Source organism: Bos mutus, chromosome 6 (assembly GCF_027580195.1).
Source record: "Bos mutus isolate GX-2022 chromosome 6, NWIPB_WYAK_1.1, whole genome shotgun sequence".
Lineage (NCBI taxonomy): Eukaryota > Metazoa > Chordata > Mammalia > Artiodactyla > Bovidae > Bos > Bos mutus.
The window spans coordinates 110,009,548-110,081,636 of record NC_091622.1 but is presented as its reverse complement, the minus strand read 5'-3'; the positions used below and the strand labels follow the sequence as shown (position 1 = coordinate 110,081,636).

The 72,089-nt window shown below is 44.5% G+C and overlaps 1 long non-coding RNA gene across 1 annotated transcript; it reads left to right on the top strand.

Moving 5' to 3' along the window:
- Nucleotides 1–37,536: 37,536 nt before the first annotated feature.
- Nucleotides 37,537–60,383, top strand: LOC138988181 (uncharacterized). Its single transcript, XR_011464434.1, has 3 exons — nt 37,537–38,124; nt 54,612–54,831; nt 60,173–60,383. It is a non-coding gene; the product is annotated as an uncharacterized lncRNA (long non-coding RNA).
- Nucleotides 60,384–72,089: the final 11,706 nt, after the last annotated feature.

Below are 72,089 nucleotides of genomic sequence, written 5' to 3'. Positions count from 1 at the left end.
TAAAATCATCAGTTGGGCTAAAGACTCTGTTATCTTTTGGGGCTGCAGGCTGAAGCAGCCAGAAACCAAGCCCAGGCCTGGTCTTGCTAAATGGTTACGGGCAGGCCTGTCCTCTCCAGACCTAAAGATTTTGATGACATACTTCCAGCAGTACTTCAGTGGGTTGCCATTTATGGTGACTTGAGGAATCCCATGGATAGTTACCCAAAGCTCTCTGCAGTTAAGACCACTTTGGCTGGTGTAATGGTGGTGAGGATTGGTGTGGCTGGCTAGCTCAAGCTCCCAGATTGTATTAAGAAGAGGAGGGTGTCTGTCCCCATCATCGCCTGTACCTTCCCAACACGTATCCCTTCCATCGTCCCGGCCGGTGCGGAAGTCACGTGATCACAGGTGCCATCGCTGAATGTCTTCTTCTTAGCAACAGAAATCTGCTTCTTACACACAGTTCAGAAAAGCTAAGGCAAAGAAATGTCACATTCTGAGAAAGACAGTCCAGAAAACAAAGGCACCAAGCTAACCTCAATCTACACTGCATCTCTCAAAAAATATTAAAGAAATCTCATCTATATGTGACCGCAGTATTGTAAATTATTTCCTTCCATTCCTCTTGTTCCTAAAACTGTCTCGAGAGTTCATTTCCATCCGCTCCAGCACAATCCGTGTCCTCCAAATTATCTTTTCCTTCTTCTCCCTCTTTCTTTTTGCCCCTCTCTCCCTTTCCCAGAGTTAATTTTGGCTTTTCCTGGGGTAGATAATTTGCTTCTACTTTTCTGCTTCTCCTTACAACTTAACTATAAAATAACTCAACTATGAAGTAGAGCTGAAGACTACAGAGAGATTAGTGGCTGAAGGGAGGTGGAAAATTCCCCTAGGCATTGCCATATTTTCCTGAGTGGAGAATGCAATGGGAAGATGAGAATCATAATTAGGGCGTCTTTTGCACACCACTTAAAAAAACATGGTTTAACAAAGGTGAATTCTATCCCTACATTTAGCTTTGCTGAGTCTTGTCTCATCATTAAAATGGGGATCCCCAAACTTCCCTTTCATTTGGTTTGAATGTTAAATGAGATAACATGCACTTGTCAGGTATGCAACGTAATGCTTGGTATGTGGTCAGCAGATGGGAACTGTTATGGAAAGCTGACAACCTCCTATTGAGTTGTACTTCATGCAAGTGTTGATCACCTGTGTATTCTCTCTCTTCTCAACATTTTATCTAAATTTAAAACAAGACTTCAAGAAAAGTTTTTAAATTATAGTGAATACCTGCTGTATACATATCACCTATATTTTGAACTGTGGTGTTGGAGAAGACTCTTGAGAGTCCCTTGGACTGCAAGGAGATCCAACCAGTCCATCCTAAAGGAGATCAGTCCTGGGTGTTCTTTGCAAGGAATGATGCTAAAGTTGAAACTCCAGTATTTGGTCACCTCATGTGAAGAGTTGACTCATTGGAAAAGACTCTGATACTGGGAGGGATTGGGGGCAGGAGGAGAAGGGGACGACAGAGGATGAGATGACTGGATGGCATCACTGACTCGATGGACATGCGTTTGGGTGGACTCCAGGAGTTGGTGATGGACAGGGAGGCCTGGCGTGCTGCAATGCATGGGGTCACAAAGAGTCGGACACGACTGAGCGACTGAACTGAACTGAACTTATTCTACCACATATCTGTCTATTCCTCTGTGCAACCATCAATTCAGTTTATTTTGGATACATTTCAAAGTGAGTTGTGCACATCAGAACTCTTCTCCCTAGATACCTTACCGTGTGTGTTTCTAAAAATCTTCTTAAAAAAATACTGTAAAATAATCTTTTGTTTTTGCTGAGAGTGCTGGTGGATCACTTTTTCTCCCTAAGTGTAGGTCAGGCTCTCTCATGCTTTCCCCAGCTTCAAAGCAACATTTCTCAAAACGTGTTTTGTGGAACCCTCGTGTAGAACTATCTGGAAAAACCTTAGTATCTGTGGTCAATGAGTTTGAAAAACTCTGGATTAAATAAAATTTGCAAAATACTCTACTGCAGGACTTCTCAGTGCCTTTGCTAGTCTAATATGATATATTAAGTGCTATATCCAATTTATTTGACCATAAAACCTGAAGCAGAGTGGGTTCCACAGAATACACTTGGGGAAAAGATACATTTACCCAAGTCCTACCTTTTCCCCTCTCTCCCCAAAGTTTACACACTTTGCAAGATTTCTAGTTCTTGGTCCTATGCATGGTTTTCTGGAAAGTTCCTCCAAGTCTCCTAGATCATTTCTGTCTCTAGTTATTATATTTATCTCAAATGAGTATGTCTCTGAAACACATTCTCTTTGTTAGCAGTGACACTGCAATCATTAATAACTATGGACTACTGTTTGCAAGTATAAAAGGGTACATTTAGTACAAACGAAAAAAATTTACAGTATGTTGGGGGAAATGACAAGTTTTAAAACAGTTTTTTCCATAGTAGAAAAAAAAGATGAAAATTTAAATAGCTTTAAATATTTTATAAGCAAATAAAAATAATATATTATATAGAAATAATAGGATATTCTTGGAATATACCTAAATTTCAAGTTTAGAAACATGGAGGCCAACTTTGCTGCCCATGAAATCATCTTTTGGTATCAAATCCAGAATGATGGATTAAAAATTATTCCATATATCACATCTCCCACTTAAAATATCATTTAACCATGAGGTTTGGTTGGGAGCATTTTTTGGTACTCCAAGTTCACCTTCCCCATCAGCTGCTCAGAGAAGATCATAGATGAATGAGCTCTGCAAATGTGTAAGTCATGAAAAAAAGGTGCTATTTTTATTATCATTATCGTTTCACAAGAAGAATAATAGCATCTGAAATGACCTTGACATGATGTCCTGCCTTAATTCTTGTCTTCTGACAGGACCATGAAAGGTGGCAATGACCTGGTTTTCTAATTTGTTTCATGAACGATATTGTTTTCAAGGCCTCTTAGCCTTCTGCCACTGTATCTCACATATAGCATCTTGCAATCCTCAGAAGTCACCAAGTACTTTGTAAATGCTGGAATTCTTTTAGAGCTTGAAGAACTGTCTTTAATATGAAAGATTTAGGAGAAAGGAAGTATAACCAGCCATCAGAGTTTGTGTCTGTTCTGAGAGAGGGACCAGAGACTCTCACTTGTAAAGTCACACTGCAGACAACTGAGCAAGTGAAGGTCTGGTTCTCTGGTGAAGACACGTGTCAGAAGGAGCCCAGATGGTGGTGGGATGAGGAGAAAGAAAGTACTTTGAAAGAGAAGGCAAAGCATGAACTTAAATGTGCAATCCCATGGATTACTTACTCTAAAAGTAAGGAGAGAAAGGGCAGTTTTAGCACGTCTAGTAGACCCATGGCATTCAGAGATCATCCTTCTGGTCTACCTCCAGTTTACTTGTCCAACTTCACTTTCTGCCACTCTCCGATAAACTAGTCAAGAGTCCGCACAATCTGGCACTTCTCTGAGCCTTTCAGCACACGTTTGCCCTGACCTGAGACAACCTGCCTAGTTTGCCCACCTAGCTATTTCCTCCTCACCCTTCAGAGACTTTCCTGACATCACTATTTCCATGAAACCTCTCCCTAATGACATGGGAACCGCCCGTCTGGATCCTGTATCTCATACATAATCTCTAGCATAAAACTTGCCATGTTATTTTGTGACTGTATATTTATTTATCTTCTGACTGTGAGACTGTATCTTGAAAACAAAGCTTTAGCATCTTAACCTTAAAACCTAGGAGGTATTCAGTAAGTGTTTGGTGAATTCATATACAAATGAATCCAAGAAGGATCAGCTTTGTGTATAAATCTGTCAAGAATCGTATTTAATTAGGATTATTCAGGCCTAAAGGCAATGAGCAATGAGCTCAATTTATTTTTGAAATAAATTCATTAAGAAAAGAGCATTACACAGGAAACTATGTTAAGTATTCTGAAATAAACTATGGTGTATGGTGGGAAAGAATATAGGAAAAAATATGTATGTATAACTGAATCACTTTGCTGTACAGCAGAAATTAACACAAGATTGTAAATCAACTATACCTCAATAAAAATAAATAAAGCAAAGAGCATGACATAGCTTTCACAGCAAAATACTGTAATATCCTATATTGCAATATTCACATTTAATCATGTTTACAAATTAATGATATCCATAAATGAGCAGGCTCAAATCTCCTCAAATCTCACCACCTCCTGGACACATTCTTAAAATACTCTCACTTGATTGTTACTTCACGTTAGTTTTATTCAATATTTATGGGTGAGATTGACTGCATTATTTATGTGTACATGGCCTGTTTTATCTTCTTGGGCCATTTCTTGAAAACTCGATGACTGGATTGCATATTTGGTAATGTCAGCTTTGTCACTGTTTAGTCACTAAGTCGTGTTGGACTCTTTGGGACCCTATGGACTATAACCCACCAGGATCATCTGTCTATGGGATTTCCTAGGCAAGAATATTGAAGTGAGTTGCCACTTCCTTCTCCAAGGGATCTTCCTGACACAGGGCTTGAACCCACATCTCCTGCACTGGCATGTGTATTCTTTAGAATTGAGCCAGCAGGGAAGCCCTAATAGTAACTTGTTGCTGTGAATTCTCAAGCCAGGATAAACTTGAGTTTTTTCTGTCCTTCACAGCTATATGACCTTGGGTAAGTCCCTTAGATTAAACTTTGGTTTCCTATTCTGTAGAAGCTACAAGAAAGGATTCCTATATGACTGGGTTGTCTTGATGATTATATAATAAAGAGCATGTGGTAGATAGAGCGTGCTAAATGCCTGTAACTCTTTTCTTTTCCCTTCTCTTCTCTACAGTAAACATGATGTTGTGTCAGTGACTCTTCCCTGCAACAGTGGACTTGTTGGGGACTTCCCTGGCAGTCCAGTGGTTAGGACTCTGCCCCTCTAATGCTGGGGGCATGGGCTGAATCCCTGGTAGGGGAACTAAGATCTCACATGCCATGTTTGTTGGAGCCAAACTCCACCCACAAAACTAAACAAACAAGTGAAACAATGGATGGAAATCTCTACAGGGGACAAAGGGTAGCATTTTCTCAACCAAAACAAATCTGACCCCAAACTAGTTAATTGTAAAAAAAAAAAAATTGTCACTGTATCCTTTCTGCTTAGCCCTTCTGTCCATCTGCACAGTCTCGCAGGATCAGAATCGTAGTGTTCAGAGGAGATCCAACTTGGTACAAACAGCCTGAACAGCTGGATAGCTTTTTTATTTCTACCAACAGGGATGAAAAGGACACTTAAGGCATGAAATCTATGTGTGCTCTATATTTAAAAATAATAAAAAGAGATGCTCAAACAAGCTTTAAAGAGATGTGGACCCAGAAAGTACCTTTCCTAGATTTCAGGTAGAACAAGAACCAGTAAGTCAGGTGGTGCAAAGTACCTAAATTGCCACTTTCATTTCAGCTTTAACTTTGCAGGATTTTTTTCTAGGTGACCTGGTGTCAAGTCACACTATATCCCCAGTGTGTCCTTCTCGGCCCATGACATCCGAAGTCAACCATTTCATTTCCATGTATCCGTAGTACTAGGAGCAAAGTCTGTCGACATTCTTCCCCTGAGCAAGGCCTAGATGGAATAGAATCAAAAAGCTCATCAGATCATCTTATCTTCAACCTTGTTCAGAGTCTGAGACCTGGCCAGGATGGACAGACTCCAGATGTTCTGTCTTTCCTCCTCCCTCCCCCACCCCTCCAACAATCTCAGATCTTCTCTGTCTACCTGAATCCCAGGAGGCCATCTCTTAAAAATGGAAACTGTCTGTGGTGGTCTGAGCTTGAGGGGGTTTGATAAGCTGGCCCCATAGCCATCAGACTCTGAGGGCTGCTTATTTTCAATATCGTATAATATTGCTTACACGTGGCATCTAGAAAAGGTACAGATGAACTTATTTGCAAAGCAGAAATAGGATCACAGACGTAGAGAACAAAAGTGGACACCAAGGGGGAAGGGGAAGTGGGATGAACTGGGAGACTGGGATTAATATATATAGACCCAGATAATCACGATGGTGTGATCACCAGCCTAGAGCCAGACATCCAAGTCGGCCTTAGAAAGCATCACTATGAACAAAGCTAGTGGAAGTGATAGAATTCCAGTTGAGCTATTCCATATCCTGAAAGATGCTGCTGTGAAAGTGTTGCACTCAATATGCCAGCAAATTTGGAAAACTCACCAGTGGCCACAGGACTGGAAAAGGTCAGTTTTCATTCCAATCCCAAAGAAAGGCAATGCCAAAGAATGCTCAAACTACCGCACAATTGCACTCATCTCACATGCTAGTAAAGTAATCCTCAAAATTCTCCAAGCCAGGCTTCAGCAATATGTGAACCGTGAACTTCCTGATGTTCAAGCTGGTTTTAGAAAAGGCAGAGGAACCAGAGATCAAGTTGCCAACATCCACTGGATCATGGGAAAAGCAAGAGAGTTCCAGAAAAACATCTATTTCTGCTTTCTTGACTATGCCAAAGCCTTTGACTGTGTGGATCACAATAAACTGTGGAAAATTCTGAAAGAGATGGGAATACCAGACCACCTGACCTGCCTCTTGAGAAATTTGTATGCAGGTCAGGAAGCAACAGTTAGAACTGGACATGGAACAACAGACTGGTTCCAAATAGGAAAAGGAATACATCAAGGCTGTATATTGCCACCCTGTTTATCTAACTTATATGCAGAGTACATCATGAGAAACGCTGAACTGGAAGAAACACAAACTGGAATCAAGATTGCCAGGAGAAATATCAATCACCTCAGATATGCAGATGACACCACCCTTATGGCAGAAAGTGAAGAGGAACTCAAAAGCCTCTTGATGAAAGTGAAAGTGGAGATTAAAAAGTTGGCTTAAAGCTCAACATTCAGAAAACGAAGATCATGGCATCCGTCCCATCACTTCATGGGAAATAGATGGGGAACAATGGAAACAGTGTCAGACTTTATTTTTCTGGGCTCCAAAATCACTGCAGAATGGTGACTGCAGCCATGAAATTAAAAGACGCTTACTCCTTAGAAGGAAAGTTATGACCAACCTAGATAGCATACTGAAAAGCAGAGACATTACTTTGCCAACAAAGGTCTGTCTAGTCAAGGCTATGGTTTTTCCTGTGGTCATGTATGGATGTGAGAGTTGGACTGTGAAGAAAGCTGAGCACCGAAGAATTGATGCTTTTGAACTGTGGTGTTGGAGAAGACTCTTGAGAGTCCCTTGGACTGCAAGGAGATCCAACCAGTCCATTCTGAAGGAGATCAGCCCTGGAATTTCTTTGGAAGGAATGATGCTAAAGCTGAAACTCCAGTACTTTGGCCACCTCATGCGACTAGTTGACTCATTGGAAAAGACTCTGATCCTAGGAGGGATTGAGGGCAAGAGGAGAAGGGGGCGACAAAGGATGAGATGGCTGGATGGCATCACTGACTCAATGGACGTGAGTCTGAGTGAACTCCCGGAGTTGGTGATGGACAGGGAGGCCTGGCGTGCTGCGATTCATGGGGTCTCAAAGAGTCAGACACAACTGAGCGACTGATCTGATCTGATATATATACATGCTTCCCTGTTGGCTCAGATGGTAAAGTGTCTGCCTGCAATGCAGGAGACCTGGGTTTGATTCCTGGGTCAGGAAGATCCCCTGGAGAAGGAAATGGCAACCCACTCCAGTACTCTTGCCTGGAAAATCCCATGGATGGAGGAGCCTGGTGGGCTGCAGTCCATGGGGTCACTAAGAGTTGGACACTACTGAGCGACTTCACTTTCACTTTTCACTTTCATGCATTGGAGAAGGAAATGGCAACCCACTCCAGCATTCTTGCCTGGAGAATCCCAGGGATGGGCGAGCCTGGTGGGCTGCCATCTATGGGGTCACACAGAGTCAGACATGACTGAAGCGACTTAGCAAAAAAATGAGAACCTGCTGTATGGCCCAGGTAACTCTGCTCAGAGTTCTGTGGTGACCTAAATGGGAAGGAAATCTAAGAAAGAGTGGATATATGTATAACTGGGGGCTTCCCTGGTGGCTCAGATGGTGAAGAATCTGCCTGCAATTGAGACCCGGGTTTGATACCTGGGTTGGGAAGATCCCGTAGAAGGGAATGACAAAACCCACTCCAGTGTTCTTGCCTAGAGAATTCCATAGAGAGACGAGCCTCAAAGGCTACAGTCTATGGGATCACAGAAAGTCAAACATGACCGAGCGACTAATACACACACACACACACACACACACACATGTGCACACAAGTATAACTGATTCACTTTGTTGTACAGGCAGAAACTAACGCAAAGTTGTAAAGTAACTATACTCTCATAAAAATTAATAAAAAAGAGATCAAAATTGGGAGGGGGTAAGGTTGGGTGTTCTCTGCTGCACAGTCATTGTGGATCAGTGACCTCTCTTTACCGATGTCTTTGTCTTCTCTGAGACTCTTGGGGTCTTCCTCTGAATCCTGCCAAGTGACGAAGGAGAAGCTAGAGCGTAGAGATGGCCCATGTACTTTAAGGCCTTCTGACTGGAGGCAAAACATTGCTTCCCCTACCTTCCTTTGGTTAGAACTATTCACGCGAGCCTGTTACCAGAAGATGTGGAGTCTGGCTGCTTGCTGCTCAAAAGCCAATAAACAGGTTGGTGGAGGCATTTTTCTTTCAGATGCCAGCAACTGGAGGGTGGGGTTTGCTGGGCGGGGGTGCAGACATCTCCCATGACAAGCAGGGGATAAGAGCTTTTATAGAAAGGGAGAGGGCGTTACATGATGAAACAGCACAGTCAGCTCTGACAGCCGTCTTCAGATTGATCACTGATGGTCTGACCAGTGTCATCTTAGTGGTTTTAGGTACAGTTAATCTTCACTCCCAGGGTTGGCTTGTTTCCATTTCCTTGAGGTTAGTTCTCAGTATTGTAGCAGTTTATGTCATGACTACAGCCTGGCCATCATGTAGTTAACTTCTTCCACCTGGTGGGGGGGTCAGCATCTAGAAGATGGCTCAGAATATTATCGACAGCCATTGAGAAGGAATGAAACGTCCTCGACTATGCTTGATGACTACATCATGACTCTCTGGTCTCCTTTGACGACTTTCCTTTGTTTCTGCATGTTCTCATTTCTCTGATTAAACTTATTCTTCAACTAAAGTTTCCCACAGAGCAAAGGGAGGCAGAGGACATGGGGGGAAGGACCATACGGCCCTGCTGTATTTCATGCCGACTGAGGTGTGAGAGGGCTGAGAAAGGTCAAGCCAGCCAGTAGGGATGAGAGGCAGGTAACCCTCAGCTGGATTCTCTCCTCCATCTGCTGGGCTGGCTGACTGCCTGCTGAGGAGTTGGTCAAATCTTTGCCATGCGGCATAGTTTTCATTTACATGACTAACCTGAGTTGAAATAAAAGTGAAGGAAAGATGAAACACAGGGAAAGAAGAAAGAGAGAAAAAGAGACAAAAGGAGAGAAGGTGTAGTTAACAAAGGTGTTGGTGGCACCAACTGTTTTCAGCCTGTCTTTCCCAAAGCCTGATCTTAGATGAGGTTTCAAGGTGACAAGGACCTGTTGTTACTCCGAAACTCCCATCGTGAGTCACAAACTAGGCGGAGGCAACAATCATGTCGGTGCTCGTGTTCTCTGCAGGTAATTAAATGAGAGATCAAATTGGGAACAGGCATCAGACCTAAGGAAGACAGTCATACTATTAATTTTTTTTTTTTTAATAAGAACAGTAACACACAGATCGCCATTAATCCTCGCCTTCATCAGAAACTGCTGTGACCCAGTTTCCCACATGAATCACTCTCTTTGAGGCCAACCCAACCCACTGCAGACACTCAGAACCTGCTCCCCGTCCCTCCCCACCTTTCATCTCTCACCACATTTTATCTTCTCAATGTAACAATTCCCTGTTTTGATACCTTGCAAAGACGAGGTCCGCAAGCCTCCACAATTTTGCTGACGCTGTTCCCCGTGCCTATGAAGCCACAACTCGATCACAAGGCACCACGTAGTTATTCCTATCCTGCCTACTTTGGGACTTCTTGTTCTGTAGTAAAAGCAAAGCTCTCGATATGTTTTTTATCTTTTTAAATTGGAAGATAACTGCCTTACAGTGCGGTGTTGGTTTCTGTTGTAGAACAGCGTGATCAGCTGTAAGTGTATATACATCCCTTCCTTCTTGAGCTTCCCTCCCACTCCCCTCACATCCCACCCTTCTAGGTTATCACAGAGCACGCAGCTGAGCTCCCTGTGTTATACAGCAATGTGCCACTAGCAACCTATTTTACACATGGTAACATATTAAAGTAGAAGATATTAAGAAGAGGTGGCAGGAATACACAGAAGAACTATACAAAAAAGATCTTCACGACCAAGATAATCACGATGGTGTGATCACTGACCTAGAGCCAGACATCAAAACTCAGCAGTGGCCACAGGACTGGAAAGGTCAGTTTTCATTCCAATCCCAAAGAAAGGCAATGCCAAAGAATGCTCAAACTACTGCACAATTGCACTCATCTCACATGCTAGTAAAGTAATGCTCAAAATTCTCAAGCCAGGCTTCAGCAATACATGAACCTTGAACTTCCAGATGTTCAAGCTGGTTTTTAGAAAAGGCAGAGGAACCAGAGATCAAATTGCCAACATCCACTGGATCATGGGAAAAAAGCAAGAGAGTTCAGAAAAACATCTATTTCTGCTTTATTGACTATGCAAAGCCTTTGACTGTGTGGATCACAATAAACTGTGGAAAATTCTGAAAGAGATGGGAATACCAGACCACCTGACCTGCCTCTTGAGAAATTTGTATGCAGGTCAGGAAGCAACAGTTAGAACTGGACATGGAACAACAGACTGGTTCCAAATAGGAAAAGGAATACATCAAGGCTGTATATTGCCACCCTGTTTATCTAACTTATATGCAGAGTACATCATGAGAAACGCTGAACTGGAAGAAACACAAACTGGAATCAAGATTGCCAGGAGAAATATCAATCACCTCAGATATGCAGATGACACCACCCTTATGGCAGAAAGTGAAGAGGAACTCAAAAGCCTCTTGATGAAAGTGAAAGTGGAGAGTGAAAAAGTTGGCTTAAAGCTCAACATTCAGAAAACGAAGATCATGGCATCCGGTCCCATCACTTCATGGGAAATAGATGGGGAAACAATGGAAACAGTGTCAGACTTTATTTTTCTGGGCTCCAAAATCACTGCAGATGGTGACTGCAGCCATGAAATTAAAAGACGCTTACTCCTTAGAAGGAAAGTTATGACCAACCTAGATAGCATACTGAAAAGCAGAGACATTACTTTGCCAACAAAGGTCTGTCTAGTCAAGGCTATGGTTTTTCCTGTGGTCATGTATGGATGTGAGAGTTGGACTGTGAAGAAAGCTGAGCACCGAAGAATTGATGCTTTTGAACTGTGGTGTTGGAGAAGACTCTTGAGAGTCCCTTGGACTGCAAGGAGATCCAACCAGTCCATTCTGAAGGAGATCAGCCCTGGAATTTCTTTGGAAGGAATGATGCTAAAGCTGAAACTCCAGTACTTTGGCCACCTCATGCGACTAGTTGACTCATTGGAAAAGACTCTGATCCTAGGAGGGATTGAGGGCAAGAGGAGAAGGGGACGACAAAGGATGAGATGGCTGGATGGCATCACTGACTCAATGGACGTGAGTCTGAGTGAACTCCCGGAGTTGGTGATGGACAGGGAGGCCTGGCGTGCTGCGATTCATGGGGTCTCAAAGAGTCAGACACAACTGAGCGACTGATCTGATCTGATATATATACATGCTTCCCTGTTGGCTCAGATGGTAAAGTGTCTGCCTGCAATGCAGGAGACCTGGGTTTGATTCCTGGGTCAGGAAGATCCCCTGGAGAAGGAAATGGCAACCCACTCCAGTACTCTTGCCTGGAAAATCCCATGGATGGAGGAGCCTGGTGGGCTGCAGTCCATGGGGTCACTAAGAGTTGGACACTACTGAGCGACTTCACTTTCACTTTTCACTTTCATGCATTGGAGAAGGAAATGGCAACCCACTCCAGCATTCTTGCCTGGAGAATCCCAGGGATGGGCGAGCCTGGTGGGCTGCCATCTATGGGGTCACACAGAGTCAGACATGACTGAAGCGACTTAGCAAAAAAATGAGAACCTGCTGTATGGCCCAGGTAACTCTGCTCAGAGTTCTGTGGTGACCTAAATGGGAAGGAAATCTAAGAAAGAGTGGATATATGTATAACTGGGGGCTTCCCTGGTGGCTCAGATGGTGAAGAATCTGCCTGCAATTGAGACCCGGGTTTGATACCTGGGTTGGGAAGATCCCCGGTAGAAGGGAATGACAAAACCCACTCCAGTGTTCTTGCCTAGAGAATTCCATAGAGAGACGAGCCTCAAAGGCTACAGTCTATGGGATCACAGAAAGTCAAACATGACCGAGCGACTAATACACACACACACACACACACACACACATGTGCACACAAGTATAACTGATTCACTTTGTTGTACAGGCAGAAACTAACGCAAAGTTGTAAAGTAACTATACTCTCATAAAAATTAATAAAAAAGAGATCAAAATTGGGAGGGGGTAAGGTTGGGTGTTCTCTGCTGCACAGTCATTGTGGATCAGTGACCTCTCTTTACCGATGTCTTTGTCTTCTCTGAGACTCTTGGGGTCTTCCTCTGAATCCTGCCAAGTGACGAAGGAGAAGCTAGAGCGTAGAGATGGCCCATGTACTTTAAGGCCTTCTGACTGGAGGCAAAACATTGCTTCCCCTACCTTCCTTTGGTTAGAACTATTCACGCGAGCCTGTTACCAGAAGATGTGGAGTCTGGCTGCTTGCTGCTCAAAAGCCAATAAACAGGTTGGTGGAGGCATTTTTCTTTCAGATGCCAGCAACTGGAGGGTGGGGTTTGCTGGGCGGGGGTGCAGACATCTCCCATGACAAGCAGGGGATAAGAGCTTTTATAGAAAGGGAGAGGGCGTTACATGATGAAACAGCACAGTCAGCTCTGACAGCCGTCTTCAGATTGATCACTGATGGTCTGACCAGTGTCATCTTAGTGGTTTTAGGTACAGTTAATCTTCACTCCCAGGGTTGGCTTGTTTCCATTTCCTTGAGGTTAGTTCTCAGTATTGTAGCAGTTTATGTCATGACTACAGCCTGGCCATCATGTAGTTAACTTCTTCCACCTGGTGGGGGTTTCAGCATCTAGAAGATGGCTCAGAATATTATCGACAGCCATTGAGAAGGAATGAAACGTCCTCGACTATGCTTGATGACTACATCATGACTCTCTGGTCTCCTTTGACGACTTTCCTTTGTTTCTGCATGTTCTCATTTCTCTGATTAAACTTATTCTTCAACTAAAGTTTCCCACAGAGCAAAGGGAGGCAGAGGACATGGGGGGAAGGACCATACGGCCCTGCTGTATTTCATGCCGACTGAGGTGTGAGAGGGCTGAGAAAGGTCAAGCCAGCCAGTAGGGATGAGAGGCAGGTAACCCTCAGCTGGATTCTCTCCTCCATCTGCTGGGCTGGCTGACTGCCTGCTGAGGAGTTGGTCAAATCTTTGCCATGCGGCATAGTTTTCATTTACATGACTAACCTGAGTTGAAATAAAAGTGAAGGAAAGATGAAACACAGGGAAAGAAGAAAGAGAGAAAAAGAGACAAAAAGGAGAGAAGGTGTAGTTAACAAAGGTGTTGGTGGCACCAACTGTTTTCAGCCTGTCTTTCCCAAAGCCTGATCTTAGATGAGGTTTCGGGGTGACAAGGACCTGTTGTTACTCCGAAACTCCCATCGTGAGTCACAAACTAGGCGGAGGCAACAATCATGTCGGTGCTCGTGTTCTCTGCAGGTAATTAAATGAGAGATCAAATTGGGAACAGGCATCAGACCTAAGGAAGACAGTCATACTATTAATTTTTTTTTTTTTAATAAGAACAGTAACACACAGATCGCCATTAATCCTCGCCTTCATCAGAAACTGCTGTGACCCAGTTTCCCACATGAATCACTCTCTTTGAGGCCAACCCAACCCACTGCAGACACTCAGAACCTGCTCCCCGTCCCTCCCCACCTTTCATCTCTCACCACATTTTATCTTCTCAATGTAACAATTCCCTGTTTTGATACCTTGCAAAGACGAGGTCCGCAAGCCTCCACAATTTTGCTGACGCTGTTCCCCGTGCCTATGAAGCCACAACTCGATCACAAGGCACCACGTAGTTATTCCTATCCTGCCTACTTTGGGACTTCTTGTTCTGTAGTAAAAGCAAAGCTCTCGATATGTTTTTTATCTTTTTAAATTGGAAGATAACTGCCTTACAGTGCGGTGTTGGTTTCTGTTGTAGAACAGCGTGATCAGCTGTAAGTGTATATACATCCCTTCCTTCTTGAGCTTCCCTCCCACTCCCCTCACATCCCACCCTTCTAGGTTATCACAGAGCACGCAGCTGAGCTCCCTGTGTTATACAGCAATGTGCCACTAGCAACCTATTTTACACATGGTAACATATTAAAGTAGAAGATATTAAGAAGAGGTGGCAGGAATACACAGAAGAACTATACAAAAAAGATCTTCACGACCAAGATAATCACGATGGTGTGATCACTGACCTAGAGCCAGACATCCTGGAATGTGAAGTCAAGTGGGCCTTAGAAAGCATCACTACAAACAAAGCTAGTGGAGGTGATGCAATTCCAGTTGAGCTATTTCAAATCCTGAAAAATGATGCTATTAAAGTGCTGCACTCAATATGCCAGCAAATTTGGAAAACTCAGCAGTGGCCACAGGACTGGAAAAGGTCAGTTTTCATTCCAATCCCAAAGAAAGGCAATGCCAAAGAATGCTCAAACTACTGCACAATTGCACTCATCTCACATGCTAGTAAAGTAATGCTCAAAATTCTGCTAGCCAGGCTTCAGCAATACATGAACCTTGAACTTCCAGATGTTCAAGCTGGTTTTTAGAAAAGGCAGAGGAACCAGAGATCAAATTGCCAACATCTGCTGGATCATCAAAAAAAGCAGGAGAGTTCCAGAAAAACATCTATTTCTGCTTTATTGACTATGCCAAAGCCTTTGACTATGTGGATCACAATAAACTGTGGAAAATTCTGAAAGAGATGGGAATACCAAACCATCTGACCTGCCTCTTGAGAAACCTATAAGCAGGTCAGGAAGCAACAGTTAGAACTGGACATGGAACAATGGACTGGTTCCAAATAGGAAAAGGAGTACGTCAAGGCTGTATATTGTCACCCTGCTTATTTAACTTATATGCAGAGTACATCATGAGAAACACTGTGCTGGAAGAAGCACAAGGTGGAATCATGATTGCCAGGAGAAATATCAATCACCTCAGATATGCAGATGACACCACCATTATGGCAGAAAGTGAAGAGGAACTCAAAAGCCTCTTGATGAAAGTGAAAGTGGAGAGTGAAAAAGTTGGCTTAAAGCTCAACATTCAGAAAACGAAGATCATGGCATCTGGTCCCATCACTTCATGGGAAATAGATGGGGAAACAGTGGAAACAATGTCAGACTTTATTTTTTGGGTTCCAAAATCACTGCAGATGGTGACTGCAGCCATGAAATTGAAAGATGCTTGCTCCTTGGAAGAAAACTTATGACCAACCTAGATAGCACATTGAAAATCAGAGACATTACTTTGCCAATAAAGGTCCATCTAGTCAAGGCTATGGTTTTTCCTTTTTTTTTTTTTTTATTATTTTTTTTACTTTACAATATTGTATTGGTTTTGCCATACATCAACATGCATCTGCCATGGGTATACACGTGTTCCCAATCCTGAACCCCGCTCCCACCTCCCTCCCCATAAGGGCTATGGTTTTTCCAGTGGTCATGTATGGATGTGAGAATTGGACTGTGAAGAAAGCTGAGCGCCGAAGAATTGATGCTTTTGAACTGTGGTGTTGGAGAAGACTCTTGAGAGTCCCTTGGACTGCAAGGAGATCCAACCAGTCCATTCTGAACGAGATCAGCCCTGGGATTTCTTTGGAAGGAGTGATGCTAAAGCTGAAACTCCAGTACTTTGGCCACCTCATGCGAAGAGTTGTCTCATTGGAAAAGACTCTGATGCTGGGAGGGATTGGGGGCAGGAGGAGAAGGGGACGACAGAGGAGGAGATGGCTGGATGGCATCACTGACTCGATGGACGTGAGTCTGAGTGAACTCCGGGAGTTGGTGATGGACAGGGAGGCCTGGTGTGTTGCGATTCATGGGTCGAAAAGAGTCGAACACGACTGAGCGACTGAACTGAACTGAACTGAATGTATTTATGTTGAAACCTTTGTTTTCGGCTTTGGGTTTTTGTTGAAAGTGAAAGTTGCTCAGTCACGTCCAACTCTCTGCAACCCCATGGACTATACAGTCCATGGAATTCTCCAGTCCAGAATACTGAAGTGGGTAGCCTTTCCCTTCTCCAGGGGTTCTTCCCAACCCAGGAACTGAACCCATGTCTCCCGCATTGCAGGCAGATTTTTTACCAGCTGAGCCACTTTGTTACAAGCCACCAAATATAATTCCCCTTGATCCAAAACACTAAACAAATGTTTATATAAATGATACACTTATTGATATTTTACTGGAATGGGGATCAGTTTATTCAATGAGAAAGCATAATAGGATATGAATGGTGGTTAGGCAAAATTTTCCTGGGCTGTGGGTGGGGGGTGTCTCTTGAAGTTGGAAGCAGTTGAGTGCTTTCTAGAACTAAAATAAGCCAGTTGCGTCTTTGGAGTAAAGAGGTAGGTTGCCTGTAAGTGGAATTCAAAAGTAGGCCGACGTGCAGAATTTTGAAGAGTTGCCCCTAGGTTGCCTCTCCAGCCTTCTTAACCCTGCTCTCTGCCTTGGCGAGGCGTTCTGTATGAACTACACCAAAGTGGACAGTTCGCGTGTGATCAGACAGAAGAAGCAAAGGACACTGGGGTAGGTATTATCCAGTTCCCTCCTCGTGGCCTTTCCCTGGGCCAGCTGTGTGGATGTGCGTCCCTCTGCCAAAGGCCACTGCTCTTTCCAACGTGCCCTCTGCATTGTTTGCTCCTTCTGGGTCCCAGTAGCCAAAGCGTTGTTAGTCTTGAGCCTGTGGATCGAGTTCAGAAGGTCTGTAAACTCTAATGGAGAAAATAAAAACACACCTCTATTTATTTATGTAGAAGAATTTTGGTTTAATACAACATGTCTTTATTTTGGGGCTTCTTTAGTGACTCAGACGGTAAAGAATCTGCCTGCAATGCAGAAGATGTGATCCCTGAGTTGGGAGGATTCCCTGGAGAAGGGATTGGCTACCCACTCTAGTATTCTGGCCTGGAGAATTCCATGGACTGCAAAGAGTTGGACATGACTGAGTGACTTTAATTCACTCATCACAGACATATTTTATTTGACTATTTTATGCATCATTTTTTAATAGAATTGGTTTCTTTGGCAATTCTAAGTATTTTATCAAATTCACTTAAAAACATTATTCTTGAGTTGGGGTCTTCTGGGTCCCCCAGACTGATAAAAGTTTAGGAATCCATGCAGTAATCACCTCCCCTCCTTGTTGCATTGAGCCTAGTGGTGGGGACCGCTTTCCTCTCACTGGCTTGGGGGGCCTGCATTGATCATTTCTCTACTCCCTGCCACACCATTTGCATGTGTTGTACTCAATCATGTCTGACTCTTTGCAGCCGCATGGATGGTAGCATGCCAGGCTCCTCTGCCCATGGAATTTTCCAGTCAAGAATACTGGAGTGGGTTGCCATTTCCTTCTCCATCGCACCATTTAAGTAATTCCTTTACTGTGTGTGTGCACGCTAAGTCACTACAATCATGTCTGACCCTTTGTGACCCTGTGGACTGTAGCCCATCAGGTTCCTCTGTCCATGGGATTCTCCAGGAAAGAATACTAGGGTGGGTTGCTGTGCCCTCCTCCAGGGGATCTTCGTGACCCAGATATCAAACCCGGGTCTCTTAAGTCTCCTTCATTGGCAAGTGGATTCTTTACCACTAGCACCACCTGGGAAGTCCAGTCCCTTTACTTAAAGCCTCCTTGAACTCTCCTAAGTACAGCACGTCATCCTTGTCCCCCTGGGATACTGACGGATATGCCTTGTAAAGGACTTTGGTTTCCTAGTCAAGAGTAGCTGGGGACCTCAAGCAGGTCACTTGACTTCACTGAGCCTCTGTTTTTCTCATTTGTAAAATGGAGGTTAATACCCAACCGTTGGACATCAAGGCATCTAGGTTATTGTCAGGACAAGTCAATGTAACACGTTTGAATGTTAGCTGGCACACTGAAAATATTACACAAGCCTTATCATTCATTTGCCAGCTTTCTTTCCCTTCCTTCTACCTGTTCTGCTTGGCCAGCAGACTGGCAGGACCAAAATACATTGCTTCAACCTGAAGGTAGGGGTCATTACAAAGGACACTGGCACTTGCGTTGCTTCTGTGGTTAAGGCTTTACGGCTGAGGCAGGGGAAGTATTATTTTTAGTGTTTCCCTCTGCAATTTTTCAATCAACTCTAGGTGAAGTAAGTTCTCATGTAAGAACCCAGACAATATTTCTCCAACAGGAATAATATATAGACATCATTTCCAAGAATATTTTAATGCATAGTGATTTCCTTGTGTTGTTCAATTATTTTAATTGCAATATTATTTAAATGTGTACAAATAAATTGGATATATACCCTTATGCTTATAGTTCTTGTACAGCTATTAATCAAAAACAAATTTGCAAATTAAACCCAGAAGATGCTATTAAGATGATAAACTGAGTGTATGCTATAATGTCCTTTTCCTCCTCTAAATATATAGGAGAAAATTGTCTATAACAGTGCTATAAGACAAAAGGGATTATTCTCCTTAGACCAGAAACTATAAGGGATTTCTGAAAGGCTGGAGGCAGATGGGGTATGAATAATTGATGAGGCTGTGGCCCTAACCCCACCCTGGGGAGCTTGTTCCCAGCAGGGAGTGGTTTCAGATACTCTGTCTAAATGCTGAGGACTGGATACCGGAATATGAGAGAGCTCTAAGGAGCTCTTAGCAGTCAAAGTGGCTTCTACAGTGCCCTAGTAGGAGAGTCCAGATGGCTTGGTCCCTCCCCTCCCCACTACCAACACTCATGAGGTGGGAACAGGAGTGTCTGTCCCTAGGCTGGAGCACTAAGTGGAGGCGTTGGACCCGAGAGGCACCAAAGCCCCCTGGGTGGCTGGTGATACTCAAGGGAAATAAGGCGTCTCTAGGACAGTCAACTCATTGGAAAAGACTTTGATGCTGGGAAAGATTGAAGGCAAAAGGAGAAGAGGGCAGTAGAGAATGAGATGGTTAGATAGCATCACTGACTCACTGGACAAGAATTTGAGCAAACTCCGGGAGAGAGTGGAGGACAGAGGAGCCTGGCATGCTGCAGCCACCAGGGTCTCAAAGAGTTGGACACAACTTAGCGACTAAACAACAAAAATGACTAGCTAGTGACCTCCTAGCTGATAGTACCTCCACCTTTAGTTTATTATCACTGGTAACAGGTAGTATAATCCAGCTTTCAAATAGGCAACTGGTAAAAGATACAAAGACAAGCAGAAAACCAAGACTTAGGCAACATTTAAGAAAGTCAGTCTAACAGTCAAGTCAGCAAACCCAACCAACACTAGTTGTGAGAACTAAGGAAATCGAATTAATGTAGCAAATAGAGAGATGAGAAAGGACATTGGATTCAAAAAGAGAGACTTGACTAGAGACTTTGACTATAGAAAGTTGTTGAAATAAAAGGAGAAATTAGTAGATGTAGCAAACTGCACAGAACTGAGAAGAGAATTCATAGTTGGAAAACTGTTGCTGACAGGTTTTCTCAAAAGGCCAAGTCAAATAGCAAAAATGAATACATTAAAGAATGATTGGAAATAGGAAGTTCTAAGAGGGGTTCTGGAAGAAAAGCACGCAGAGGACAGATAGAAGGAGTCAACAAATAATGAAAGATACATATTCTGTTTCAGGAATACATGAGTTAAATTAAAAAGGACTACTGGGTGTCGGGCAGGAGGCATATAAAATGACCACACCCAGAAATACTGTAGAATAATTATGGGCCACCAAAAAAGAGGAGGTCCAGAAACCTTTTGGACAAGGGGGGAGAAAAGCTTCTCTACAGAAGAATAAGAATCATATTAGCTTAAGTCTTCTCATCCATATCATTGAATGGGAGAGGAAAATAATAACTGTTTAATCAGCATTCTATACACAGTCAAAATATTGCTCAATTCAAAAATGAGAGGATGAAATAAGCACATTTTAGTGACTGGAATGTTTTGCCATCCCTTAAATTTGACTGAAACAATTGCTAGAAATTGCACTTGGTGAAACAAACCAAAATAAATCTAAGAAGAAGATATGGGGTAAGAAAGGAAAAGAGAAAACAAAAAACAACACAATGTATTTCAAAGAATAAAAGTGTTTTGATTATTAAAATATATGATAAATCTCAGATTTGGTAACTGAAAGCAGAACAAAGAAATGTGAGAATTTAAAATTTGGTTAGATTTCATCCTATTTGGGAAGAAGTTATAGGCCCCAATTAACTCTGTTGCTGCTGCTGCTGCTAAGTTGCTTCAGTTGTGTCCGACTCTGTGCGACCCCAGAGACCGAAGCCCACCAGGCTCCCCCGTCCCTGGGATTCTCCAGGCAAGAACACTGGAGTGGGTTGCCATTTCCTTTTCCAATGCAGGAAAGTGAAAAGTGAAAGTGAAGTCGCTCAGTCATATGAGTCCGACTCTTAGCGACCTCATGGACTGCAGCCTACCAGGCTCCTCCGTCCATGGGATTTTCCAGGCAAGAGTACTGGAGTGGGGTGCCATCCATTAACTCTAGATATTGATAAAATAAAAAAGCAAAGCACCTTAAGCATAGTTGAAAACTACGAATTCCCATATGGCACAAAGGACTTAGCTGAACACCGTGCTAGGAGATTTGACCGCATTTATCTGGTTTCTAACTGCAGTAGGCGGTGTCCTCACACGTGACCTCTGAGCTGAGTCTTACCTCAAGAAAACACAATATTGCCGAAGGGCAGAATGTGCCGCATTGCCAAGCCAGTTTCAGTACTTCTCCACTTACTCCCCTCCTGCAATTTTCCATTTCTCTGTGGTCTCCCTTTAAGCTCCCTTAATACCCTTCTTATATTCCCTGTCTGTCTCCCTTTGAAATCCTCAGCCACCTTTGTCTTAGTCGCGGTGGAGCTCAGTCTATGCTGGAGACTCCCTTACAGCAGTCATAGGAATAAATCTGTCTTGTTGCCTTCAACAAGAGTCCAGTCCTCTCTTTTTTTAGCACTCCTGTGTTCCCTGGTCCCTATAGTCAAAGCTATGGTGTTTCCCGTAGTCATGTATGGATATGAGAGTTGGACTATAAAGAAGCCTGAGCACCCAAGAATTGATGCTTTTGAACTGTGGTGTTGGAGAGGACTCTTGAGACCCTTGGACTTCAAAGAGATCAAACCAGCCAATCCTAAAGGAAATCAATCCTGAATATTCATTGGAAGGACTGATGCTAAAGCTGAAACTCCAATATTTTGGTCACCTGATACAAAGAGCTGACTCATTGGAAAAGACTGTGATGAGGGGAAAGATTGAGGGCAGGAGGAGAAAGAGGCAGAGGATGAGATAGTTGGATGGTATCATTGAGTCAAAGGACATGAGTTTGAGCAAGCTCCAGGAGATACCGAAGGTCAGGGAAGACAGGTGTGCTGCAGTCCATGGGAATGCAAAGAGTTGGTCTTGACTTAGTGACTAAACAACAACAATATTCATAGAAAAATTGTTTACAATCGCTGTAATGTGGACACAGCTTAAATGTTCATCAACAGATGAACGGATAAAGAACACGATCTATACATACAATGGAATACCGCTCAGCCCTTAAAAAGAAGGGAATTTTGCACTATGTGACACACAGATGAATCTTGAGGAAACACCAAGCAGAAGAAACCAGGCACAGAAAAACAACCACTCTAGGCTTTTATCCATTCGAGGGATCTAAAATAGCCAAATTCATAGAATGCAAGAATGGAATGTTGATGGCCAGGGGCCTGAGAAAGGGAGAAAGGAGGAGTCACAAACAAATTGTCAAAATATTTCAGTTAAAAGTCCAGCCCTTTTGTTTTTTTCACCAAGTTAGAAGTTTTAAAGAAGAATTAAAATGGTAAAAGTAAAACCTGTAGCTTCTGAGTCAGAGGAGACTTCAAGGAAAGTTTCTTCAAGGAAGAGACAAACAAGCTGAAGGACAAAAATGGGGCAGACTTAGCAAAACCTGGGGAAAATGTACTTTCCTACGGAGGCCACGACAGATGCAAAGGCCTGGAGTTGGGAAAATGCTTCGCGATTCGGAGCAACAAGTAGGAAATAAATGTGCCGAGAGCGAAAGGTGGGAGAGTGCGAGGGGAGGTTGGGGAGGAAGGCAAGGTGGCTCTTAGGTCACTGGGATGCTTAATTTGGGGGCAGCTGCATTCCTGCCTGGGTGTCTACAAGGATGCTGAGCGCTTTAAAATCCAGCTGTGTCCTGGTCTCTCTCTCTCTTCCTAGGCAGGAAGCTTGAAGAAGTCAAGGACTGGGGGGATCTTCCCTGGCGGTCCAGCTGCTAAGACTCTATGCTCCCAATGTAGGGAGGCTGGCTTTGATCTCTGGTCAGGTAACTAGATTCCCACACACCACAACTAAGAATTTGCATGCCACAACAGAAGATCCGGTGTGCCGCAATCAAGACTGGTGCAGCCAAATAAAAATAGATAAATAAATATTTTAAAAAGTTTGTGCCAATCTATTAAAAAAAAAAGTTGGCAGGGACTGTTCTCATGTTTTTCCCCAGCAGTTCAAAGAGGAGTCAGGTCAGGTCAAGTGCCCAATGACTGGATGGTTTTCAACTCCTGAGCTTTTCTTATCTCTCCCCTCATGGAGTCTGTAAACCCTGCCAGATTTGAGATTGAAAAGGAGAAAAGAAGATGTCTTATGCTTCTTCACAGAATCCTGAGAGGTTAGAAAGAAAGAATATAGCTGCCGGCAAGTCCCCGACAAAAGGTCCGGGCTTTGTGGGGGCGGGGTTCTCCCCAACATGTAACTCATCTCTGATCCTTCTTACTATCCCCATGCCCCCATCACCTTGACTTGAGGCAGCTTGGACCCGGAGAAGTTGAAAAACAGGCCCCTTAGTTTAAAATCCAAAGCGTTTTCCTGCAATATGTGCCCACATGTTGCCGAACATCCGACTGCGGCTGTCTGGCAAAACCGGAATGTTGACACACAAAGCCCCAGAGCTTTTCATCAGACACAGTTAGATGTCACTGGCAGGGGTGGGTGATGGGACTCTGCTGGCCTTTGCACCCAAGAGAGGGCTCTCAGGAGACTCCCTGCTCACGCTGATCAAGCGAAGCGGAATGAACTAATGACCAACGCAATGGGTTTATATTTTCCTGGAAGAAAGAGAGCACTAGGGAAAGTGACTTGCTGTTTCACTGTGAGTGCTCAGACAGTACTGTTGACTCGATTCACCTTCCAGGGGGCTGGGGAAACAGTCCTGTCTGCCCACTCCCCACCGCCCTGGAGCTCATGAACTTACCCTTTGAGAACTGAAGCCTTCTGTGTCTTGCCCTAGAAATATTCAAAAGCTATTTTGACTGACATGCCTTTACAGTCTAAAAGGGAGAATTCTAATTCTGTGGAGAGAAGTCTTCTGTGCCTTGGGGAAATCTACAGTGATAGACAGGGGTCCTTTAGTCTAATTCTCTCTGCATCTGAGAGCAAGGTTGTGTAAACTTTGATGTCAGTGATTGCATGATGCAAGATTGTTAACAGAGAGGCCTCTGGCTTGGGCGTTTTGAAGATTTAAAAGTTCTTCAGATGATTCTGATATGCTCCTATAGTTAAAACCATCACTTTAAAAGAACAGAATATATTCAATTTCTCTTGAGTTTCACGTGTAAGTGTGTGTGTGTGTTTATGTGTTTGAGCAGTGAAGGTGTGGAGGTGGCTCCAACTTGTGTTTCTGACTGTTTTTCAAAGGCAATTTTGAGAGGCACTGATTCCTGGAACAAGCTGAGTTTACAAACGTCTTTACTCATCCTCTTAAGATGTGGATCAGACATATCCTTCATGAAATCTTTTCTGATTCCCCCGAGCAGACTTGATTCTTCTTCTCCTTTGACCCTACTCTACCAGGAACAAACATGTATTCAGGTCCTCATAACTCTGAATGATAATTTAAACTTATCTATCCTCACCCCACCCCCAGCCCCATCCATAAAGACCTTCTTCATGGCTGGGATAAAGTTCTTCCTTCTCTGTAACCCTAGTTGCCTGTAAATGTTTGCTGACTAAATGAGGTTTAATGGACAGGGCAATAATCCCAACCTAGAGACTGCATTTATAAAGGCAACAACTAACAATCCAAGTGATTTTCAATGTTAAATAGTTTTAATGAATACCGAACATTCACTATTAAATGTTCAGCTTTGGCTACATGAAGTGTCTCTTTGCTTGATGGTTACTTTATCAACTCTGCTAATACTGCTTTCAGATAGGATATTGTTGGCTATAAGTGAATCCATGAAGAAATTATTACTTAAGCAACAGGATTTTCTTTCTTAGTAGTCAAAATCATTGAAAACTTTGTATCTTTGAGAGGAAGTTGAAAACAATAAGAAGAAACGGATGGCTGGAGCTTTGGAACATACTGTCGCCCCAAAGCTGTAACTGAGTGAGGCTTAGAGCTAGGGAGAAGTGTGGCTTTGCTGACTGTCTCTGAAGCCAGGCAGAGGAGACTTGCGTGTTACAGAACATTGGAAGCTTCCCAAAGGGAAACACACAGAAACAATCAGGAGAGCAAACAAGCCACACAGGATCATGACGTTACTAGGAGACAGAGATTCCATGACCTTTCATTTACCTGCACGTGGAGGGCAGGATGAATTCCAACAGAAAGGGTGTGAGTTTAAGAGAAGGGTGGAAGATAGCAGAGAATCTTGATAAAACACAAGTGAAATTACCCTGGGAATAGAAAGTCAACTTTAAACGAGAAAGTACGAAACGCAGGCTGCAACTTGGAAATTCACAGCACTGAAGGCGGGGAAGGGTTTTGATTGTGTGTGGGAACGCAAAGGCAGAATTTGGAAGTGTTACTTCTGGGGAAGGGTTACAGATATATAGAGAGGGGGTGATACCACTTGGAGACAAATCAATGAACAAATGAAAGAAATAAGTAGGAATGATTAAGGACTCTCAGGGAAATAAACCCTCCTTTCCCCATGCCACCATAACCCAAATTACCCATAAAAGAAATGGTACAAAAGGGGGAAGAACCAAGGAGTTCTGAAACTAGGGACCCTGTTGTGAAAGAAATAAGAATACAGAAAAGCAGATCAACATCCATATAAAATTATTGTAAAAATAATTGAAAATGAGAATCAAAGCATTTCTCCTGATGAAAAGTCTTACCAGAAAATTCGAAGAAGCAGAAGAAAACTCAAAACAACTGGAAAGAAACACACCAAAGTAAATTCATTTAGGAATATAAAATAATACCTAAAATCAGAAATATAAAAACTAAGACCAGGAACAGACTCCCCTTAACCCTCCTTCCTTCAAAAAAACTACTTAGACTTGGGAGAGAAATTGAGAAAAAACATATCAGTAATGAAGATTCTGCAATTCAGGAGACCCAGTTTCGATCTCTGGATCAGGAAGATCCCCTGGAGAAGGACATGGCAATCCACTCCAGTATTCTTGCCTGGAGAATCCCATGGACAGAGGAGCCTGGGGTTGCAGTCCATGGGGTTGCAAAGAGTGGGACACGACTGAGCAACTAACACACACAATGAAGACTAAATTCCAAAGTACTGATGGAGTAAAAGATGTAACAAGGGGGATTAAAGAAAAAATAAAAAGACTAAAAATGAATTAAAATGAGGAAACAAACAAAGCATTTCACCCACTTTCAAAGGGAAAGTGGGTGAAATGTAAAACAATTTGCAAAGGTGGCCCAGCAAACCTATGACTGGGGAAGAGAATCAGAACAATGGGCCAGAGCTGGTATTTAAAATCCTAAGTCCAGAAAAGTCCCGTAATCTACACGCTTCTGCTGAGCGCATGCTCAGTCGTGTCCGACTCTTTGTGACCTCATGGACTGTAGCCCGCCAGGCTCCTCTGTCCATGGCATTCTCCAGGCAAGAACACTGGAGTGGGTTTCCATTTCCTCCTTTAGGGGATCTTCCTGACCCAGAGATTGGAACTGAGTCACCTGCGTCTCCCACATTGGCAGGAGGATTATTTACCACTGGGCCCCCTGGGAAGCCTTAGTCTACAAGTTGATAGAGTTAAAGGGTACTAGGGAAAATTTATCTGAAACAATCGACTAGCTAAATGAACAATCAACTAGCTAAATGAATGAAGTTCAAAGAAGACATCTTCAGGTCTTTCAGGCAAAGAGAAGGATTGGATTCTGGAAGGTGACTATACCGTAGTTCATTTAACCAACTCTATAATTGGACAATTAGGTCATTTCTAATTTTTTAAAAATTTTATTGGGGTATAGTTGATTTACAGTGTTGTGTTAGTTTCGGGTGTACAGCAAAGTGAATCAGTGATGCATATACATGTATCCACTCTTTTCTAGATTCTTTCCCCACGCAGGCCATTATGGAGTATTGAATGGAGGTCCCTGTGCTATATGGTAGGTCCTTATTCGTTCTCTATTTTGCATGTAGCAGTGTGTATATGTCAGTTCTAATCTCCCAAGGTATCCCTCCACCCCTTACCTCCTGGCACTCATCAATCTGTTTCCTACATCTGTAACTCTATTTCTGTCTTGTAGATAAGTTCATCTGCACACCCTTTTTTAGATTCTGAGTGTAAGTGACATCATATGGTATTCGTCTTTCTCTGGCTGACTTCACTCAACATGACAAACTCTACGTCCATCCATGTTGTTGCAAATGGTATTATTCCATTCTGTGCATGCATGACATTTTCTTTACCCATTCCTCTGTCAATGGACATTTACATCGCTTCCATGTCCTTCCATGTCCTTGAAAACAGTGCTGCAGTGAACTTTGGGGTGCCTGTATCTTTCGGAATTATGGTTTTCTCCAGATATATGTGAGTTAGTGGGATTGCTGGATCATACGGCAGCTCTATTTTTAGTTTTCTATTTACCTTTCTCCATAGTGCTGCACCAGTGTGCATTTCTACCAACATTGGGGGAGGTGGGGGCGTAGCCTTCTTTTCCACACCCTCTCCAGCATTTCTCATTTGTAGACTTTTTTGATAACGGCCATTCTGACAGGTGTGAGGTGATACCCCATTGTGGTTTTGATTTGCATTTCGCTCCTAATTAGTGATGTTGAGTATCTTCTCATGTGCTGTTTTAGGCATCTGAATGTCTTCTGTGGAGAAATTTCTATTTAGATCTTCCACCCATTTTTTGCTCCTTAGAAGAAAAGCTATAACCAACCTAGACAGCATATTAAAAAGCAGAGACATTACTTTGCCAACAAAGGTCCAAAGGTCTGTCTAGTCAAGGCTATGGTTTTTCCAGTAGTCATGTATGGATGTGAGAGTTGGACTATAAAGAAAGCTGAGCACCGAAGAATTGCTGCTTTTGAACTGTGGTGTTGGAGAAGACTCTTGAGAGTCCCTTGGACTGCAAGGAGATCCAACCAGTCCATTCTAAAGGAAATCAGTCCTGAACATTCATTGGATGGACTGATGTTGAAGCTGAAACTCCAATACTTTGGCTACCTGATGGGAAGAACTGACTCATTACAGAAGACCCTGATGCTGGGAAAGATTGAAGGCGAGAGGAGAAGGGGACAACAGAGGATGAGATGGTTGGATGGCATCACCGACTCGATGGACATGAGTTTGAGCAAGCTCTGGGAGTTGGTGATGGACAGGGAAGCCTGGCCTGCTGCAGTCCATGGGGTCACAAAGAGTCGAATATGACTGAGCAACTGAACTGACTGACTGACCCATTTTTTGATTGGGTGCTATTGTTATCATTACTGTTGTAGCCAATATCATGATGACCTGAGTTCCCAATCGCCCCAGAATGCGATTGAATGGGGGAGCAGGGAGAACTGGCGACAGCACCCGCTAGAGGAATCGCTGATCCCGCAAGATGTCATGTGTGGGTCTTTCCTCTTGGTTTTAGCTTGTCCTTTGATATGAAACTTGAGATGGTTTCCTGGCTTCAGAATGAAGAGACCCATGCCCTTGGTTCTGTCGCCCAGGTAGGTACTTCATTCCCCGCTCCTGCCTCCTGTTTCAGGTCTCACAGTACTGCTCTCATCTGACCTCTACAGAGGCTGCTGTTTCTGTGGGATGTTGGGGACCTTCACTTGAGATTAAGGGAAAGAATGATGTGCCTTTTGGGTCAACCCTCCATCCAGCCCATCCCAGCTGGGAAGACCCTGGTAGTCAATCCCAAGAAATGCTCTACGGCCAGGCACCTCTGGCGAACACAGAGGCAGGAAACCCAAGTGAGGCGCTTGTCCAGCCCTCCGACTCAGCCAGCAGCTTCTCACACCACTCTCCGTTTTATCTCAGGAAAAAGAAAGCATGACCACATCTTCCTGTCAGCACTGTTCTGTCCTCCAGTTCTCACCGCCCCCACACAAACATTTCACAGGATTCTTGCTCAGAAATGTGCTCTGGGTGGGTCTGGGTTCTGTGACTTTTTTTTTTTTTTTATCTTGGGAAAGAATTAGTCATTGTTGAGAAGCAGGTGAGGGTGGTGCTTATGTACCCTGACCCATCGTACTTGCAGAACAGGCACCATCCTGGTATGCTGGGGCTGTGGGGCGGGGTTGTCACCCAGCACCAGTCGACAACATTCATCTTTCTAGAATGTTCAGGGCCATGGTGTGTGTTTATTTCACTGAGCTAATCCCAAGAGCGTTGCTTCTTTTTGTTCATGGTTCAGTCCCTAAATCATATCCGACTCTTGAGACCCCATGTACTGTAGCCCGCCAGGCTTCTCTGTCCTTGGGGATTCTCCAGGCAAGAATACTGGAGTGGGTTGCCATGTCCTTCTCCAGGAGATCTGCCCAACCCAGGAATCGAACCCAGGTCTCCTGCATTGCAGGCAGATTCTTTACCGACTGAGCTACGAGAGAGATGCCCCATTTTTGTGCAAGGAAGGCAGCTATGACTTCTGGCCTGTACACACAGATGAGTGGTGCGTTTTAGCATCAGACTCTGAAGCGTCCTTGAAAGCTGCTCCTTGTCCCCTTTTTGCTTTAGGGAATAGAAGTATTGATACGGCAGTCATCTTCTGATGACATTGCCGTGAGAAGAGGCAGACCTCGAGGAGTACCTTAAAATAGAAACAAAACAAAAAGACATCAGAGAAATGCGTGTTTGCTCCTGCTATTACTCCACACTACCAGAAGATGGAGTCATATCTATTTTTCTATATGCTTTGCCAATCAACAGATACTGTAGGCAAAATCTCTGTTGGTAGGTTCATTCTGCAGTGTGTGATTGTAGTCTTGGCTTTATTTTTGCTCTCTGCCACCCATCCTTACCCTTTCTTCCCTCCTTCCTTCCTTCCATCTTCTTTCTCATTAAAAAAAAAAAAAATGAAAACAGCTTTATTCTTTAGAACCTGTTAGAGAAGTCCCTCTCACTCCACTTAACACACACACATACACACACACATAACGGTTACCCCTCAGATTTGGAAAAGATTAATATAGGAGCCATGGCCTTTCTGCTTGGGTGTTAATTCCTTCAGTTTTCTGCTCAGAAAATAGAAGTTCGATAACATCTGCTCTATTTATTTAGTGCATGCAGGCTTCCCAGGCGGCTCAGTGGTAAAGAATCCGCCTGCCGATGCAGGAGACCTAAGAGACACAGGTTTGATCCCTGGGTTGGGAAGATCTCCTGGAGGAGGTCGTGGCAATCTATTCCAGCATTCTTGCCTCCTGGAGGATCCCATGGACAGATAAGTCTGGCGGGCTGCAGTCCATGGGGTCACAAAGAGTCAGACATGACTGAATGACTGAGAACACATACTTATTTGGCAGGGCCTTATTCTAGGCCATTGAGAGCTTCAGAAGAAAGATAGACCTTTAGTCCATTAAGGGCTAATATCTGTCCTCAAGAGTCTGGGTTTCGAGACCTCACCATCCTACAACCTCCGCATCAGGAGGTGATGTATCAAAAGCTAAGGCAACTGTGAGTGTTTTGGGAAAAAGGAGGAGGTGCCTCCAAGGATGAGCAGAAGGAGGTGGAAAATAGGTAGAATTTCAGAGAAATGCCATTTCTTTTCTTTAAGCTTTGTAATTTACTGTATTCATCCTCTGAAATGCTCTCTTGTGTTTTGTTCTCTGCTACAGGCCTAATTTCCCACATTCTTTCAATTTCTCTGCCCTAGTTTAAAAAAGAAAAATAAGTAAATAAACGATTCATTGGAATTGAGTACAGCGATAATTTCCATAACAATATCAACAGTTTCAAAATCAGGCTCACGACTTCCCAGCAAAATTAAATCATGGCTCCTGGAACACTGGCTTCTTGGAAAAGCTTTTGCTAAATAGTAATCTAGCTTCCAATCAAGCGGCACCCAGAGCACACTTGTCAGCAGAGGGGAAAATGGTTCGATGGGCTTGATAGGCAGGTGGACCAGCTGGTCTCAGACACCTTGGCAGCTCCACTGGGCATGTGGAACTTACAGATTTTATGTGTGATTTGGTTCCTGGTGAGGGTTCTTAGGCAAATGGTCTGACTATGGTTAAGTCTTGCTTGTCTTGGAACCACTCATTTGGGAACCTGTTCTCTTTGAATCAAATTGCCAGCTTCCTTTGTCCACATTTTCCATTTAAGATTTCTTAGTGTCTCTGAGTGTTGGTAAAGTCTTGGCTTTGCATAGTCATGCATAAGGTATTCACTGGCTAGAAATACCTGCCTTGTGTATCTTGGTTTGTGGGCAAGCTTCCGGAAGGCTCTTTTGGGCTCAATTCAATACCTCGAGTTCTGAGCCATGCTGCGGTTTGCGGTTTGAAGAGGTCAGTCCTGCTGCCAGAAATGCTAAACCCTCAGAAGGTCAGGTCTAGTTAAGGCCCTGCAAGCCCAGTTTTCCTCCAGACTTCAACCAACACAGTCAGAGAGAGAAGAATATATGCCAGCCATGGACATCACAGGCATTCCCATCCAAGCTTTCCATTCGTAGATGAGATGTAGGTTGACCAGCTGGCTGACCCACCTTCACCAGCTCTGCAGAGATCATATGCTCTGATTTATCACTTAGGCTGTCTTCTCATCAAAATGCTGGCGAAGTATGGGCATGCTCCAGCACCTTACCTATCTCTTTGGACAACCCACAAAAGTCAGGTACAGTAAGTCCCCTACATATATAGAACCTTCAAGTTGTGAACTTTCAAAGATGCGAACATGCATTCCATCAATGTCAGGTGTGAGTGGAATCACAGCTTGCCCTCCACCTCCTATTGCTGATCATCCTTCAGCTCTACCATCTCCCATCTCCTCTCCCCTCTCCAGTCAGTAACTCTTTTTGCCTGTTCACTGGGTGCCAGTCCCTGTATGACAGCTGTTGTACCGTACCACTGAACTTTTCAAGGTGCTGTACTGTAAGACTAAAAATGTTTTCTCTATTTAAGTGTGTGTTTGTCCTGTATGTATTATTTTTGTGGAAAGTTTTCTAAACCTATTATAGTACAGTACTATATATCGGATTGTGTTAGCTGGGTACCTATGCTATCTTATGCTGAAGCTGAAGCTCCAATATTTTGGACACCTGATGCAAACAGCTGACTCACTGGCTACCTGATGTGAACAGCTGACTCACTGGAAAAGACCCTGATGCTGGGAAAGATTGAAGGCAGGAGGAGGAGAGGGCAACGGAGGATAAGATGGTTGGACGGCATCACAGATTCAATGGATATGAACCAGGGCAAACTCTGGGAGGTGGTGAGAGACAGCGAAGCCTGGAATGCTGCAGTCCATGGGGTCACAAAGAGTCAGACTTAATGGACTTACAAACAAATTGGACTTATGAATGATGTCTCTCAGAACTGAACTTGTTCACATGTAGGGGACTTGCTGTAATGGCTACTGCACTCAGTTCACATCTTGACTTTGTTCACCATCATGGAGCCTTAATGCAAACCCTTCATGTCTCCTATAAAATGGGGTTAATCAGAGTGTCTGCAGTGAGTACAGTGCCCAGCATATAGTAAGGCTCAATACATGTATTCCTTTCCTTTCTCCTCAGCAACAGGCAAAAGAGAAAAAACAAAAAGACTTTAGAAACAATCTATTAGAGTAATTTTAAAATATTTTAAAGCCAGGAAGAATGCTTTGTAGGCATGAAACATAAACCTATGAAATAGATTTAAGAAGAACATCTCTGCAGAAGGAGTGAGGACCTGGAAGAGATGGAACCTACCTCTTGGCTTATCTCCTTTTTTACCCTCTCTCCAAGAATACTCTTGAAAAGGTCTCTAGAACTTTAAGAATTCCAAAGTTTATACTCTCACAACGCCTCTGGACATGGAACAACTGACTGGTTCAAAATTGGGAAAGGAGTACAACAAAGCTGTTCATTGTCATCCTGCTTATTTAATTTAATTTATGTGCAGAGTACATCATGTGAAATGCTGGGCTGGGTGAATCACAAGCTGGAATTTAGACTTTCAGGAAAAATATCAACAATCTCAGATATGTACACAGAAAGTGAAGAGGAACTAAAGAATCTCTTTATGAGGGTGAAAGAGGAGAGTGAAAAAGCTGGCTTGAAACTCAACATTAAAAAAACAAAGATCATGGCATCTGGTCCCATGGCTTCACGACAAACAGAAGAGAAAAAGTGGAAGCAGTGACAGATTTTATTATCCTGGGCTCCAAAATCACTGCAGATGGTGACAGCAGCCATGAAATTAAAAGACACTTGCTCCTTAGAAGGAAAGCTATGACAAACCTAGAAAGTATATTAAAAATAGAGACATCACTTTGCTGACAAAGGTCCTTATGGTCAAAGCTATGGTTTTTCCAGTGGTCAGGAATGGATGTGAGAGTTGGACCAAAAGCAAGGCTGAGTGTTGAAGAATTGACGCTTTTGAACTGTGGGGTGGAAAAGACTCTTGAGAGTTCCTTGGACTGCAAGGAGATCAAATCTGTCAATCCTAAAGGAAATCAACCCTGAATATTGACTGGAAGGACTAATGCTGAGGCTGAAGCTCCAGTACTTTGGCCACCTGATGTGAAGAGCTGACTCATTGGAAAAGACCCTGAAGCTTGCAAAGACAGAAGACAAAAGAAGAAGAGGGTGGCAGAGGACGAGATGGTTAGATAGCTTCACTGACTCAATGGACATGAATTTGAGCAAACTCTGGGAAATAGTTGGAGAAGGAAATGGCAACCCACTCCAGTGTTCTTGCCTGGAGAATACTAGGGATGGGGGAGCCTGGTGAGCTGCTGTCTATGGGGTCTCACGGAGGCGGACACGACTGAAGCAATTTAGCAGCAGCAGCAGCAGCAGCCGGGAGATAGTGGAGGAGAGAGGAGGCTGGCATGCTACAATCCTTGGGTTCACAAAGAGTTGAACACGACTTAGTAACTGAACAACAACAACAACCCCTCTTTTAAGCCAATTACACCATTTAAAACTAGCAGGCCAAGAGAACAAAAAAGACACACATGTGGTTACATGGCTAAAGAAAAACCTAGTCAGACCTGGCCTATTTTTATTATATACCCTGCATTAAGAAGTGGAGATAAAGATGGGATATACAGATCTTCATCTACTCTACTTTCTAAAGTAAAATCAGGGCTTATGATCTTATAACAAGCACAAATTTTGATTCACTGTTGTCCTGGAAAATTAGAGATGTTTGGTTACAGCAGAGATCTATTCTGAGTTTGTAAACGAGTAGCTGAGACCAGATAACTTCATAAAAGTTGACTAAGGCATCCTTGTCTTAGAACCGAATGTGTGGTCCAGAAGCCATTATAGGAATCGGAAGTGATAATAATCTGGATGGGTGGAGTGCATGGGGAACGCTCCATGGAGGTGTTGTCCCTAAGGGAACTCTAGAAGATGGCCAGTGCACTGGCCAGTGGCTGTGTGTTAGCGTTAGTTACTTGGTCGTGTCCGACTCTTTGTGACCCAGTGGACTGTAGCCCGTCAGGCTCCTCTGTCCATGAGATTTTCCAGGCAAAAATACTGGAGTGGGTAGCCATTCCCTTCTCCAGGAGATCTTTCCAACCCAGGGTTTGTACCCAGGTCTCCTGCATTGAAGGTGGACCAGAAAAGTCGTGGTGGAGAGAGAGATAAAAACCGTTAACTCCAGAGGACACTGTATGGAAGTGGGGTAAAAAACCATATATGTTTTTTTTCTTTTTCTTGCAAAAATAAAAGCATTACTTTAATCATAGGGAAATATCACATTAGGAAACTGACAGACATTTTTAAAAACAACTGCTCTGTAGTCTTTTCAAAAGTCATCCATAAAGAAATGGCTAAGGAAGAAATCCAGGTTAAAGAAAATTAAAGATTAAAGATATGGCATGGAGTTAGTTTCTGGGACATTTTGGGTATTAACTTTTTTTTTTAACCAGATATAGGGTTTGCAATTATTTCCTCCCAGTTTGTAGGTTTCGTTTTCATTTGTTGCTCATTCCCCATGCTGTGCAGAAGGCTTTAGTTTTACATAATCCCCCTGGTCCAGGTTTGCCTCTGTTGCCTGTGGTTTCAGTGTCGTATCCAAGAAATCATTGCCAAGATGAATGTTCAAGAGCTTTTCTAGGCATTTTACTGTTTCATGTCTTACATTTAAATGTTTGATCCATTTCTAAGTTGATTTTTGTGGATGGGGTGCACATCCATTTATCTACATGTGGATATCCAGTTTTAAGAAAAAATTAATAGGTGTCCATGACCATAGGAAGAGAAGCAAGTGTAGCACAAAGGTAACCCTTGTTGAATCTGAGTACTGTTCTTGCAAGTCTTTAAGTTTCCAATTACCTCATAATCAGTTCAGTTCAGTTGCTCAGTCGTGTCCGACTCTGCGACGCTATGAATCGCAGCACGCCAGGCCTCCCTGTCCATCACCAACTCCTGGAGTTCACTCAGACTCACGTCCATTGAGTCAGTGATGCCATCCAGCCATCTCATCCTCTGTTGTCCCCTTCTCCTCCTGTCCCAATCCCTCCCAGAATCAGAGTCTTTTCCAATGAGTCAACTCTTCACATGAGGTGGCCAAAGTATTGAAATTTCAGCTTTAGCATCATTCCTTCCAAAGAACACCCAGGACTGATCTCCTTTAGAATGGACGGGTTGGATCTCCTTGCAGTCCAAGGGACTCTCAAGAGTCTTCTCCAACACCACAGTTCAAAAGTAGCAATTCTTCGGCACTCAGCTTTCTTCACAGTCCAACTCTCACATCCATACATGACTACTGGAAATCCATAGCCTTTATCTTCCCAACCCAGGGATTGAACTCAGGTCTCCCTCATTGCACGGGGATTCCTTACCAGCTGAGCCACCAGGGACACCCTAGCAACTAAACAGCAAACAAATAAAGGGAGGCACTCAGGAGGCCCTGTGAGTTTGGGGCTGACTGAGTATGTGGAGATGGCAGAATGTTAGCTAGACCTAGAGACTGTACTTACTGCAGTAATTAAGAGGCCAGTGCCAGGGGCCAATCCATTCCACCACTCCTACTGGTGTCCCCTTGGGCAACCAGTTAACCTCATTTGATGGCTGTGAGGATGAACTAACGTGAGGGATATGATGTGCATAGGACAAGACAGGCCCTTGGTAGGTGCGTGCTTTCCGTCTCCATGTCTATCTATAACTTTTGTTCTAGTTCTTGAGTTGCCTTGGAAGAAAGATGTGAAGCACTCAAATGTAATGAGGAATAAAGACAAATAATGAAGAAGGAAATGGCAACCCACTCCAGTGTTCTTGCCTGGAAACTCCCATGGACAGAGGAGCCTGGCAGGCTACAGTCCTTGGGGTCACACAGAGTCGGATATGACTGAGCAACTGAGGATGAAAGATAAGTAAAGGACTGACTCATTGGAAAAAACTCTGAGGCTGGGAAAGATTGAAGGCAAAAGGAGAAGGGGGCAGCAGAGGATAAGATGGTTAGATAACATCACCAACTCAACGGGCATAATTGTGAAGGACAGGGAAGCCTGGAGTGCTGCAGTCCATGGGTCATGAAGAGCTGGACATGACTTAGCAACTGAACAACAGCATCACCAGTCAAGACCTGGGCCGGGCAGATACCAGACTCGAATTCCCAGACATGTTCTGAAGTTACAGGCACCTGTGCTCTGGTTCAGGCCCCAAGAGCATCACTCAGGACCACTCACCGCCCATCAATTATTAATCTCACGGTATTCACCATTTTGACATTGGTCACTATTTGCTATAAGAAATGACAGTCATTATAGCAAATACAATAAAGAGTGACTGTTATAGTTTGAGAGTGATTTAGAAACAAAAGGCTACTAAGGCTCTTTATAAAACATTTCGCATCTGAATTTTCCTTAATTTGTCTCAAATCTGGACCCCCAGGTCATAAGATTTTAAAACCCCAAGCGTTTGGGAAATTTGGGCCAGACGGAATAGCCCTAGGCCAGGAGTCAAAAATCCGGCTTCTGATTCCAGCCATAATTTACTTGCTCTGTGACACTGACCAGGTGACAACTTCTCTGAGCCCCTGATTTCTCCACAGTAAGCTCAGCAGGGGATGTGAATTCTGGGTCTTTCCCAGGTTTGTGGTGAGAGGCCAGTGAAAGGAAGAGGTTGGGGGTTTCAGGATGGGGAACACATGTACACCCATGGCTGATTCATGTGAATGTATGGCAAAAACCACCCCAGTATTGTAATTAGCCTCCAATCAAAATAAATTAAAAAAAAAAAAAAGTTGTTGAGAGAACACTGATGCCTAAATGTGCGGATTAGAGACACAGTACTTTGACAACTCATAGCAATGAGATTCAACAAGCGAATATGTACAAAGGGCTCAGGAAGGAGGCCGCAGGGTGTGGACGGAGGCTCCTAGCACCCCAAGGGGTTCCTGCCTCTCTGGGCCAGGCCTGGCTGGTTCTGCCAGCTGAAATGTCAACACGGAGGTTCTTGTCTAAAGTCCCAGGGGACAAAGGATGCTTTGGGCCCCGGGTGGGGAGCAGAGTCCTTTTCCGTTTGCCTCACAGAGGCCTTCCTCTCCTGGCCTGCGGGGTAGGCGGGCTGTAAGTAAGCAACAGGCCGTTTTCTGCTGAGTCACCCGGCTCGGCCCCTCCTGGCTGGTGTCGGGCTGCAGATTCTTAGTAGGAGGGGCTGGCTCCCCTGAGCTGTTTCTGTTCCGGGGGCACAGCGAATAGCATTTTATTTGGAGGATCAAATAGCCTTTCTCAGAAACAATAGAGGTTTTTTTTTTTTTAAATGGGGTAAGGTGGGCTGCTTGCCAGGGTGGCCTGCCAAATCACGCCTGCGGAGAAGGCCCCGCGGTCCCTGGGCTTCGTGCCACGAATTTGCATCCGTCGAACAGAGCAGGAAGCAACAGCCCAGAAGGGCCTGGGTTCCGCCAATCTTATTTTTACCACTTAAGACAGATGTGCCCTTGGTGGAGGTCCGAAGGCCCTGTTTCACTTCCACAGCTGCCGCGCTGCGTAATAAATAGTTGCTGACCTTTCACAAGCACTTTCCTGAGCAAAAGAGCCGACTCATTGGAAAAGAGTGGAAAAGACTGAAGGCAGGAGGAGATGGTTGGCTGGCATCACTGCCTCCCTGGACATGAGTTTGAGCAAAGCTTGGGAGTTAGTGCACAACAGGGAAGCCTGGTGTGTGCTGTAGTCCATGGGGTCGCAAACAGCTGGACACGACTTAGCAACTGGACGACAACAGCAAGAGCGCTTGCCAAGTGCCAAGCTCCCTTCCGCGCTTTCAAAGCATCTCCTCAGTCAGTCCTGACCGGCTTGTGCACTAGGTTCTCTTTCTTGTCCTTGTTTACCTCTTGAGAACACTGACTCTCAGAGAGGTCAAGTCACCTGAAAAAGGTCACACAGCAGGTAGGTGGGGGAGCGGGGCCCTGGACGTCAGGGCCCGTTCTCTGGACAAGTACACCTGGCAGCAGGCTACAGGGACTGATGGGTGGGGACGCGTGCGTCTCAGAGAGTGGGTGTGCAAGTGGGTGTGTCCCCGGTTGGGGTTACTACTATTATTTATTTCTTTAACACAACCGGATGATGCCTTTGAAGACAAGGAACAACATCAGGAAAACGATGCTGCGACGTCGTTCTCTAGGCTGGTTTTTGTCCTGTCTTGCCCCACGTCATTATGACTTGGAGGGTCTGTGAGCAGAAACCCTGAGGGTGAAAAGGCCACACCCCAGCTGCATACTCTGGTTATATCTGCTTCTGAACTGTCTCGGGCTGACCTTGTTTTGAAGCAGCGTGACCTTCAGCTGCATGTCCTTATTTTGTGGTTTTGGACTGAAGTGTGTAGGTTGTAGAAATTGCATGGATTCCAGACAGGCTGACCACACTTCAAATGCCACTGGCAGGTGTGCGACGCCTACTCTTCTAACTCCATGTGGGTCAGACGCACATTAGTCCTCAGAGAGCAAGACCTTTCTCAGACCAACTCGGAACTGGGCTATGTTGCTTGCTAGAGAGTGGCCTGATAACACCAGGGCTTTGGTTTGCTTGTTTTTAAGAGCTTCAAAAGACATTTGCTTCGATCTCAGTGTCCCTTCCAGTGCCCGGGAACTAGTCCTGGTTGCTGAAGCCAAAAGTACATTCTTCCCTTTGTTGTTTAGCTGCTCAGTCGTGTCTGACTCTTTGAGACCCCACGGACTGTAGCCGCCAGGCTCTTCTGTCTGTGGGGATTTCCAGGCAAGACCACTTGGTCACCATCAAAATCAAATTACCAAGCAAGCAGGTGTTGATGAGACCCATCACCACACAAACTTAATTAAAAAAAAAATAGGAAAGGGAGCCAGTTTCCTGCAGAGTGACATTTCGGGGCTCCCCCTCCCACTGGGCATTGAAGATGCCGGGATGATGTCATTTTGTGACAGCGTTGGTAGGATCTGCAGCTTGGAGCCTGGGACCTGCCTGCCATGTGGGCTCCTGTCGGAGTCACTGTCAAAACCATTCATCTTCAGCTTACGGCTGCGCCTCCTGGGGGGACTGGGTTTTCTTGTTCTGTTTTGTTCGGCGTGGCATTCAAGATTCCTTCACAGAAATCTGTGTTGGGGCAAGAAAATGCTACATGAGTGATGCCCTTGTGAAGTCACCATCTGGCCAATATTCATCTTGCTTTGCAAAATACCAAGGATTTCCTTGGGCACAGATGCTGGGCCAGTGATCGAACGCCAGTGATCACAGTCGTAAACCCACACGCAATCAAGTGTAATTAATGCACCTGGTACCCGCTGCCGAGTTCACATTCCTGCCCAGTGCCCGGCTTTTTTGTCTCACGTGTGGGGCTTGGTTTTATTTCCTTCCCTTTTGGCGGGGCGGGCGGGGTTGGGGGGAAGGTGGGGGAAGACGTTTGCAATTTGAATCCTTCTCAGCATCTTTGGCGATAATTAAGTCACTGTCACGGGGCTGGTTAAAAAAAAAAGGGAGTGTTTGTGTGTGCTCAAGAAGCCGCATCACACGCAAACAATACAGCACTGAGCGACTTTCTGCGGCTTCAAGAGCCCATTGTCCTGTGTGCCTGGAATCTGTTCTGCTGTTGGCGGATCACTGGCTTTGGGAGGCCAGAGCCCCAGGCACTGGTCTCCTCATGGTTTTGTGCCAGACAGAAGGAGCGAGGGATCCCAAGCTTGGAAAAAATAAATGATGAAATCCCCAGCAGCCCGCCATCTTCCGACAAGCAGGATTTCAGGATCGCCTTCCTCTCTCTCTGTGTGGGGACTCTTAACGTGGTGATGGGGCGGGCGGGGAAGCCTCCTGCTTTGGTGCAATTGACATCCTGGGAAGCAGTGGACGCTCTCTTTGGACAGAGACCAGGGAGGGTTTGTAGGTGGGACAGGAAGGGTGGAGGTGGGCAGAAGTTTGCAGAAAGGCCAATAGTGATGGTACCTGAGGGTTGTGACGGGGTGAGGGGTCCAAGGGTCCCTGCAGACTCCTTCCATCCCAAGAGCCACATAAGCTGTTGGGTGTGGGAGGCTGGGAGGACCTTGATCAGGGTTCAGGTACAGGCAGGGGCAGTGACTGGGCTCCTTCACAGCCTCCCTGCTCAGCCCTTGGGGAAGGGCTGGTGATATCTTGGAGACCTTGCTGTGGGCGGGGCAGCCTGGGAAACGGCAGCCCCCTGCTCATCCTCTGGGCCTGGCCCGTCACTTCTGCAAGGAAATAGGAAAATTGTAGGCAGCAATTAGAGGTTTCAAAGGCCCTCATGTGTCATTAGGGGCTTGTCACCACCTTTCCCCGAGCTCGGCAATGAATGGCTCCCCATTGTCTCCCGTCAAATTAAAGCTCCTTATCATAGGCTGGAGCATCCTCTGCTAATTGACTCCTGCTTTCCTCACTCATCTTTTATGCCACCGCACCTCGTCCCACCAACGTCTGCAAAAGCCTTCTAATTGCCAGCTCTCTTTGAATCAATTCTATTCAACAGATGTGCATTGGATTTCCGCTCCAGAGCTGGGCCCTGAGAGCAGGGGCAGCCGTGAGGCAGGTGAATCAGATGTCACCGTCTTTGGAATGGAGAAGGACTTCCTCCTGTCTGAGATACTCTTGCCTGGAAAATCCCATGGATGGAGGGGCCTGGTAGGCTGCAGTCCATGGGGTCGCTAAGAGTTGGACACGACTTCACTTTCACTTTCACTTTTCACTTTCATGCATTGGAGAAGGAAATGGTAACCCACTCTAGTGTTCTTCTCTGGAGAATCCCAGGGATGGGGGAGCCTGCTGGGCTGCCGTCTATGGAGTCGCACAGAATCGGGCACGACTGAAGCGACTTAGCAGCAGCAGCCTGTCTGAGAGAGGAAGTGAGAGTTTGAGCCTCAGTCCAAACTCAGATGCTGAATCATCTCAGGAAAGTTAAAGTCTCCAGCCCTCTGTTATGGAGGCTCAGCAGTAAAATGGGGCTAATATCACAGACTTGCTCTAAAAATTGAGATTTTTATCTGTCTATGGCTTCCCAGGTGGCTCAGACGGTTAAGAATCCGCTTGCAATGCAGGAGACCTGGGTTCAGTCCCTGGATTGGGAAGATCTCCTGGAGAAGGGAATGGCAACCCTTTCCAGTATTCTTGCTTGGAGAACCCCAGGGACAGAGGAGCCTCATGGGCTGCAGTCCATGGGATGGCAAAGAGCTGGGCACCACTAGGGACTACCACCTTATCTGGCTACCTATGATTTCTATATAGACCACACACATATGCATACACATATGTACAAACACACACATGCGTGCACATCAAACCCTCAAGGACCCACTGTTCTTTTCACTGCAATTCAAATGGGGCCTGAGGCAGCAGCAGTCATCTCTGTCTATAGAAGCTGGCAAAGGCCTCATTGAAGAGGAGAGATGGAGTCAATTTTTCTTCTTCCTGTAGGCACGAGAGGAAAGGAGCATTCCAGGGAAGGGAGCTCCGTGTACAGAGTCAGGGAGGCAGGAAAGAGCCCTGCGTGTTCCAGCAACGGCAAGTCCAATTGGGGTCCTGGTTTTTGGGGGGGCCCAGAGGTGGAGGATGGGGGGAGGTGGGGGAGGATGACCCCAGAGAGGCAGTCGGTGGGCAAGTCCACACCCACCGAGGCCCTGCCGCTTTCATTTGGCAGCTGCTCCTAATGACGCCTCCTCCACTTTTCTCTGTGCTTTGTGATTTCTGCTCTTAATATTACTCAGACTCACCCTTTCCATTCAGCCTTACCTGCTTCCAGCTTCAGGACAAGCCCCTAGCACCACTCAGGACTGATCAGATGTCATCTGTCACTTGTCTGGGCTCAGCTTGTAAAGTCCTCCAGGATAGAGGCCTCCTAGAGGACTCCCCTTATAACCACATTTCAGTAGCACTTTGCAAACAGAGGGAGTTTTGTAAATGCAATTGCCTCACCAGGTAGATTCTTAATTAGCAGCAGAGGGGTAGAGCTGGGAGGAGCAGAAACCCAGTAGAGATCCAACACCTTTTTTTCCAGTGACCTCAAATGAGTCATCAGTCTCTTTGATCCTGATTTTCTGTGTCATCAGTACAAGGGCCAGTTGTTTCTGAGGATGTTCTGAGAAGCAGAGAGCAGCCTCAGGGACTTTGGGAGAAGGGTGCAGCCTAAAGGGAGCCTTTGTTTCCCTAACTGAGGCTGGGAAAGAGCCTGTCAGGTTCTTACGGGCTTGTTTACCTGATGCGCTTGGAGTCTCGGAAGCTGCACCCCTGCCCTCCTAGAGAACAGGGCCCAGGATGGGGCTTTTTCGCCAGCCCTGGTTGTGTGGGTGTCACACTTCACCCCTGTTTATGGTGGTGTGGGCAGTGGCAACCCCTGGGCTGTGGTGGTGACCTTCACAAACCCTGGCAGGAGGGAGCTTGGGATCAGAAAGATGGACACACACGACATCTCCCTGCCAGTAAGTGCAGGAGCTGGGGTTGAGGTGAAAGGTTTTCTGACACCAACTCCAGGATCTTTTTTATCATCCCACCCAATATAAGATGCTCACCGTGCTGCCCAGCTTGGAGCACTGCGCCACCAAAAGGGAAACATACATAGAACCAAGAGCCCCATGGCAACCCATCACAAACCTTGTAAGTTTCGGACTTGACCAACTGTAGGGAGGAGACAGAATAGACAACAGGGAGAGAGGCGTGGGGGCCCCTGGGCGTGGGCAGAGGGAACCACTAGGGGTCAAGTGCAGAGCTGGAGGTCTAGTGACAGTCTAGACTAGCAGAGAGAGGGGGAACAGGGGCTTGAGACGAGGTTGGGCTGGCTACACAGTTGAGCGTGATCAGTCATGACTCAGTCCCTGATGAGGGAGCTGCCTCTGAGGGTGGGTTCAACATTCAGGTGGAGCACTGTTCATACACAGGAGGCAGAGCCACGTTCCTGACTTCACAAAGACGATCTTGCTGTCTGTCTCTTGCTTGAGTTAATCTCACTGTAAAGAAGGGCATCTGGACACATCAGTCTGATCCCTGCTGGTCACAGGTACACGGGGAGCCTGGATGGAAATACAAAACGTGTCTCCACCTTTGCATCATTTAACCTGTCCTTCTCTGGCAGAATCTACCTGGAAGGGTGACTTAGGAGTCCCATCCTCTCTTGAAACCCCCTTCTCCTCCTTCTCAGTCCTTCTATCTTTGGATTCCAGAGGGACTGCCTCAGAACCTTGAGGCTTCCTGCCTGCTGACTTTCTCCTGCCTGAAAATAGTTATGCTGGATCTTCCAAGCTTCAGAGCCTTAGAGGAGCACCCACAATGCAAAGAAATAACTCCCTCATTTTCCTCTCTCTCACTTTATGACATCACCATGCTATTACACCTGAAGAATTACATAAGAGATGCAGGTTCTATCCCTGGGTTGGGAAGATCCCCTGGAGGAGGGCAAGGCAACCCACTCCAGTATTCTTGCCTGGAGAATCCCATGGACGGAGCAACCCAATAGGCTACAGTCGATAGGGTTTAAAAGAGTCAGACATGACTGAAACAACTTAGCAGGCACTTGGTTATTTTAAAGACTTCTGTATGGACCAAAAAGTTCTTCAGTTCAGTTGCTCAGTTGTGTCCGACTCTTTGCGACCCCATGGACGGCAGCATGCCAGGCTTCCCTGTCCATCACCAACTCCCAGAGCTTATTATGGACCAAAAGCTGCTATTCTACAACTCCCACCCCCCACAACCAAATTCATATGTTGAAGTCCTAATCCCCAGTGGGATAGTATTTGGAGACAGGCCTTGGAGAGTTCATCAGGGCTTGATGCGGTCATGAAGGTAGGCACACAATGTACTTAGTAAGCTTATAAGAAGAGGACGCCTTAGACCAGAGCTCCCTCTCTCTGACGTGTGAGGACACGGTGAGAAGGCAGCATCTGAAAGCTGAGAAAAGGGTGCTTACCAGGACCTGATCCTGCTAACACCTTGATCTCAGCCTCCAGAAATGTGTGAAACAAATATCTACTATTTAAGCCACCCAGTCTACAGTGTTTTGTTATAGCACCCCAAGATTACAAAACAAGCTTCTCCCTCCAAAGGGTGAGAGAAGGAAAATGATTGGAAGTTAAAGGACGATCCAGAAATGCTAATTCTTGAGAAGGATGCCAGATGGGAAAGACACATGACCACCTCTTCCACGGAGTCCTCCTTGACCTCCCCAGATTGACACTGACCTCACTCGCACACAAGCTCAGCTGCCATGCCTGCAGTGTTGAGTGGCATTGGTTTGGGTGCCTATGTCCTTTTCTCAACTGACTCTGAGGTCCTTACAACTGGACCTTGCTTGTTGGTTCTCTCTGTGCATGGCTGGCACATGCAAGGGCCTCCATGAATGTCTATGAGTGGAACACGCAGTAAGAGGAACTCTAGTTACATCTCCCAGGATATACTTTTCAGGTGTAGGCATCTTAGATCCAGCACCACAGTTAAGAGTTTTGGCCCTGCATGAGAATGCCTGGGTTGGAATCCTTCCCCTCCCACTTAGCTTCCCGACCTTAGGCTAATAGCTGACTCTTCCTGAGTCTTAGTTTCTACAACGATAACATACAGGTAGGAAAGATGCTTCAGCTTGTGGTGCAGTCAGCTAAGATCATCCACGAAAATAGTACTGGGCCTAGAGTCAATAGCAATGCGTGTGTGCACACGCTCAGTCATGTCTGACTCTTTGTGACCCCATGGACTCTAGCCCACCAGGCTGTCCATGGGATTCTCCAGGCAAGAATACTGGAGTGGATTGCCATTTCTTTCTCCAGGGGATCTTCCCAACCCAGGGATCGAACCCACTTCTCTTGTGTCTCTGGCATTTCCAGGTGGATTCTTTACCACTGTACCTGGGAAGCCCTCAATACTCAATAAATCTCAGCAATTATTATGTTTCCAGGAGGCAGAAGGGAGGGAGATTGCTCTGTGTGATGACCAGGGATATGAGAGGGGCTGGTCTTGAACTGATCTTAGACGGTGGTTGTCAATAGTACGGCATACTTGGTGTGTGCTAACACGTGGCATACATTTGCTTCATTCTTAACACAAGTCTGCAAGGAAAGGATAATTAGCTTCATGGTAAAGAACAGACTGAGGCTCAGTGAAGTTGTGCAAACCTGCCCAAGATCACACAGCTAATAAATTACAGAGCGTGGGCTTGACCTCAAGTTTACCTGACCCTATCAGTGTACAGGCAACCCCAGGGGCAGGAAAGCCAACGTCATCTACACTCTGGTTACAAGAGAAGGTGCCTGTAAAGACAGGAGGACAGATGATGAAAGAGAAGACAGATGGGGTCAGGGGTGCTCTGTAGTGCCAGGCGGGGAACTTGAACTTGTTCCATAAATATTACGATGCCATTTCAAGGGTGGGAACAGGGAAGAAAGCAGATGAAAGGGTGGAGAGAAGCCTAGATTGTAGTATGTGCTGTGCTCAGTCACTCAGTTGTGTCCGACTCTGTGGCCCCATGGACTGTGGCCCACCAGGCTCCTCTGTCCATGGGATTTTCCAGTCAAGAATTCTGGAGTCGGTTGCCATTTCCTACTCTAGGAGATCTTCCCAACCCAGGGACTGAACCTGAGTCTCTTGTGCTTCCTGCATTGCAGGCGATTCTTTACCACTGAGCCACCTGTGAAACCCCCAGATTGCAGTACGCACGCTCAATCACTCAATCAGGTCTGACTCTTTGCAACCCCATGGACTGAAGCCCACCAGGCTCCTCTGTCCATGGGATTCTCCAGGCAAGAATATTGGAATGTGTTGCCATTTCCTCCTCTAGGGGATCTCCCTGACCCAGGGAGATTACAGTATAGTCTTTGTCACTTATCATCACAGATCTCAGCTGTGTGACGTGTGTGGGAGCTGGGGTGATAAAGAGAGGGCCTGGGTGCTACAGAAATGCCCGTCCTTGGCCTCGTGTCCACTGCAGGTATTTGTAGAATTTCCAACTCAGATCTCAGCATCTGGATGCTCTGCTACCAAGCGGCCAGGTCCAGTTGGGAGGGAGAGGATGCCCATGAGAATACAGGTAAAGAAGCTCCCGCCTCCTCTGAGGATGCCCGAGCTCTGAGGGGGCCTCTGTCCTGAGAGGCTGCATGCTGGGCTCTAAGCTACTCCTCAGGAATCAGCCTTGCACAGGCGCCTCAGTCCCTGCCCTTCAGTTCCCTTTCGTAAAATCGGGGGATGATAGCGCCATCTGCTCAAATGCACCTGCTTTATCAAGAGAGCCTGTGTTTGTGAAAAAGTGCAAAATAATCATCCAAGCATTAAATTTGCCACCCAGATACTTTCTTCATCCTATCTCCACCCCAAGCAAACTCCACTGAATTCAATAATTACGCCACCAAAATAGTCACTGGACATGCAAAAGAGAAATGAGAAAAATTCGTCCTCAAATCTCTCTCTCATTAATAGAGGAATTCCAGACCCAAGCAAATATGCCAGTGGGCAACCTGGATGTCATCTGTCATCTGAGATTCCTCCCGAGTCGTGCCCATTGCTAGTGATGTCACCACGTGAGCACTTTCTATATGTAAGGCACTGACTGCATATCTCAGGCCCTTCTCGTTTTTCACAGAGATGATTTCAATAACCTGCACCCTGGTCTCCTTTGCTACTGTCCAATCCCTTCTCCCCATGGACATTCGAATGAGCCTTCTCAAACACATAGAATCATGTCATCACCATTTAAACTCTGAATGGACTTCTTTGTCTCCAAGACAAAGTCTAAATTCCTTGACAGGCCATGGAAAGCCCTTTATTTTATTTATTTATTTTTTTTTTTAATTTTTTTTTTTTTTAAAAATTTTATTTTATTTTTAAACTTTACATAATTGTATTAGTTTTGCCAAATATCAAAATGAATCCATCACAGGTATACATGTGCTCCCCATCCTGAACCCTCCTCCTTCTTCCCTTTATTTTTGTAAATTAATTTTTACTGAAGTCTAGTTGATTTACAATGTTGTGTTAGTTTCTGCTGAGCAGCAAAATGAATCACATATACATATGCATATGCATATACATGTATTTGGGATTCCTTGATGGCTCAGACAGTAAAGAGTCTGCCTATAATGTGTGAGACCAGGTTCAATCCCTGGATGGGGAAGATCTCCAGGTTGATATTCTGGCCTGGAGAATTCCATGGACAAAGGAGCCTGGTGAGCTACAATGGGGTCACAAAGAGTCAGATGCAACTGAGTAACTAACACACACCCACAAACATATATTCTCTTTTCTAAGTTCTATTCTCATATACCATGGGCTTCCCTGGTAGCTCAGAATCTGCCTGCAATATAAGAGACCTGGGTTCAATCCCTGGGTCTGGAAGATCCCCTGGAGAAGGAAAGGGCAACCCACTCCAGGATTCTTGCCTGGAGAATCCCATGGACAGAGGAGCCTGGTGGGCTACAGTCCATGGGGTTGCAAAGAGTCGGACACGACGGAGCAACTAAGCACACATTCCTATACAGGTCATTACCGAGTACTGAGTAAGTTCCCTGTGTTACACAGGAGGTCCTCATTAGTTGTCTATTTTATATTTAGTAGTGTGTGTACGTCGGTCTCAATCATGCAATTTATCCCTCCCCTCCACTTTCCCTCTTGGTAGCCACAAGCTTGTTTTCAACATCTGTGACTCTTTGTTTTGTTAACAGGTCCATTTGTATCATTTTGTAAAGATTCCACATGTAAGTGATATCCTATGATACTGGTCTTTCTCTGTCTGACTTATTTCACTCAGTATGACAATCTCTAGTTGCAGCCATGTTGCTGCAAACAGCTTTATTTTGTTCTTTGTATGGCTGGACAATATTCCATTGTGGATCTCTCTATACCACATTTTCTTTACACGTTCCTTTGTAAGTGAACATTTAGGTTGCTTCCATGGCCTGGCCATTGTAAAGCAAAGCTGTTTCTGATTTTAGCTTTGCAACCCGCTTTCAGTGCCCTCTAAATACTCCAGCCAAGAAAATAGGACCACAGTCGTGATTCCACCCATCAAGGCTTCTCCAAGTCTCTATACTGGAATTCCATTCTCCCCTCATCAATCTGCTGCTGCTGCTGCTAAGTTGCTTCAGTCGTGTCTGACTCTGTGGGACCCTATAGACGGCAGCCCACCAGGCTCCCCGGTCCCTGGGATTCTCCAGGCAAGAACACTGGAGTGGGGTGCCATTTTCTTCTCCAATCTCATCGATCTAGGAAAGTCCAACTCCTGACTCGGAACTGAGGGTTTTCTCTTACAAGAAGCCTCTCTCTGCCATCATGTGCCCAGTTAACACACCCACTACCGTACTGTCTACAGTAATTGCTACTTCTTTTTTTTATGTAAATTATGAGGAAGTAGATCAGAGGAGTGGTGATGGCAGGATGCCCCTAACGTGAAGAGAGAACAGAGGAGGAGCATTTATCCTCGGTTGGTCCTGGTTTTCGGGAACACATCAGGGAAGAGGTAGAATTCCAAAGCATTTCAAAGGAAGAATTGGATGCCTTGAGGTCACCGTGCTCTGAATTCCCAGCTGTCACCAAGGAGAAGGTCAGTATCGAAGGCTGTTGAGTAGGAAGAAGACAAAGTTCCTTGAGCAAGCTCAGGGCAGATAGATGGAGGTAGCTTTTGTTCTCCAGGTGGGCCTGCTGGCTGCTGGCTCCTCTGGCCATGGGCCAGGTGCCCCTTAGCAGGTGATATTTTAAGAGATCCAGCACCAGCAGCAAGTGTGGGTGAATTTGACATTTACTAAGACTCTTTCCCTCCACAAAAATGAAGTTCCAGCCATCAGGGAGGGGTCCAAGGGCCGCAGACATTATCATTTTACTGGCCGGGGCATCTTTTGCCGCCATCGGAAAACAAACATCCACCTTCTGACTTTGCTTCCAGCAGCCCTGGGTCTCTCATTGAACAGTGTTTTTTGGGATTTTTTTTTTTCTGGGGAACCAGAAGCAGGTTCCTTGACCCCTGACTTGACCAGTCAGAGGCAAAGAAAACAAAGAAGCCACCATCCTCATCCCCTCACTCTGTAGCTTCTGAGCTTCTATAAGATTACAGAACCATCTCCTGTTTGTTGTTGGTGTTCAGCTGCTACGTCATGTCTGACTCTTTGCAACCCCATGGACTGATGCATGCCAGGATTCCCCATCTTTTCATTATCTCCTGTTTGGTCCTTTCTAACTCTGTAAAGAAGGCTGAGCACTGAAGAATTGATGCTTTTGAACTGTGGTGCTGGAGAAGACTCTTGAGAGTCGCTTGGACTGCAAAGAGATCAAATAAGTCAATTCTGAAGGAAATCAACTCTGAATATTCATTGGAGGGACTATTGCTGAAGCTGAAGCTCCAATACTTTGGCCACCTGATGTGAAGAGCTGACTCACTGGAAAAGACCCTGATGCTGGGAAAGATTGAAGGCAAAAGAAGAAGCAGGTGGCAGAGGATGAGATGGTTAGATAGCATCACTGACTCAATGGACATAAATTTGAGCAAACTCCGGGAGAAAGTGGAGGACAGAGGAGCCTGATGTGCCACAGTCCATGGGGTCGTAAGGAGTCAGACGCGACTCAGCAACTGAACAACAACAACAACTTTAAGCATATCAAATAATTCCTTATTCCCAGGAAGACAATTCTCTGCTTCCACAATTCTTATTTCAATCTTATTGCAGCCCATTTTCTCCTCCACTTTTTAAATTTCCACCCCATACCTCTTACTCCAGCCCCTCAATCTTGGTCCAAATGAGCACTTACTCTGTTGGGTTTTAGATATTTTGAATATGTATGGATGGTAATTGTATCTCCTGCCCCTAAATGCATCTTTTTAAGACTTCAGTTCAGTTCAGTTCAGTCGCTCAGTGGTGTCCGATTCTTTGCGACCCCATGGACTGCAGCACTCCAGGCCTCTCTGTCCATCACTAACTCCCGGAGTCCACCCAAACTCGTGTCCATTGAGTCAGTGATGCCATCCAGCCATCTCATCCTCTGTCATCCCCTTCTCCTCCTGCCTTCAATCTTTCCCAGCATCGGGGTCTTTTCAAATGGGTTAGGTTTTTGTTAAGGTCAACTCTTCTAGTCTCTCCTTTTACATTCAGAGCTTCTGCCCCTTTTAGAATATGGATCTTGCTAGAAGGGTTATTAATTCCCTGCCATTGAGAGTGGATTAGGCCATTTGTCCTGAATCCTTACCCGATAGTGATGTTAACAGCAGCTACCACTGACCATGGGCTCCATACTGGCCAGACACTGGATGTGGCCCCTGACCTGAATCCATGATCTCATTCATTGTGACAATGAGTCTGAACATTCCGTATCACTGTTGTCCCCAGCGTGCAGGTGTGAGAACGAGGCTCAGAGGGGCTACACAGATCAGACAGATCAGACAGATACTGGCAGATCAGACAGATACTGAGATTCCAAATCTACCTGCCTCTGAAACCAAAGTTCAGAGTCCCATGCCGCCTTATATCTTGAGCTTTTGTTGAGGTCTGTTTTAATTTCTCCTTCTTAAGAAAATGATGATAAATAAAGACAGAGGATGAGATCTGAGAAACAAACATCCTGGACACCCTGAAATTGTCCTCTCCCCTTATTAAGGGCCTCCCAGCAGGAGTGAAATTCAGTTTCCTTAGCTAAATCCATTTGAATTCATTTCCAGGAGCTAAAATTTGACAAGCGGCTGTAACAACGCACTCCGGTGGAGGCCGGGTCTGTAGCCGCCAGCATGCCTGCCACGGTCTAATTTTGTTTCTCTCCTGTTTGCCTGGTGTGATTTGTCCTTTAGAAACCAGCCTCATCTGGGAATAGTGTGCATTTGTTAATTACCTTTACAGAGCCAGCAGATGGTGCAGGAAGCACTGTATTGTCTGTGGATCCAAGCCAAAACAGAGAGAGAGGCATCTGTTTATTTGTTTAATTTCTTTGCAAGGAAATGGTGGGTATAAAAATAAAACCGATCGTCACTAGGCATTTCAAAACGAGAAACACTTTTGGTGTCGCATAATAATGGTTTAAAATAAAATTCCCTTTTATTTCCCAAAGCCTTTGCAATTCAAAGAAGCCAAGGAACCAGGAACTGGCTGTGCTGGACTCAGACAGGCCCCATTATGTGTGGGTGCTAAATCATTTCAGTCGTGTCCCATTCTTTGCAACCCTATGGCCTGTAGCCTTCTAGACTCCTCTGTCCACGGGATTCTCTAGGCAAGAATATTAGAGTGGTTGCTATGCCCTCCTCCAGGGGATCTTCCTGACCCAGGGATCAAACCTGCATCTCTTAGGTCTGCTACATTGGCAGATGGGTTCTTTGCCATACCTAGGAAGCATTAGCCAGTCTTAGACGCTGGCCATACTTAGCTGTTGAGGAAAAGAGCCCTGATCTTAGGTGGAGAACCACCCAGCAACTGGGCGCCATGTACAGTCTCTCACTGTGTGTCCATAGCCCCACTTCTTGACTGGCCAAAGGCCAGGTGAGTTTCCTATGAACAGAAGATTATGGTCACTCTGTCTACACATTTGATGGCAGGCGTTCAGAATAGAAATCTACACCTCTGTCCTTAGAATCAGAATATCCCAGAGGGAAGGAGCCTTCAAAGCACCCCAGTTGAACCTCCTCCTTTCAGAGATTAGGACATAGAGAACCCAGAGCAGGAAAGGGCTTGATTCCAAGTCACCAAGATTACCAGTGGCAGAGTCGGAGTCAGAAGCGAGGTGACCACCTCTCTCAGCTTGCTGCCCCGCTTCCAGAAACTCTGCCAGATGAGGAGAAGATGGGGAGGGTCGGCCTGGAAAGACTCTGCACAGGCTATGTGAGCTAAGTCTTAAGAGACTGCTGGCTGGGCAAAGATGGGCCCTCAAGGCCACACACCTGGAGGTGGGCAGACACGTGACTCTGAGAAGCTCAAAATAGACTAGAGAGACAAGAGCGCCAAGAAAGGTTGCTGGTGAAGTTGTCTTGTCATGAAGATACAGCATCAGCAGACATCAGCAGGGACAGTCATAGTCGGGCCTGTGTCCAATATGGTGCAGACAGGCTGGTGGGGAACCAGACTGAGGCAGAGATGTCACGGGGGATAGACAGAAAAGGGTCTGACGCAGGGTGGTGACATCGAAGATCAAGAGGTTTCATCTTGCTGCACTCCATAGGAACTTCTCTGCTCAAGGTCACCGATGACCTTGAAGTGACCTTGGAATCCAGTGGTCACTTCATTGGCCTGACCTTTCTCAACACAGCTAACCACTACCTTCTTCTTCAGATGCGTTATTTTCTTAGGGTGCAGACACCACACTCAAGTGTTCTTCTTCCTTCCTCGGGGTCCCGTCTTGGCTCAGCTTCTCTGCCATGTCTCTAAACAGTGGGGACCACAAGCCTCCCTCCTTGAATTCTTCCTCCTCATCCAAATTCTTCCCAAGGCTTTAAACATCATCTTCGAACCATCAGCTTCTGATTGTCTCTCTTAAGCACTGATCTTTGCTTTCATATTTGCATGCATTTATCCAACAGCTTACCATTCAAAAATCAAACGGATCTCTGGAGCACAGAGTCAGATGAATGAAAATCCTCCAGTCATGACACACTGTCAGAGTCAATCCATGCAACGAACACCCGTGAGCCAAGGGCATGTCCAGAGCTAGATCTTTCCACACATTTACGTGCTTTTCATCTGCTCTTTTCCTGGTCCTTCTCACCCTAAAGAAAACATCGTTCGGTGTTTTACTTTGTCATCTCCTTTTTTTTTTTAAGACACAGTTTTATCACATATATAAATGCATGCCTAAAAGAGATAACTTTTGTTTCCAGTGGTTATTTGAATTGTATTGAAAAAGTATACTGTATATCGTCACGAAGGTACACTTTTCTTGTTTTCTGTGGCCTCAACCAATCTTTTTTCACTGCTGAATGGATTCTTTACCAGCTGAGTCACTAGAGAAGCCCAAGAATATCAGAGTGGGTAGCCTATCCCTTCTCCAGGGGATCTTCCCGACCCAAGAATTGAACCAGGGTCTCCTGCATTGCAGATGGATATCTTTACCAGCTGAGCTACCAGGGAATCCCCCTCAAATATACCACCATATGTATCCGCTTTCCTGTCCATGGGCATTTGGGTTGTCTCTGGATTACTATTAAAGTTAGCATCGTTATGGGCATCTTGTCACATCTGCTGACACATATGTAAGAAATGCATTTAGGGGTGTACCTAGGAGTGAACTCCTCATTGATTCAGTTCAGTTCAGTCAGTAAGCCTTGTCTGACTTTGCAACCCCATGGACTGCAGCACACCAGGCCTCCCGTCCATCACCAACTCCCGGAGTTTACTCAAACTCATGTCCGCTGAATTGGTGATGCCATGCAGCCATCTCATCCTCTGTCATCCCCTTCTCCTCCTGCCTTCAATCTTTCCCAGCATCAGGGTCTTTTCCAATGAGTCGGTTCTTCACATCAGGTGGCCAAAGTATTGGAGCTTCAGCTTCAGCATTAGTCCCAATGAATATTCACGACTAATTTTCTTTAGGATTGACTGGTTTGATCTTCTTGCAGTCCAAGAGACTCTCAGAGCCTTTTGGCTCTCAGCTTTCTTTATAGGTTATAAATGTTCAACTTTACATAATGATGCCAAACTGTCTTATACAATGATGATACCAGTTCACATTCCAGCTAGCAGTGTATAATATGCATTCTTTTTGTTCCACATTTTGATCAACACTTGATATTGTTAGACTTTTAAATTTCTGTCAATTACCTGAACATAAAATTCCATCTCATCAGGATTTTGATTTGCATTTCACTGATTACCCTTGAGGTTGAGCGGCTCTTCATAAATTTATTGCATATTTTTTGGGTTAGTAATATGTCTTTCCATGTCTTTTGCTTATTTTTTCTATTGATTTATCATATTGTTATTGCATTGTAAGAGTTCTTAAATGTTTTGATATTTGTGTCTTTTTATACTAACCTTTTGCCTGGTGTGTGTCGTTTGTATATATTCTAGTTTATAGCTTGATTCTTCATTTTCTTTAATATGTCTTTTTTGATTAACAAAATTTCTTAATTATAATGTTCTTAAATTTTTCAGTCTCTTATACTTTGTGCTTTTTATCTTTATTTTTTTTCCCTATCCTAAAATGAGAAAGATATTCTTCACTACATTACATAAGAATTTGAAAGTTTTTACAATGACCCTTGGGTCTCGCATTTATCTGAAATTCATTTTTAGTGCAGTGTCAGGCAGTGATCCAATTTCACCTTTTTCCTCCCATGATGAGTGACCATTTTATCAACACCTTTTGGTAAACAGAATCTCATCTCCCCACTGATCTGTCAAACTACCTGCATCCATATATTAGATTCTATATAAACATGCTTAGTTTCTGGGGTCTCTATTCTATTACAGTGGTAGGAATAAATTTTATCATTTTGTTCATCCAACACTTTTCCTTTCATTTCTTTTTAGAGACTTCCCCTTTTCTCTCTGTTGGCCTTCCTATGGATGTGGACAGATGACCCAGGCTGGACAGCAAGCATTCTCCATCTCCTGAGCAAGGTGATTAGTTTAAAATTGGTCATCTGATTAATTAAAGAGTCAAGAAAAGAGAAAGCATCACTGAATGAGAGCAGAGGCAGCTGCTTGATGACAGCCTTTGAGCACCTGGATCCAGCTGTGCCTGAAGCAGGTACCCTTTGCACTACCCATTACATAAGCAAATGAATGATCCTTGATAAACTTAAGGAGGGTTTTTAATCTCTTGCAATTAACAAACACATATGGCCACAGTCTCATCTACCTGCAGGTGACTCAAGATAATCTATGGCAGAGTCAATTTTTTTTTTTTTTCCAAACACTGTCTCTCCCTCTATGTGTGTGTGTGTTAGTCAGTCATGTCCAATATTTTGTGACCCCATAGACTGTAGCCTGCCAGGCTCCTCTGTCCATGGAATTCTCCAGGCAAGAATACTAGAGTGGGGAGCCATGCCCTTCTCCAGGGGATCTTCCCTACCCAGAGATCCAACCTGGGTTTCCTGCATTTTAAGCAGATTCTTTACCATCTTAGCCACCAGGAAATGCCATGTTTCTCCCTCTGCTCCCACCCAAAGACAAACAGAAGCAAGATTAAGTTCAAAAAGCTCCAGGCAACACTTTTAAGACCTTAATTAAAGCGTAGAACTCATTGTTTAGGTAAATTCGATGCAGAAGTCCCATATAAAGAACATATAAAAGTGATATCACTGTGGTTGAGAAAAGGCTGAGGATGCACACAGACCTCCTTAGCTGGCCTAAGAGCCATCCATTTCCATAGATTATGAGCCTGATCATCTTAGCCTGGAGAATTTCCCTAGCAGGTCTTACTAGACCATTAAAAAAACAAAACCAAAAAAAAAAATATTTTGGTTTTAGAGTGGATAACTTTAGGCTGTTCAGTCTGGAAATAACAGATAACAGGGCAGATATCTTTGGAGGCCGTTCTTAATCCCTGGCAGTAACAGATGTCATCAGCATGGGGAGAATGCTGACTTTTCCGTTCTCTGGAGCGGAGAGGCAGAGGAGGCAGAGGGGCCTTTTGCTAGACTGAGAGTCGTAGTAGATCCAGCAGGGAACCTGGGAATAGCCGCTTCGAGTTTCTTCCTCCTCCCACTCTGCCTTCAAATTTATGACCCTCTATGCTCCTGCCTCCATTGCCTCAGCACCTGAACAGTCTCCTAGTAGGAGGTGCAAATCAGCCAGTCTTTGCACTTCTGTTTGAAGTCAGATCTCTCCAGGGGAACCCACTTATCACCTGGAATCCCACTGCCTGTTGAAATCTTGGTGCGTGTGTGTGTGCTAAGTTGCTTCAGTCATGTCTGACTCTTTTATGATCCCATAGACTGTAGCCCACCAGGCTCCTCTTTCCATGGGATACTCTAGGCAAGAATATTGGAGTGGGGTGCCATTTCTTCCTCCAAGGGATCTTCCTCACCCAGGGATGGAACCCACCTCTCTTAGATCTCCTGCATTGGCAGGTGGGTTCTTTACCACTAGCACCACCTGCTAAGCCCTGAAATCTTGGTAGCTTGATTCAAACCCCATAATTCCATGGTCAGTGGGATTCCAAAGTCCTCCCCAACATTTACTGATTTCTGAAACACTTAAATTGTGCCAGGATCCTCTGCCTTGGGAAAAATATGGAAGGTTTATGGGAAAATAAGAAGGAGAAACAAACCTGACAGGGAGGTTTATAATAGGGTAAATGATAGATAGGGTAAATGATAGGATAAATGATAATAAGGTAAATGATAGAATCAAAATTCAGCATGATCTTGAAAGATAAAGCCAAGGTGAAATTGGCATTATGAGATTGGACAGGGAGAAATGCAAGATTTTCCATTTCAAGTTTTTTCCTTCTTTTTTAAGTTAAGGATAGAATGAATTAATGAATAATATATATGTATGAATGTTGTGGGGCTTTCCAGGTAGCTCTAGTGGTGAAAAATTCACCTGCCAATGCAGGAGACATAGGTTCAATCCCTTCATCAGGAAGATCCCCTGGTTGAATAGGAAATGGCAACCCATTCCAGTATTCTTGCTGGGAGAATCCCATGGACAGAGAAGCCTGGCAGGCTCAGTTCAGTTCAGTTCAGTCGCTCAGTTGTGTCAGATTCTTTGCAGCCCCATGGACTGCAGCACGCCAGGCTTCCCTGTCCATCACCAACTCCCGGAGTTTACTCAAACTCATGTCCACTGAGTTGGTGATGCCATCCAACTATCTCATCCTCTGTTGTCCCTTTCTCCTCCTGGCTTCAATCTTTCCCAGCATCAGGGTCTTTTCCAATGAGTCAGCTGTTTGCATCAGGTGGCCAAAGTATTGGAGTTTCAGCTTCAACATCATTCCTTCCAATGAACACCCAGGACTGATTTCCTTTAGGATGGACTGGTTGGATCTCCTCAGTCCAAGTGACTCTCAAGAGACTTCTCCAACACCACAGTTCAAAAGTGCCAATCTTCAGTGTTCCGCTTTCTTTATAGTCCAACTGTCACATCCATACATGACCACTGGAAAAACCATAGCCTTGACTAGACAGACCTTTGTTGGCAAAGTAATGTCTCTGCTTTTTAATAGGCTGTCTAGGTTGGCCATAACTTTCCTTCCAAGGAGTAAATGTCTTTAAATTTCATGGCTGCAGTCACCATCTGCAGTGATTTTGGAGCCCCCCCAAAATAAAGTCAGCCACTGTTTCCACTGTTTCCCCATCTATTTGCTATAAAGTGATGGGTCTGGATGCCATGATCTTAGTTTTCTGAATGTTGAGTTTTAAGCCAACTTTTTCTCTCTCCTCTTTCATTTTCATCAAGAGGTTCTTTCGTTTTGTAGCCTGGCAGGCTACAGTCCATGAAATTGCAAAAGAGTTGGACACAACTGAACATCTGAGCAGAGTACAGCACATGGTTGATGCAGCTATGCTTAAAAATAAGAAATGGAAATCTCTTTGGATGGAGGAAGCCAGTATAGAGTATGACTCAGCCCCTAGAGGGTCAAATCCATAGAAGCAACCCCCCAGTTCAGGGCACACGCTGGGACAAATGGGAGCTCCTGTATTTTGGTTCAAAAAACTCAACTGGAAACAAAACTTTTAAGAGATTCAAGACCTATTGACTACAGATCATGCTTTCTACCATCTACAGGTAAGAGTCAAAATACCTTTGCACAGCATATGAGCCTCTATGACTTGGTTCTGTCTACTTTCCATTCCATAATTTCTTCTCATGCGAAAAAAACCAAGCTTGCAACAAATCAGTTATTTCGAAAACTAACAAAATAGGCAATAGAACTAGGCGTGTGTATTTCCAGATCAAAGGAAGTGATCTGTGTGCTTTAACTGATTAAACCTCATCTGGAGTTTTCTCTGTGTCCACCTCCGGGACTTATGTTTCCAAAAAGACAAGGACAAGATGGGGAAATAATCCAGTGTGAGGAGCTCACCGGCAATGAAAAGATATGTCTTGTGTGGATATATTTCGCTCAGAGAAATCTTTCAACTCCCATGATGTCTATTTTCAACTGTTTGTAAGGTAACCGTAGATGATGGAGCAGGCATGTTTCAGGAAAAAAAATTTAGAGCCAATGTGTGAACCTTGCAGGAAGTCAGACTCAGCTCTGGACAAGCACTAACCCTCATAGGAATTGACTATTGGGAGCAACAGCAAGTCTTCTGTAGCTGGGACTGTCCATCTACAGACAACATGCTCAGTGTGAGAGAGTGACCTTGTGCATGGAAGAGTCTAAATGACCTGAAATGTACCCCTCTCTTTGTGACAGTCACGATCAACATGTTCTAGATTTCTTAGAGATGTCCAGAAGTCTTGAAGAGACTTGAAGGAGTTGTCAAGAATGGAGAAATAAGAGAGAGGAGAATATGAGGAAGATGGGATTAACATTAGAGAAACTCTGAAATCCGTTAACTGGGCCTTCTAGAAACTCTATTTCCTCTTTCTTGCCCAGTGACATACTTCCCCCATTCTCCATGCTATTGTCTTTGCCACTTTCAAGATACTCCTTAATTAAAGGGTTAGCAATAATTCATGCTAACATGTAAATGACTTAGAGAACCCCACAGTCTTTTCTGCCTAGAGTCATTGCTTATCAGTAAGTGATAAAAGCTAAGTAATAGACTATAGAAAGTACAGTCATTAGCTATTTGCAAGGGAGAAATCAAGGGCTATATTTGCAGGTACATTTGCCAAGCGTTGATAACAAATAACAGAAATGTCCTTTAACTTCAGCACAAAATGTATCTATTTGAAGAACACTGGGGAAGCTCTCGGAAATGAGGATCAGTAACCACACTTTAGGAAAGATATGAACCAGGGAAGCCCTGAGGGCCTGGGAAGTAGAACAGGTGAACCTTCTCTCCCATGGCTGCTACAAGAAAACTTTGCTCTACCTGCTGCCATGGCCATCATATCTGCGTATCTAACTGAACATTCAGATTCTCAAAAGGCAGAGAATGATGGTGGATCTTGGGTCTTGTGACCACCTTGGAGGCCAAGAGAGAAAGTTCTCAGTCCAGGTGGTGCAGGTAGAAGCATAAAGGAAAGATAACCAGTGTGAAGGATTGAAGGCAAAGGAAGAAGAGGGCAGCAGAGGATGAGATGGTAGATAGCATCACCCGCTCAATGGACATGAATCGGAGCAAACTCCAGGAGACAGCGAAGGACAGGGAAGCCTGGCGTGCTTGGAGGTGCAAAGACTCAGACATGACTTAGTGACTGAACAACAACAAAAAGACAGCCGGATGTAGGAAAATGCATGAAAGAGGGACAGAAGGTCTTTTGAGCAACCTAAAATCACATCACACAAAGTCTTGAGAGTCGTCTCATGTCACCAACAAATCCAGTACCGTCACCACGATGCTCACAATGCTTGAGTGTCTCCCAGGTTCCAACAGGAGAAGTCCAAGTTCTGTAGCAAGTATCCATGACCCACAAAGCCTTGCCCTTGACTACTTTGTTGCAGTGGAAAAAGTTTTTCTATTTTTTTCTCTTGCCCTTTGATGGGTTCTTTTTTAACTTTAACCATTCCTAGTCTGTAGTCTGTAACTAATCTTTTTGATTTTAACTGTTCCTAATCTGTAGTTTGTTTTTCAAGAGACTGACCTGATATGTCAATTACATCCCACACCCATCACCCTCTAACTCTGCAGGAGCTATGTTCTGCACCTGTGTATGTGTGCAATGTATGCTCAGTGGTGTCCGACTCTTTGCGACCCCATGGACTGTAGCCCGCCAGGCTCCTCCTCCTTTGGAATTTTCCATGCAAGAATACTGGAGTAGGTTGCCAATTCCTTCTCCAGGGGATCTTTCCAGCCCAGGGATTGAAACTACATCTCTTGAGTCTCCTGCATCAGCAGGTGAATTCTTTACCACTGCCCTACCTGTATATTATCCTTTAACTCTTTTTTATCACATCCTGTATCTGGTGATCACCTTTACAGCACTGTTTGCAGACCACCCCTTGTAGATTTTCTCTTTTTGCATTTCAGAAAGAAAGCCGCGGTGCAATAAACAGAAGACAATGGACCCAACGACCCGGGCTACCAGACACCAGCATATGACTGTGTTCAAAACAATGCAAGAGGAAGAAGAATACAAGATGCTTACAACTTTGTCCCTTATCACCTGCCTCTGACTGTGCGCCCTCCTCTGTAAGATCCTCCAGATTCCTCATGGAAGGCAGGGCACAGACCTAGAGGCATGAACCTACTGTGTCTTTCCTCCACTGGCTCAAGATTAAAGCCATCTTTCTATTTCCTCCCAACTCTGTCTCCATAATTTTGTTATTTGACTTCGGTGGGCAGAGAAAGCCAAGATTTTGGCGATAACGACTTCACTGGCTGAACGACCACTGGGTTACCTTTCTGGCTGCCCAGCCAGATGCCCAGCCACCATGTGCCCTGGAATTCATGGTCCTGACACCCCTTCTCCATGCAGCCCCCTTCCCATTCCCGCCAGCTTTAAGGTTTCCTCTTTGACCTCCTAGATAATGGAACAACTCGACGGGCTGCATCCACAAAGCTCCTGCTCGGTTTGGTGTCTCCACTGACTCGGGTTTTATTTTTGAGGTTTACAGTTTTGTTGAATGTGTTTCCCATGAGCCGCCTCATATCTCTGGTAGCACAAGGCAGGATCTAAACAGACACGGTCCTTGGGAGCATCAGAGTTAGGGCAGAAGTAAGGGTGAGGTGCAGAACCATAATCTTTCCCTTTCCTTCTCTCTACTTCCAAGTCGGAGTAAACAGAGCTTCATATTGCCTGCTGCATTGTAGGTGCTCAATACACACTCACTTGAACAGCTACCAAGGGCAGAGGGCTTTTACTCCTCACCACCAATGACCAGGCCCAGATCCAGGTCTCACGAAGCCTGAGGCTTACTCAGTTTGCCTGGCCCTCTTGGGAAAAGAATACAAATTCTTATTTTGGCAGTTTTCAAAAAGACAGATGGCAGGAGGAGTGCCTTGAAATAGACTCCTGTAAGAGAGAGACGTGAGGCAGAAACGTCTTACCTTCCTGGTAAATCCTCCTCTGCTCATACCCATGTCATTTCACAGAAGAGAGTCAGGGAAGGAGAAGGGTCAGCCTTCATGATGTCTTTTTTTTTTTTTTTTAATTTGTTTTTTATTGGGGTATAGTCGTCTTGGGCTTCCCAGATGGCTCAGTGGTAAAGGATCCACCTGCAATGCAGGAGACGTGGGTTTGATCCCTGGGTCGGAAAAATGCCCTAGAAGGAAATGCTTGCCTGGGAAATCTCACAGACACAGGAGCCTGGCGATCTATAGTCCATGGGATCACAAAGTTCAGTTCAGTTCAGTTCAGTCGCTCAGTCATGTCCAACTCTTCGCGACCCCATAAACTGCAGCACGCCAGGCCTCCCTGTCCATCACCAACTCCCGGAGCCTACCCAAACTCAAGAGTTGGATATATCTTAGCAACCACTACCAAAAACAATATAGGTGCTTACAAAGGTGTGTTAGTTTCTGCTGTGTAAGAATATGCATATCACCTCCCTCTCAGATGTCCCTTCCACCTTCCAACCCCCATCCCATCCACCCAGGTCATCACAGAGCACCGAGCTGAGCTCCCAGTGGTATACAGCAGGTTCCCACTAGCTATCGGTTTTACACATGGTAGGGCACATACATTAAGCCCAACCTCCCAATTCATCCCTCTTCTTTATGCCTGACCCTGTGTCCACATGTGCATTCTCTACACCTGTGCCTCTATTCCTGCCCTGAAAATAGGTTCATCTGTACCATTTTCCTAAATTCCACATACATGTGTCAATATGTGATATTTGTTTTTCTCTTTGTGATTTACTTCACTCTGTGTTGCAGACTTTAGGTTCATCCATATCTCTACAGATGAGTCAGTTTCATTTCTTTTTATAGCTAAGTAGTATCCCATTGTATATACGTATGTACTGATGGTCAGCTACATGTAATCATCGGGTAGTTTTTAAAAAAAAAATACTTCAGGAATTCCTGAAGTATTTAAAATTATTTTTCTCACACAATTTGAAATCGCTGTTAAACTGTCTATATAAAACAACACACATGTAAGTGCCTTACAGATTACATTTTAACTCATTGATGACTGAGGTCATCAATAAGATACTTTGAGTTGCCAGATTATCTTAACTTTGGGGAAGGCTATAGTAAATCTTTCTTGATATCTTAAAATGTGTGTCTTTGAATATTTTTGGAATGTGGCATGGATTTGGAAAGGCTGTTGTTTTCTGTTTGTTTCTTTTCTTTCTTTTTTCCCTCTAAATTTAGGCTCAATCAGGGCCCTCTCATGTAAAATTGTATGCATAGGAACCCTTCTGTAGTATTCCTTAAGTGCATAAGTAAGTGCTGGGGGAAGGAAATTGAACTGTTGAACCTGGTGACAACAATCCCAACAGGTAATTTCTCAGATGATTGTCCATTTTAAGAGCTACTGATATGAACCAGACATTGAAGATATAAAGTGTAGAGTCACAGTCAAGCTTTTTAAAAAAAGACTTTTTGATGTCAACCATTTTTAATGACTTTATTGAATTTGTTACAATATTGCTTCTGTTTTACGTTTTTGGTTTTCTTTTTTTTTTTTTTTTTTTGCCATGAGACATGTGGGATCTTAGTTCCCCCCAAACAGGGATCCAACCTGCAGCCCCCAGCATTGGAAGGTGAAGTCTTAACCACTGAATGAAATCCTATAGCTAAAATATTAGTAACAATGCAGTTTTGTAATATGTGGACTAATTTTACTGAAGACCGAAGATGTTGACACTCCAAGATGAGCTCCTTAGAAACTGCCAGCCCTTTGCAGCTACAAATCTTGTGGGAAAGAAATTTATCCAATTCTGTGCAACAGAAATAAAATTCAAACATACATGACACTCTGAAACTTACAGAAAACTGTGACTGCTGTCTGTGGCCTCAACTGTAGTTTGCTGGTGTAAATTAGCAGTGACTCATTGGTTTCATTGTTTTGTTTTTTTTTTTCATTTATTTTTTTTATTGAAGGATAATTGCTTTACAGAATTTTGTTGTTTTCTGTCAAACCTCAACACAAACCAGCCATTAGTACACATATATCCCCTCCCTTTTGAACCTCCCTCCCATCACCCTCCCAATCCCACCCCTCTAGATTGATACAGAGCCCTTGTTTGAGTTTCCTGAGCGGTACATCGAATTCCCATTGGCTATCTACTTACATATGGTAGTGTAAGTTTCCATGTTACTCTTTCCATACATCTCATCCTCTCCTCTCCTCTCCCCGTGTCCATAAGTGGTTTCATTGTGTTTTAAACATAGATTCTGAGTTTAAACAAATGGACATTTATGCTGACATGCCACTTTGAGTTTTCAATATAATTTTCATATTTGCACTCTATGTATGATTTTATTTGAAAATGAGACTTCACTGCTCAATAAAAAAAATAAAACCAAAAAATAGTGTGCTAGCAGGAGAATGTGGAGTTTAGATGTAGGTGGTTCCTCGGTTCACATTCAAGCGATGACCAATGCTGAGTGGACCCCATAGCTCGTTTTTCACAATTGCTTGCCTGACCAGTCCAGTCATTAAGAGTGCTGCCTACAGATATAGCCTGAGACCCTTGAGGTTCTTAGGCTTTTCTTTTTTCTTTCAGGAAACATCCTACGTGAGGAAGGTGCACTCTGCATGTCAATATGGTAGCTATGTTCAAAGCCCAAAAAGAACCTGGAAGATAAGGACATTCATGAAAAAAAAAAAAATGTGCTAGGTAATCGGGTCAGCCTGGCTCTGAGCCCAAGTGGGCAGTTCAGTAATTGAAGAGTTTTGTTTCTCTAAGAAGCCCACTGGACAATGCCGGCCTTATGCTGAATCCAATGCCCAGACCTTACCTCCCCACACAGCCCCGGCCCCGGCTTTGGGGACCTCCCGTAATCTCCTCCTGTGGACAAAGGAACAAAGGCCAGTCTATTTCCCTCCGCCCCGGAGATGCCATCAGGGGAAAACAGAGCATGTTTTCTTCAAAGTCCAAAACACTCAGTTTTTGGCCAGGAGGCCAAACTTGTTGAACTGGGAGAGAAGGGGCTCCGACTGGAGGCTGGGAGGCATTGGCAGGTTTCCTGACTCTGGGTGGAGCGTGCTGGGCTCCGGGTGAGAGACTTGGTGGGAGTTGGACTGCAGGAAGAAGAAGGGGAGCTTGCCAGAACTGGCTGGCTCCAACCTCACATTCTTGGCAAGGAGAGAGAGTCCTTGGAGGGGGAGATCTCCAGAAGCTGCAGGGAGGGTTGCCTTTCCTCTGCCTATGTGTTTGCAGAATCGTAAAGGCAATCACATGCTTTATTAGACATTAAGCCAGAGTTGACGCTCGGCAGAAATAAACAAAACCAAGGAACAAAACCCAAACGTCTCAATTAGGTCATCAGAAAGATGTCTCCTTGGTGTCGACAATCAAATTTCCTCTTCATGTTTCACTGGCAGACATGAAGTCTGCCTTGTTTCAGATCTGGGGTGGTCTCCTAGGCCGCCCCAGCTGACCCTCGGATCATTCTCTTTTTAAAAAAAATTTTTAATTGAAGGATAATTGCTTTATAGTGTTGTATTGGTTTCTGCCATACAGCAATGAGAATCAGCCATAACTATATCCTCCCCTCTCTCTTGAGCCTCCCCCACTCCCAATCCACCCCTCTAGGTTATCACAGAGCTGGGTTCCCTGTGAAGCTTCCCCCTAGCCATCTATTTTACCTATGGCAGTGTATATATGTCAGGGTTTTTGTCTGCTCTGCACATGGCAGGCAGAGCGGCCACCTTAGGTAACATCTTGAAGGTGCCACTTCTTGGCTTTAACTTTCTGTTTCTCCCCGTTGTCTATGAAATAAACTTTGACTCATCCCTGTCACTCAAAGCCTTCCACAATCTGTCCCTAAAGGATTTGTTTAATCTTAATTTTACTGTAAACAATCTATCCCCTGGTCAGTTTCATATTGTTTCCCATTCATGTTCTTTACTCCACATCTTTCCACCTGACGTTCACACGACTCCCTTCCACCTTTCCAAGTTGTACCTACTCTAAAATGCCAGCCTCAGACACTGCACATTCTATAAAAGCTCCCTGAGAAATAGTCATTAAGAAAATCAGACTTACTCGAGACTTGCCCTTTCATCCACGAGCGCTATGGTTTGGGACTAGAACAGCAACTTCTCTGAACCTCAGTTTTCTCAGCGATAAAATGAGGAAAACATATAGGGAGTGTAAAACTTTGCAAAGAAAATCACAGAGTTCTTAGCACATGCTTACCTAGCACATAGCGAGTGTTTAAAAACTCCATTTTTGAGTTTACAATTAGGCTTACCCTGTTCTATCTTATTTATGATAAGAAGAAATGTACTCCTATTGTTTCACTCTGCATTTGGAAGAATTTTTGCAAGACAAAAGAAAGCCTGTGAAAAAACTCACGAAATCAATAGACAACTTCACAGTTACATGCTTATCACCACGCTATTTCACATATGGAATCCTGGTGGTAAGTCTAATTTACCAAAGACGTTTTAACTAACCATTATATCTTACCTGCTTCCCAGAGGAGCAGTAAAATGAGCATTTGCAATAGTGTAGATGTTGTATTCTCTGCTCAGGTTTCCAGAACATAGAGCTATCATCTCATATTTTCAGAGGACTTCAGTTTTCAAACGTTGTCTTGTTTGGTCACCAAAACAATTCTGGAAGTTAGGAATACTCAGCATTCTCTCACAAAGGAAGGAAGAAGGACTCATAATGACCAAGTGAGGCCACCAGGCTAATGTCATAGTCAATGCAGAAATAAGTCATGTGGGCACAGGGTAGAGACCCAATAAGATTTCATAAAGCGCATGAAAGAATGAATGAACAAACAGCTGAATGAGCAACGTAACCTACCTTCCACTTTGGCTGAGAGACACAATTCTTTAGGAGTGATGGGAGGATAATACTCTGTAGTGGCTTCAACAGGAAGGAGAACCAGAAAAGAGGGGTTACATGTATACATACAGCTGATTCACTTTGCTGTATAGCAGAAACTCACCCAACATTGTGAAGCAGCTGTACTCCAATGAATACAAATAAAAGCAAATAAAAGATTCAGAGCAATGCCTTCCAAAAAGTACAAAGTCTTTTAAAAAATGGAGGGACTGTATCTTTCAGATCTTTTCAGTTTCAACAGAGGTCCCTACATACTTTGCTTAAGGAAAAGTGAGAGATTTATTGGCTTCTATAAATGCAAAGCGCAAGGACTAAGGTGCCTTTTAAGAGTTGATTCTAAGCTCAAGTCATCTTACCAGTTCTTTTCTCTCTCTCTCTCACATACATACACACTCTCACACACACACACACACACTCACACTCACACACACACACACACACTCTCTCTCTCTCTCTCTGTCTCTCCTCTGCAGGACAAATGTCCCCCGCTGAGCAGAGAAGATAGCAGTGTCTCAAGCTCCACATCCTTCCTGTTCTACCCTCAGGATGATAAAGAAGCGAGGATGTGCTGGGCTTCACATTCACCAGCTAAAACCGGGCTTGGCAACCCTAGGTGAAAGTGCTTTTAGAACTACTGGTGGAGTATCCCAGTGACATGTGTATTTCTTGGTGGTGCGGGCTTCTGATTGCCCCCTCCAGCCCTATCTACACCAAGAAGCTGTAGTAGCTCATTCCTGTTGAGTACTTGTTCATGGTCAGCCCCTGTCCTTTTCTCTGTTCTTTGATCTCTCCTTGAGTCCTGTGAGCAACTCTACAACACAGTTCTTTTATTATCATCATTTATCAGTAGAGAAAGTAAGGCACAGGCAGTTTAAGTAACTTCTCCAAGGTTTTGTGGCCACTGGGTAGTAGGAATAGACAGTTGGGTCTAAATGTTCTAACTCCAGAGACCACGCTCATAACCACCACACAACTGCCTCTCAGTTACGATTGTGTGACTCAAACATTCCATTGTTGTTGTTCAGTTGCTAAGTTGTGTCTGATTCTTTGTGACCCCATGGACTGCAGCATGCAGGCTTCCCTGCCCTTCACTATTTCCCAGAGTTTGTTCAAACTCAGGTCCATTGGTCCATACGATCCAACCGTCTCATCCCCTGCCACCTGCTCCTCCTCTTGCCCTCAATCTTTCCCAGCATCAGGGTCTTTTCCAATGAGTCAGCTCTTTACATCAGGTGGCTAAGGTATTGGAGCTTCAGCAACAGTCCTACCAATGAATATTCAGGGTTGATTTCCTTTAGCATCGATAATTGTTGCAAAGAATAGGGATAATGAATGTATTCACAATGTCAAGTAGAGACTCCATCAACAACAGCTAATCATGCTCCATTCCAAGAAGATGCTTATTTAAGGATTCTAGCTAGTCCAGGAAGATCATAAGGATGACCAGGACCAGAACTATCAACCATTTTGAGATCTTTGTGTTAACAAGCCCAGGTCTCTGATGCAAGGTTTATACTTTAGTTGAGATTGTGAATACCTGGGGCTCAAGGGACAGAAATCCAACAAGTTGACTTAAACCTAAGAGAGGAATATTTACTGTCACAAATAAAGTATGCAGACTAGAGCCAGTGCATTTTCAAATGCACTTTCTAGAAATCAATCTTTCTTTATCTCCCAGTTTTACCTCTTTGATGTTGGTTTATTTTTCCAGTTTGGCAGAGGTGGTCACCGTGCAATGTCTTTCCACACTGATACCAGTTTAGCATACTGACCTCCCCACTACCATCCCCAGGTGAAGAGAGCATCTCTCTCATGAAACGTCCATCAAAAGCCCTGGGGAACGTCTCTTTGGTGTGGCTTGAGGCACATGCCTGCCCCTGAACCAGTGACATGGCCATAGTCACGCAGTGTTCTGGTTGCCCCAAAGCAGCTGGCTCTGCTCACAAATGGAAATCAAGGTGCAGTTACCAAATGAAGGGGAAGAAGACCCAGGGCAGCTGCAATGATTCTTCTCCTCCAGGTCACTATAAACAAAGGTGGAAAATTTCGATCAGTTCAGTGGAGAAAGAGTTCTTGAGTTTCATCTCGAGAGGGCAAGCCTCATTTCAATTGCAGAAAGAAAAATTTGGTCTCAATAACTTTTCATTGTACCTTCCCTATTCATTCAATATGTATTTATTAAGCACCTACTATGAATCAGACGGGCTTCCCAGGTGGCTTAGCAGTAAAGAATTTGCCTGCAATGCAGGAGCCACAGGAGATGCAGATTCAATCCCTGGGTCAGGAAGATCCCTTGGAGGAGGGCAATGGCAACCCACTCCAGTATTCTTGCCTGGAGAATCCCATGGACAGAGGAGCCTGGTGGGCTACAGTCCATAGGGTCACAAAGAGTTGGACATGATTGAAGCAACTGATCACACATGTATACATGCATCAGACACCGTGAAAAGAACTGAGGATACAAAGAGAAACAAACACATCTGCTACCCCTCTACAGCTCCCTGTCTGCTGCTGCTGCTGCTAAGTCACTTCAGTCGTGTCCGACTCTATGTGACCCCATAGACGGTGGCCCACCAGGCTCCCCCATCCCTGGGATTCTCCAGGCAAGAACACTGGAGTGGGTTGCCATTTCCTTCTCCAATGCATGAAAGTGAAAAGTGAAAGTGAAGTCGCTCAGTCGTGTCCGACTCTTAGCAACCCCATGGACTGCAGCCTACCAGGCTCCTCCATCCATGGGATTTTCCAGGCAAGAGTACTGGAGTGGGGTGCCATTGCCTTCTCCAGCTCCCTGTCTAGTGATGATTTTATGGATGGAGACAAGAATTATAATAGTTATCTTATAGTTTTATGCTCTCTATATAAAAATAATTTCCAATAGCATAAATATTCAAATATTAAGTATTAAACTGTATTAATCACTATAAGAAAATATGGTAACAGATTTACATAATTGGATTTGTGTAATTTATGAATTGGAGGAAAAAGTATTCACCAAAATGTTTCAGAAGACAGCAACATACTTGGTTGGAAGAATTTTTGTTTGTTTTGTTTTAATTTGGCTGCATTGCGTCTTAGTTGTGGGATCATTGTTGCGGTGCCTGAACTCTCTACTGGCCATGAGTGGGCTTAATTGTGGCTTAGTTGTCCCCAGACATGTGGGATCTTAGTTCCCTGAACAGAGTTCGAACCTGCTTCCCTTGCTTTGGAAGGCAGATTCTCAACCACTGGACTACCAGGAAGTCCTGTAGGCAGAAATCTTTGATAAGCTTCTTGGGGTACAGGTCAGGACCCTCAAAGAATACTTACCTATCAAAAGATGGTTCATTGCTTCCTACACATAATAAAAGAACATTGTGTGCTCACTAGAGAGAGAAATTAAAGGGAGATTTGGCAAAAGAGAAAAAGATGGTGTGATGCTTTGCATTTAATGGTGATGTTTCCTTCCTCGTGAAACCTCCTTCCCTGCCCTCTACCAAACAATTGGTGTGAGTGGATTTATTGGGGAAGCCAGTGAATGGACCGAGCTTCCTCCGCACGGAGCCTGTGGCTGCGGTCGCCACGGCTGGACTGACGGCACTGACATCTGGTTTACATTGACCTAATCGCAGTGGGGGGAATGGACGCTCAAGCCTGACCCTGCAGGCAGGAACCATAAAAGAGACAGGGGCTAAATATGACTGCATCACATGAAACAGATTCCGAATAGTTTAAAATGCCATAAACAAAGTTAGCGTGTCAAAGACGAACTTGAATGAGTTTTGTTTTCCGCGTAAATGACAGAAGTTTATCTTCATAAAAATCTTTTTATTTATCATTGAGAAAACAAAGGCAAACCCTCCAATAGAAATATAGGCAGAGAGTTGGGCATTTTCAAAAGGAAAAGATATAAACAGTCAATTAACACATGAAGGAGTTTGTTGTTGTTCAGTCTTCATTCCTGGCTGACTGTCTGCGACCCCTTGGACTGCAGCACTGCAGACCTCCTTGTCCTTCACCATCTCCCAGAGTTTGCTCAAACTCATGCCCATTGGATCGGTGATACCACTCAACCATCTCATCCTCTGTTACCTCGTTCTCCTGCCCTCAATCTTTCCCAGCATCAGAATCTTTTCCAGTGAGTTGGCTCTTTGCTCCAGGTGGCCAAAGCATTGCAGCTTCAGCTTCAGCATCAGTCCTTCCCACGAATATTCAGGGTTGATTTCCTTCAGGGTTGACTCATTTAATTCCTTGCAGTCCAAGAGATGCTCATTTATAGCAAAAACAACAACAACAACAAAAAAAAACCACAATTCACCATAAAATAATAACTAAATCCCATGGTTTGCTTATTAGCTTGGAAGAAAAAAATTCACAATTCACAGTGTTGCTAGACTGTGGGGTAAATGGGCACCTTCAGATACTGCTCAACAGAGATAAACTTTCCAAAGAATAATTTAGCAATAAGTTCTAAATCCTTAATTGTATATATCTTTAATGAAACAAATTCACTTCTGGGGATGTGTCCTAAAAAAATATTTAGACAAATGTGAAAAGATATGCATACAGGGGTACTCACTGTACCTTATTTATAAAAACTGAACTATTTGAAACAACCTAATATTTCAGAGGCCACAGATTGGTGACCAAAACTATGCTGTGAAACACCAGGCAGCTGCTAAACGCTATGGTGTAGGTGGATACAAGTGAATATTGGCATACAGTTCCAATATAAACATTGTGAGGTGAAAAAAATCAGGCTGGAAAAGGACATGTATATTTTGAAGCTAATTTTGACTGCAGACACCACACACAAAGGAACACATAGGAAAAAAATGCCCAAAGGACATTCACTGAGTGGTTTACAGAGCTTATTTGTGGGGTGATTGCACTAGAGGTGATTTGCAGAGTTTTCTGTTTGTTTAAATCTAACTGGTCTCGGGACTTTGCTGGTGGTCCAGTGGCTAAGACTCTGTGCATCCAACCCAGGAGACCTGAGTTCCATCCCTGATCAGGGCACTAGATCGCACAGGTCACAGCTAAGAGTCTGTATGCCAAAACTGAAAATCCTGCATGCACAACTAAGCCCCGGCGCAGCCAACTAAATAAATGAATAAAATAAATTCAATTGGTCTCTAGGCTCTGAGTATCCTAGAAAGAAAGCTAGACGCTCACACCATGAAACGATATACAGAAACATAGAGTTGAGCATGGTAGGCAGTGCACTGGAAGAGGTGAGCTTGGGGTGCCAGAGGACCCTGAAGAAAGACCCATGGGAAGTCTCAGGGGCAGATTCTGAACCGCTTCCTCTGGGGCACCCTCTCTCCCTCAAGTATCCACATGGAAGAGTGTTGCAGCATGGCGTCTAGACGTGTGTCTCTACACTGCAAGTGTGACTCCTTCTGAACATCACCAGTGATCGGACCATCCTTCATTCCTGAGCTCCAGGAGCCCATCACAACTTACCACTGCCTGTTCACCACTTCCCACCCCGCCAGCCCTGGAAACTTGCTTTTGTTCCTGCTCCCAGGCTCTGCTCTCCACCTGAAAGGTCAGCCCCTATTCCTTGTTCGGTGACCTCCTTAAAGATTGCTCAGTTGTGGGATTCTCCATGAACCCTTCTCAGACCTACTGGATTGCTCTTTCCTCTGAGTTCTAGCCATAACTGCGTCTGACTCTTTGTGACCCCATGGACGGTAGCCTGCAAAGTGCCTCTCTCCAAGGGATTCTCCAAGCAAGAATACTGGAGTGGGTAGCTATTCCTTTCTCCAGGGGATCTTCCTGATCCAGGGATGGAAACTTGGGTCTCCTGAACTAGATGCAGATTCTTTACCATCTGAGCCACAAGGCTCTATTCTAGTATATTCTAGAATATACTAGAATATATATTGAGCATAAATATATTCTAGAATTTATAGTAGAATAAACCTGACTTCTATTCTAGTATATTCTAGGCCCTTGTCTTCGTTGTTGGATGCCAGGATCCTGTCTTCAGG